At 41.1% G+C, this 72,089-nt stretch overlaps 2 protein-coding genes across 2 annotated transcripts; both read right to left on the bottom strand.

The window, feature by feature from the left end:
* Positions 1 to 23,637: 23,637 nt before the first annotated feature.
* Positions 23,638 to 52,315, bottom strand: dchs2 (dachsous cadherin-related 2; the record flags this gene model as incomplete). The annotated part of the gene is made up of 20 exons (XM_080880127.1): positions 50,582 to 52,315; positions 47,805 to 47,996; positions 47,486 to 47,717; positions 46,605 to 46,841; positions 43,829 to 44,851; positions 43,552 to 43,739; positions 42,536 to 42,635; positions 41,721 to 41,878; positions 40,563 to 41,406; positions 40,130 to 40,369; positions 37,746 to 37,880; positions 34,713 to 34,922; positions 33,302 to 34,162; positions 33,108 to 33,221; positions 32,315 to 32,526; positions 32,077 to 32,228; positions 29,703 to 29,833; positions 29,268 to 29,554; positions 28,784 to 28,925; positions 23,638 to 26,234 (listed from the first exon to the last, which is right to left on the bottom strand). The coding sequence occupies exons 1-20, from the start codon at positions 52,310 to 52,312 to the stop codon at positions 23,638 to 23,640; spliced, it is 9,786 nt and encodes a 3,261-aa protein (XP_080736253.1). The 5' UTR covers positions 52,313 to 52,315.
* A 4,155-nt stretch (positions 52,316 to 56,470) lies between these two features.
* On the bottom strand, positions 56,471 to 62,281 carry plrg1 (pleiotropic regulator 1). The gene is made up of 15 exons (XM_080880150.1): positions 62,142 to 62,281; positions 61,830 to 61,936; positions 60,845 to 60,981; positions 60,573 to 60,626; positions 60,395 to 60,488; positions 60,167 to 60,257; positions 59,983 to 60,081; positions 59,779 to 59,871; positions 59,331 to 59,480; positions 58,935 to 59,036; positions 58,123 to 58,225; positions 57,900 to 58,008; positions 57,366 to 57,505; positions 57,073 to 57,266; positions 56,471 to 56,978 (listed from the first exon to the last, which is right to left on the bottom strand). Exons 1-15 carry the CDS (start codon positions 62,148 to 62,150, stop codon positions 56,919 to 56,921), a joined length of 1,542 nt encoding a protein of 513 aa, XP_080736276.1. The 5' UTR covers positions 62,151 to 62,281; the 3' UTR covers positions 56,471 to 56,918.
* Positions 62,282 to 72,089: the final 9,808 nt, after the last annotated feature.

Below are 72,089 nucleotides of genomic sequence, written 5' to 3'. Positions count from 1 at the left end.
ACATCTTGATTTATGCTTTTGATTAAAAGTAAGTCAAACAATTTCTGCAATTTCAACACTCTTTTTTTAAAACAATGAAACAAAACCTTTGCAGTGGCACATGTTACATATTGCCTCCGTGGCCCAATGACAGCTGCAGCTGCGCAGTGCTGTGGGGGTTGAGGATTACACTTTCACCAGTTTAATAGCACTATGATGGATACATTTAACATTCATCCAGTGCCTGTTTGTTCTCATGCAATTCACCTATTCTTCATAGACAATATCCCACTTAGAGTAAGTGACCTAAATGCTATGTCATTTTTGTAATTTGGTTGAACTAACAAAGCAGGGAGACTTTTGACTTTGAAATTGAACACGATTATTAGCATAAATTCCAGAGACTTGTTTCGTAACCTGTTTCAGATTCTTCTATTTTTAATTTTCTCTTATCACCAGCAAATTCAATTCAATTCCAGTTTATGTATATATCAAATCGCAACAAGAGTCACCTCAAGGCGCTTTATATTGTAAGGTAAAGACTACAATAATGCAGTAATAATACAGCCCCGCCATGCACAGACACCCCCTTCAGCAAGCACTTTGCAAAAGTGGGAAGGAAAAACTCCCTTTTAACAGGAAGTGACCTATGGAAACACATTAACTTAAAGCCCAAGTGTGATAAGTATGGGTTTGCCCTGTGCTGATAGTAAATTTCAGTTGCAGACATTAGTAAATCAGTTTGTGCACTTGATTTAAAATTTCTCCTCCCTTTTTTTGCACCTTGGGAAAGGAACTCCCAGAAACACATATGCATCAGGGTCAGTTGTAGTTCCCAGCTCTTATACACACTCTTGTCACTGCGCTCTCTTTGTAAGTATTGACAGTACTTTTTTTTCACCAAAGTGCAGTTTGCGATGGCGCAACGCGTTACTAAATCTACCCCCAGGGCCACTAAACAAGATCAGATTTAAGCAGGCCTCATATGCAAACCGTTATGGGAGATATGCTGCAGAATCGCATATGTAAAATATGTGGGCGAACAGACAGAGGAGTGCATCGTCAGGGCTTCATCTCAGCTTTGGAAATTACAAGAACCAAAGTCTTAAATCAAAGATTAACCAGATCCAAAGGGTGGGGGATGGCCTGGATCAAGTCTAACAGTGTTTAAGGGTTTATCTCTCCAAACACAAAGCCTCTATTACAAATGCACTTTCACAGACATTTAAGTTTGGGGGCTCAGCGGAGACGTGAGCTGAGCGTTACCCCAGCAGGTTCTCATTACAACTCTGTGTAAAATCGAGAAGCAGCTCGTCATCCCATCTTTAGCTCAGTAACCTCGCCCCCATGCTTTGACTGTTTTTACTTAACAATGCTCCTCTCATTTCTTTCATTCTTTTTCTTTCATAAAGACTCAAACTACTGACAGATATGATCACAGACTGGGGCAAAGCTCAAAACAAAGTTGGACCCTAGGGGCAAATGTTTCGAGACATCAATTTATTGACTGTTTATAAGACTTGTCTTAGTGTGAGGAGCATCAGCAAACTATGATGCAAACGCAGGCCTGCTGTTTTTCATTTGGTATGTTTTGTTTTACCATTTCCACGCAGACAGGCTCATACAGCTTCATACATTAGCTTTCAGTAAATGAAAGGACAGGTCTGCTAATCATTTATATATTTTTGATTGTCAACAAATCTCATTAAAAAGCCATAAACAAAAACAAATTGATCCAAGAATGAAATTTGCAGCCAAAGGCAAATCAAGTTTCCTTCACTGTGTCACTGACATCCATTACTGTCAGTCTGAAACAGGAAACACATGAATGAGGCACAGCGCTGCACCAGGTGACATGTTTTTCATTATAATGAACAGTGGCTCCGTGGTGTAAGTCTCCCCCACATATCCAGCTATAGTCAATGCTCACTGATACACCAACTGTGTGTTGAGTTGAGGAAAAAAGTAGTCCATGTCATGCACGCACGCACGCACGCACGCACGCACACACACACACACACACACACACGCTCCTGCCTTTATAGCAGAGCTACTGTGACCTTATAACAGCAATCTGATCTTCTGATTAGGGGCTCCTAACTGTTCCACTCTCATTTTTTAAAACCAAAGGCAACAACGCTTTTGAGGTTGGAGCACTTAAACTTTCAAACTTCCTCAGCCTATCAGATCAGCTCAATCTGTATGTTTTTATTTAATGACTGCAGAAAACTCATTTTTATAGTTTAGTGTTTCTTTGATCTTTCTCCTGTTAATTTTGACCATAATCTGTATCTAATGTGTGTAAGTTGTGCTGGACTGCATGTGTCTGTATTTAATGTGTGGCTTTTTTTTTTTTTTTTTTTTTTTTTTGTGATGCACTTTGTAACCACGGGATTTAAAAAGTACTATACAAATAAAGTTATTATTAATAATAATGATAATGAATAATTTTGCAAGCTGGAGTCAAAATTCTTTACTCATTTTTACCGAGATGGTTTTACTTGGTGTTAACTGTGAAACTACAAAATATGCTTAGTCCTCTACAAAGCCTTGACTGATAACCTTTACTTATATTCAGAGGCACCAAACTGAGAATCAACTGTACGGCTCTGAACATTGTCTTGAAATGCACTAATGAGCGTGTCAACTTGAATCACTCTTTTTCTACACAAACATTTGGGAAGGTATTCATCCCATCCAAGAGGAATTAATCTCGTTAGAGCCCCTTGAGTTATATAGATCGTGCCTGCTTGGCGTAATTGATGTTCCTATTGTACAGGTCTAATTGACTCAGTATGGGGTTTCAGTGCAGCAGCTGGGACACAAATACCAGGCTTTGGCATAACCAAATCCATATTACAGATGCATGCATTGCACAGAGAAATGGGCAAATACGTGGAGGGTAAGAATATTCATTTGTATTTGTGTGATTTGACCAGTCGTTGTAGGGTGATTAAAGACAGCAATAACTCCACCATTTATGGAAATACATCTGTTTTTATCACAATGTCAAATTAGTGTGTATGTGTATCCTACTCTTATGTCTGTAGAGTATCACCCAGCAACAGGTGTTAGCTGAGTTCAGCTAACCATAAGCTCTGTTCAAAGGTTCAGAGTCTAAAAGCTTGAGGTTGAAGCTGTTGATTAGGAGCAGTACCTTGAAATAGCAAAAAAAAAAAGAAAAAGGAATTACTACCATAGTCGTTGTTATTCCTTTACAGATTAAATAATCTAAATTTAAAAAAAGTTGCTTTCAGCTGTTTCTTTATTCATAAGGCATCAACCACAGCAGGTAGCAACACATGCTATATTTGTCAGATTCTTATGCCAGATGTATGGCCTTCCTGACGCAACCTCACAAATGAGTGAAATGTCAAAATGTTTAACTACTGCTCTACTGAGGACTAGTATAGAGTCATGTAATTAGTACTACTCACATGCTGGGTAAGAAATAATAACAGTAATAACAACAAAATGTTTATTTTTTACAACCAAAAGCACACAAAATATATATTTCTGGATCAGCACGGAGAGCAGGTCTATCTCTTTGACCGCTGACTCATACTGAAACTGGAAGACTCACACCGTGAAGGGCTCTGATGGAATATTTACAACTTTGCGGTGACAGAACTGCAGTCACTAAAGTGCTTTCTAAATTACATGTACAGAATTTCCATCCATATGGTGGAAAGCATCATAAAGTCCTGCCACTCTCCAAATCACTCATTCCACAAAAGTTAAACCCCCTCAAAACTTCACTTTTTTACTCACAAAACTTGAGTGCAAAATAATTTTTTTCTTATCTTATCTTATCAAAAGCCACCATTTACTTGTCAAATCGGTTACAACGACAAAAGAAAGGAATGAGGTAATTTTAAATAGTGGAAATAATAATGCTTATTATTTTGTCCTTCACAGTTTGAGTCAAATAAGAAATACATCAGCAGCTGACTTTTTTGGGTCTAGCTTCCTAAAGCACCTTGCATAAGAATAATACTGTATTGCAGCTTTTTCTGAAATCGAGGCCTTTAAATTGTCATTGTGCTATTGTAGAAAGAAATCGCCTCCAAACAAGTGGTGACCACAGGGCATAGTGTTGCAGAAATGAGTGATAGCCTTCTTTGTTCAGCATCTTTTATGCAATGATGTTTTAAATCTTCAGCACTTTCTCTCTGCACTTCACAAAGTTCATTTTAATTTCCCGTGACCGTGCTTTTTAAAAATCTTAGCACATTTAGCTCGCTCTTCAGTACTGTGCCCCAACCTGACTCTAGGTAGCCGCCTGTTGCTTGATAAAAACATCTCAATGAAGAACTTTTTTGTTCCTTAGCTTTTTATTGTGAGCACTTTTTTAAATATGTAAAGTGTTTCCGAATGCATATATGTTTAATTGAATTCAATATTTTGATAAAATTACATAATTATAGGATGTTAAGTTGCTTCCTACAGTTCTCCAGTACACAAACTAATTAGTATGCTGGTACAAGTCACTGATCATTTGCCATTTGACAGTTTGGGTTGTAAAATATAACCTCACATACATTCATCACAGGACTTTGAGAGGCGGAAAACAGACATTTTAGTGATGGTGGCAGTAGGTTAGCAGCTGACCCACACTGACCTCCGGAATACCAGACATGGGCTCAAGTGTAAATAAAGGTATGGCATTCATTCACAGTTGTGACACCACAACAAGGACACATTTCATAGCTGAGAAAAATGAGATTTTACCCAGAATGAGCCTCAGCAGGACTTAAAAATAGCACCTTCTTAGATCTTAAGGATTAGAGAAAGTAAGAAGCAGGCAGAGGCTGCTAATGAAACACTCTTGATTAGCTGATCATCAGTGACTGTGAACACCTTTATAAAAGTATTCAGCGAGTATTCAAACCCTCCTAGAATGAAAAAGACTGTTAACAACATACAAGACAGCTGCCATGGTCTTCCCAGGAGAACTTCAGTCAACATGTTAAACTTGATAAACATTAAAATTCATGACAGTACGAAAAAAAAAAAGTATGGTTTGTTTGGAAGGGTTGCCAGGAGAAAGCCTCTTGTCTTTAAAAAGAACATGGCAGCAGAGCTTAAATTTGCAATGATTTATCTGAACAAACCACAAGACTTTTGGAACAATGTCTTTTAGACAGATAAAAAAAAATGGAGATGTTTGGCCATAATGCAACAAATACAGCATAGCAGCAAGCACAGAGTCAAGCACAGTGGTAGAGGTGAGTCACTGAATCAACTTTTCTGTATACCAAAGTATTCTGGAGTCAAATGTACGGCCATTTGTCTGAAAGCTAATCTACAACAGAATAGCTGAAAAAGTATCAAGGTTTTTGCAATGGTCCAGTCCAGACCTCAACCTGATTGAAATGCTGTAGTGGGACCTCGAGAGAGCTGTGCATTAATGAATGCCTGCAAACCTCAATGAACTGAAGCAACGCTGTAAAGAAGAGTGGGTCAAAAGTCTTCCACAATGACGTGAGAGACTGATAAATTGATTACTTTAAGTTCTTACATCTAAAGGTAGTTCTACAAGCTACTGAGCTACTCTGTGTACACACCGCTTCTACACTTTAGATTCATTTTTGTTAAATGAATAGTGATACGGTGGAACATGACATGTGCTGTTATTCATCTCAGTATTTAAGTAATTTTCAAACTTGGTAATGACCAGATGTCCTTTTTATTTTGTCCTGATACATAAAACATTACAAGTAAAAAGAGGGTTTACTTTCTTTTTCACGTAACTGTATTTTAATAGTTTTAAAACAAATAAAAGATTAAATATGTTAAATATGTCTATTTTTAAGCTTATGTATCAGCGATCCTCTATGCCTAAAAGTGGCTCAAAACCATGAAACAGGATTGGACTTGCTATTTGCTCTTGCAGTTTGAATACAGGGACAAAACCATTAAATTATAAAGATGTGTTAGAAAAACATACATTGTGCCAACATCCGCCCAACTTTTTTTCCCTGCCAAAAACTACAGGGAGTATAAACAAATGATATACATACGAATGTGCTGTAGAATAACAATTAAAAGCAAAACCACGTGAAGCACTTTGGCTGATATTGGTTTGTTTAGTTGATTTTTTAAATTAGTTTTAATATCGACATAATATTCAAACAAACTGTTACTAGAAGTGTGATGGAAAAGTGACTCGGTAACTCAGGTATGTTGGAAAATAAAGGTAACACCTGTAACGCTTTTATTCTATGAATATGTAAGTGCTGTATAAATGGGAAATGGTTCGCAAGACATTTTACACAACACATAAAATAGTATCAGTGAAAAATGTGACAAAGTAATGGCAGGTTTAACAGTGACGCTATGGCACAAGCATCAGGGAAGCAGTCATGCATTGTGTCTGTTTTCTTAATAAATGAAGATTTAGATAAGGAGCTTTTCCCTCCTTTGGCATCCAGGTTTTTAAATTATACATTGTAGCCCTCAGTTTCAATGATGGTAGAAAAAATGTAAACATAAAGACCATAAATAGAGAATGAAGAATGCAAACAGAACTTAACAACCTAAATATCTTATGTTAACAATTCATTTCGATTTTAACCATGTTTTCCTCAATTCCACCAATAGTAGACAAATTAAAAAAAAAAAAGTAATAATGAGTTAAGCAACTGAAAAATGTAAGAGTAAATACACTTAAAATAAAAAAAAATAAAGAAAATTAATATACATAAAAAGGCCAGTAGAGGCTAACTAACCTTATTAGTGTGACGCACATGTACTGTGTGTGAAATACTGATCAACTGCTCAATAATTATGTGTCTGCGTGTAGTTTAATAATTACATTGAATGGCTTTTTTTTATTTATTTATTTTTACTTTTATTGCCAAAAATAACAAGGCAATTCACATCAACAACATGACCTGAGACCAAATCTGCAGCATATAATGGTGAGGGTTATTCAAAAACTTAATTTAAAAGAAAAAACATATATACACATATACATATACATACATACCAATACCTAAGCACAGACGTTAAGGCTTGAGTGTCCTTTCAAGATATTCTATAATTAGTCTCCATTTTTTCTCAAAGGTTGGCACTTTTAGTTGTAGTTGAGCTGTTATCCGTTCCATCGTATAGACATGTCTAGTTTTCAGAAGCCACTGGGCAACCATGGGTGTTTCTGGTTTGAGCAAGTGAATTGTTATCATTTTTCTTGCAGTCATGAGGAGGAGATGCAGGAGAAAGTGCTGCTCATAGGAGAAACCATCAGGAAAGATATCCAACAAAAAGATCAGAGGATCCTTTGGGAGGTTGACTGACAATATGTTTTGTATAATGTTCTTGACATCCATCCATCCAGTACTTTTGTATGTAAACACACACATATGCGTCTGGTCCCCCACAAACCCACACCCTCTCCAACATTTATCACTGACACTACTTTTGGATAGAAAGGTTTTCAGTGGAGTTCAAAAAAATCTTAATTTAGTAGTCAAATTCCTTCCACATTTGACTACCCACCCCTCTATGGCAGCCACAACAGACACTCTCCCGTGTGACATCATCCAACATTATATTGAGCTCCATTTCCCATTGTTGTTTTATATGATAGGTATTATCAGACATGTCAATCAGTAGTTTCTGGCAGATCAAAGACACTTGGTTTTTCAATGTCCCTGACTTTTCAAGCAGTTTTATAAAATGGTTTTCCAACCCGATTGGTTCTCTTCTAATATTGTCCCAGTCTTTATGCCCTTAACTGTAAGTATCTATAATGGTCCCCTGGGGATAAAGCATATTTAGCCCTTAGCTGGGCAAAACTTTTAAGAGTATTCTTTTCAAACAGCTGATTGACTGCAATCAATCCTTTCTCCGCCCACCTCTCAAAACTCCGATCTGACAACGATGGAAGGAACTCAACACTTCCATTTATGGGAACCGCTCGAGACATCGTCAAATTCCCTTTTAACATTTTTAACACTTGGTTCCAAATCTTTACGGTGACCCATGGGTTAGTTATTTTAATCTTTTTCCGTGATTGTGGGTTGAGAAATGGGAGACTCCGAAGGGAGATACCTGGTAATGAATACTCTTCCATAGATACTGCATTTCTGAATCATGAATAATCCAGGCAGCCATTGATTTTAATTGAACTGCCCAATAGTACATTCTGAAGTTAGGCAACTTGAGGCCCCCTTTTTCCTTTCCACACATTAGCATTTTGAGTCTGACCCTTGGTCGTTTATTCTGCCAGATAAATTTAGATGTAGAATGGCTTTTTTTTAAAACTGAAAATGTTAGCCTATCCTCAGAGGTCAGCTGTTTTATATTTCCATCTCCTGGTAATTGTTCATGGTTAATAGCCTCAAAGTGACCATGTCCATTTCACATTTTGGAGAGACAAATCATGAAATGGACATGGTGGACAGGGGTCTATTACACGTTTTGCCGTGGTACCGGGTTGGGATACCAAATGACTCCAGTAGAGTTTTGATCGTATCTTAATATTAAAACAATAATCTACTAAAAATAGTTTATTTTTGAAAATCGAATATCTTTATAAAACAGTTAAATATATCTCATATGTGTCTGACGGAGGTGCACTGAATACTCACAAGGTCACAACACAGCAGCTACACTACTATATCAGCTGCTAACCAAGCTACGACAGCTGAAACTTGTGATCACATCCATATAATGCCGTCTTCTAATTTACAAACATGTCTAAGCAATTATTAAAGTGTAGATGGATGTAAAATTTTTGGTTTTCTGGGGTTTTTTTTGGTTTTTTATCGTTGTTTTTTTAAATCGTTTTTATCGTTAACTCTGTTTCCCCGGGTCTTTCCTTGTGTGTTATGAGTAAATCTTCTTGTTTTGGTACCGCCACTGGTTTTATTTTGTTCTATTTATCCGCGACACCTTAAAGGCTAGTCCGTGAAAATATTGTTGGACATAAACTGGTCCGTGGCGCTAAAAAGGTTGGGGACCGCTGCACTAGGACACATAGCCAGAGAAAGACTGGATGAACTTCATTATGCATTTAATAATTTAATAGCTCATGTTAAAGGTTTTCTATCAAATAAAGTCTAGTGCTCTTATTTTACAGTTCTGCAAGTTTATTTTGGAGACCCTTTCCAAAAGTAGACGTTTTCTCCTATATGGACGTAATCTGTAAAAGTCCCAGTCTTGAGTAGTCCAACAGACCCACCAGACAGAATCACCAGGCTGTTTATTTTTCCTCAGTGCACTCCCAGAAGAGAGCATGTTAGCCCTGACTTAGAGTAGCACCCCTACCTTGTGTCCATGTATGTGTGTGTGTTTCAGACTAATGGTGTAAGGAGGCAGATGGAACAAGCCTGAGGCGGTGCATAATAAACCTGCAGAGCCCTGCTGAGACGAAGAGGAAAAGACCCAGAGTTAGCCGAAAATGGGGAGACACACCACTGCACACATTTAAAGACTGGCCTCACATTTGCTAAATGATTGCACCCCTTTAAGGCTGAGGGCTTTTCCAACCTCAAACATCCAGTGAAACAGCCTCCTCATAAGTTCTGCTCCAATTGTTCGACATTCTGGTTGTTTTGTGTTTTCTGCAGTATCACCACTGCACCAAAAGATGCTACGTGACCAGAGAGAAACCATAGTCATTCCTGTTTTTCACTGTGATTTATACTTAAATGCTCTCCACATAATTTCTTGACAGTCCTGGCTAAATTATGGCAATGGCTTCCAGCGTTGCTGCCAAAACATTTCCTTGGCTCTGCCTCATTCTGCCAGAAGTTACGTATGCCCTATCAGATGACACATTCAGCCTATACAAGACTGAAAATAACATTTATTCTAATCTATTCCATGCATAATGTCTACAGCTAAAACTGCAAGCCAAAAGTGACAAACTTGCTCAGCGTCAAGATAATAGTAGTGTTTTGATTGCCCCATTTCTGGAAATAAATGTTATTTTCTGTTGCTTCATCCAGGAATCAGAAAACAAGATATCCAACGGCTTAGGCTCTCCAAATATGCACAATTGCATACAAGTTCAAGTCTTTCAGCATTTAGGAAATCGCCATCTTTATGGACTGCACACAGTCGAATCTATCAGCCAGCATTAGTCTAGTATAATGGCTTGAAACAAAGAGAAACTACATTCACATTTTACTGAGATTTTAAACCTTGGCTTGAAATAATTCCTTCCACTATCAATTTAACTATCAAAAACCTCACTCTATGGCTGTGTTTTGTCAGGTCTGCTTTGCTTTTTTGCATCACTCCTGCATTAAAACAGTGCAACGGTGGAATAACAGATAATATCTTCGTTATTTCACTGTATACAGATAGACGAAAAAATGTGGCTGTTAATGAACACCGGCTACTGGAATAATTAACAACACTCACAAACACTCAAAATAAAAAATAGAGTTTTTACGCAGTCCTAATGCTCATCAAAAATATCTTCAGCTTAACTACATTAAATTATCTGCCCTTAAGCTAATTGTCTATGATATCTAAGACTTTTATTTGTAATTATTTGCTCTTTATTTAAAGGCGACTTGAGCAAAATTCCATCGTGGTTACAAATTTTGGCGACCGTTAAGTTATATAGAGGCAATTTACTTTGCACATAGCGTGTGAGACAGACTCAAACAGCGAATGTAACATCGCACTGTGATGAAGAAACAAATCCAATATACATTAAAAACAAGAGAATTGTAATTTAAAATCTTTTTAAACAAACATATATATATGTGAGGCAATGTGCGCACAAAGTTTCCTTGAGCGTGGCCGACCTGTTATGGAGGAGATGTATAAATCCTGTTTGGTTCCTATTCTTGCACTTTTGTACTACATCTTCCTTCTATGTAAAGGCTGCACACACACAGTACGTATGTCTTTGTTCGTGTGCTGTATACTAAAATAAAAACACACAGAGTCGCATTCCTTGTACATGCCAGTCAACTAAACATGTTTAACTGCACAGATGCATTATGCTTCTACACTCTCCGTATTATCCGCAAAGTAAAGGGATAAAATGAACTCCACATGGAACATTGTTCCTTCTCTTGTACAGCGCTGGCTACCCCAAAACTCCCACCCCTTCCCCCACCTCATCCACACACACACACACACACACACACACACACACACACACACACACACACACACACACACACACACACACACACACACACACATTTGTGAGGCTTTCTCTAAACAGTGTCTAACCCTAACATTTTCTACACCTAATTTTGACCCTAAAACTAAACCCTCACCCCTTTGAGGTGGTGTGGAAAAGTAAGGACCAGCCACAATTTGTCATTTTCCAAAATGTCCTCACTTTGATGGTGTAAACCTCAAACTGGTCCTCACACACACCAACTCCCACAAACACACAAACATAACACACACACACACACACACTCTCTAACCTTAATGACCACTTCTCCACTTCTTCTTATTGCTCAGCTAAACTAACCACGAATCATATCTTTACCTTATGTAAATGGTTTGGTCCTCATAGGGATTATAGATTCCCATAATGTGATTGTGTAAACATATTCAGTCCCCCACAATAAGGCCTATCTGGACTACACACGCACACACACACATGTACTGATTAATTTCCTCTGTCTCACATATCTGTGTCTTTGGGTTTTATTATTTAATACCTCTGCCATTCAAACGTCTCTATGCGGCACAGACACTTATAAGCCCAACAACAAAAACTGACGGGGTCTCTGATTCAGTTATCCTGAGCTAACCAATGAGTAGTTCTGTAGTCAGAGAATGAACTCATGGTACTTACCACCTGTGTTTATTTCACATGTTTGTTGTGGCTGGATTGTGCGTGTGAGTGTGTATAGAGGATGGTAAAGTGACCCAGAAAACAACTTGGGTAATGCCCACCACAGGGTAAGAAAAAAATCTTTGGCTGTGTTTGTTCCAGTCTGTCGGCCTGTCCTTAATTTATGAACGCTCTGGAGGAAGGATATAGACAAAAAATCCCTCACATCGGCTATCCTTTTTTGAGCTCTACTGACATAAGAAAACAAAACTGGCACCACAAGAGATTGATGTTTGTGCCTGTGTCATTTGCTACCTGTATTATTTTTAAGTTTATCTTCATGTCACTGGGTGAAGGACACCCAGTGAAAAAAGAATATGGCCCAGTTGGAAAAAACTTGACCCTTAACATTGTTTGATCCCGTTCATCCTCTTGATGTCTGCAAAGACAAAAATGGACCGACTCTTTTTGGACAAGAAGGAAGGAAAGCTGTCATTGCCGCCTCGTCTACACACCGTCAGACACTGCCATTTGAACCTGAGGCTGGGACATAAATCTCCACCCTCGGGCCAACCTTGACATTCTTTTCCCAGATGGTGCCTCCCCTGCTGTGGACTCTGCTCCATAGGGTCCTGGCATCTCAGATAGATCCATCCATCACAGGACAACCAGACTCTTATACTGGGAACAGGGGCGCACCAGGGAGCACCTGCCCTTAGGTTTTCACCTTGTGGCTAAAACCACCCCCAACGGTCCCAGGCGTCCCCCTTCCCCCACTGTTTTCCTGAGAGGTTAGAGGTCATTTGAGGGTGTGAGACAACTTCGCATGTCCAGAGACACTCTTTTAATGTGACATTCACACTTAAGTCTGTGGCACAATTATGGGCACGTTAGAAGCTGAGATTTTATTAATGTTAACAGACGGCCACACAGGCTACAGAAGAAACAGAACCTGAAAGATAATCACTGCTGGAGTCAAACTGACTGCATGCAAGGAGACAAAAAACACACATGAATATAAAAAAAACAACATGGAAAAGCAGATAACATTTAATTAAATATAAAGGAAAGCTGAAAAGTGCAGGTCATTTTTCTTTAGAAAGAAAAAGAATGCTATTTTTTTTCACTCCAAACAGCTTTTGCAACAAAAGAATCATACTCCCACTTTTTGTCCATCTGTTTTATATATCATAGCCAGAAAACATCACTGATTTGATTGGACCCAAATGTGACGCTTGAGGCTCCTTCATACATCCAAAGTCTGACCCTCCCAACAAAGCTCCTTTTCCCTCTCCCCACTGGTCTTGTTCAAGGGGCTCCAATCCTAAATCTGTGTGTGTGTGTGTGTGTGTGTGTGTGTGTGTGTGTGTGTGTGTGTGTGTGTGTGTGTGTGTGTGTGACACAACTTCTGTCACAACTCCTGCAGTGACAGCCTGTGCAATGTTAAAGTCATCCAAAAACTTCTGGTACTAGTTGCAAATACTCCTGAAAAGTTGGCTTTGAAAATCTTAGTCTAAGGTAGATTCACATATAGACATTTTATACACATTGCACCGAAAGAACAAAACTAGCAGTGGAGCCAAATAGCAAAACTCCATACTTACACTCTCTATGTTGAGTGCATTAATGTTTACACTCTATAGACACTCATCAAGCTACAACAAACAAGAGAAATAAACACAGGTGGTTAGTAGAATGACAAAAATCAGAAATCCAAACAGTTTTTTGATCTGTACTGACAAGAAGCTATATGCTTCAAGCTAACCTTTGTTTTCAGGCAGTGATGTTTACGTGCAGGAAACGGTTTTCACTGTTAACAGAATTATTGTGTGGGGATATTTTCAAAAAGCTGCAAATGATCACAACTAGCAGAGCAATAACGGTCGGATTTGTCATATCTCATAAGCTAAGCACTTGCTGTGTGTCGAAATATTGCGAAGTTGATTGCAAAATCAGTGCTGCACCAAAACCCTCCTTATTGTTGCTTTGGTTGCTAGGAGATTGTCGCAGTTTCCTCTAGTTTGCATGGAAGATACTCTGTGCAAACACTTGCTAACTACTAGAGGTCATAAAAGGTTGAAAATTTTTCACAGTAAAAGCTGTGCCTCAGTACTACAGCCAACATGTTTGCCAGGGCGCAGCTTTTACTTTGAAGGTAAATGGACTCTGTTTCTAGTTATCACTTTTTAACAGTTTTAATCTTGTTCAGGCAGTATTTAGTGAGTGCTGGGAAACAAGTCTGTGTGCTCCATGAGATTTTTTCCATCCGATCAATCAGGGTATATACATTTTCCCCTAGCAACCTTTGCTTTCCAGAGAGTCACCGACTGGGGACTGTGCCTGGGGCTTTAGCAATCACTTTCCCAGTGCCTGTCATCAACCACTTGTCAACTGGTCAGCAAATACACATTTTTCTGGTGTTGCAAGATGGGCATGAACTGGTTTCTTGGCTCCTACAGTGTCAAAGTCATTGTCACATCCAAAACAACAGGCAAGTTAATGCCACGTGATTGCTAAACCTCAATAGTGTAGTGTTTTAGCTAATCGAAAACTTCAGCCGCCTAAAATCCTTATAATGGAACTGAAAAATATGTGAACCAATACAGAAGCATAACTGAAGATTATGGGTAAGTCTAAAACCAAACAAATCAATTTAAAACATAGAACAATCCATCTATATCTTTTACTCAAAGCTATAAAATACCAGCCTCAGGCTGTGTCCCAATTCAGGGTATGCACGCTTGAAGTACGCACACTACGCGTACTACGGATGGTGCGTACTGTAAGTACGGGAAGTGCGGAAGTGAGAGGCTTGTGAAATGGGACGGTATACGCTTCGTCGCGCTGTTCAGGTTGCCTAGCAACCATGATACTAACCGCGAGACACGGTACATACAGCATTGTTTGACAGAAATGAAGGAGAAAAATGTTTTGTTGGTCATTCATTTTTGTCATGACATCACTGTGATTAGCTGAGTATCTGAGGCTGAGACCACGGGACTGTAAAACATGATTGTTGGGCTTCATTTCTGTGCTGAACAGTCATTTAAGATTAGTTAGTAAATAACAATTAGTTAATGTTGTTCATGAGACTAAAGTCATCTCACTGTGGTAATGTACATATAAGATGGCCAATATTATAGTATTGTCAGATTATTATGATATATATATATATATATATATATATATATATATATATATATATATATATATATATATATATATATATATATATATATATATATATATTTAAATACACACACACACACACATATACATATATCACTAACTTTCAGCTTGTTGTGTTTGTGGATATATGACTGACTTTAATTATTAAACATTCGCACATAAATAAGTGACGTCATATTCAGTAGTTTTGACAGTTCACTCTTCGGCCGCTCCATCTTATTAGGGAAATTCCATATATATAAATGTAAATTTCAAAACTCAACCCCATCATTTAATTTGTTTTTGATTGAAATTGAATATTACTTAAACTCTCTTAAATTAATTTCCAATAAAAAAGGTTTATCATTGATTGAAGTTCATTCAGAAATGTTTAAGGTATGAGCTGTCACAGCTTTCAAGTACAAAGTTGTTATGAAGTCTGTCACATCCCCCCCCAAAATTATCCACACCCACCGCCGCGCTATGAATTGTGGGATATATGGGACACGAAGCGTGCACCGGACCACGCTTGATATTTGGGGAACTCGACGGCGCATTTGGAGTATGCATTTGAAGTACACTTCGCATTGGGACAGCCGTCGTCGTGTGGCGGTGACGTAACCGCACTTGAAATGCGTACTTCAAGCGTGCAGTCTCTTAATTGGGACACAGCTTCATTGTGGTGCTCAAGAAGTTTTGAAGATGATCGAACCTTTATGACTTTTATGAATCAATGTAAACTAAATTTCTTTACCAAATGTCTTATGGACATTTCTATATATACTATTTTAGGCTGTAACTGGAAACAGACTGTACTAGAGAAGGTGATTGGAGTCCTCATAACAATCAATGCAAAGTGCAACATTTTCCTCTTAAATAGCATAGAGTAAAACTATCACTTATATTTGAATGGAGAATAGTGCTGCTGTTTGTAAGGAACCATTTCGTATATTTAAGAGATATGGATGTTTTCTCTAAATTAAGTTTACTCAGTTCTCCATGCAATCCTGTGGAAACTCCCTTCTTAACATGAATGTGCAGAACAGTTCTAGTCTGTTTCTGCAGTTCTGCAGCGTGAACCCCATTTTCAACCTCTTGTTCCTGGCTCTGCTCAGCTATCTCACATCATGTCTGTATGAATTTTCATCAGGAGCAGGCACAGCAAGGCACTCTGGTGTATATCGTCCCGCACACTTGTCAAACATCTGAAAAGCATCGAAAGGATGTTCCACATGTTTCCGATAAAAACTGAGGTAAATATGGGTACAGAGTGCAGCTTACTTGTTCTGTGATTAATCCTGTAGGTAAATAGCATTGCTATCATTTGTTAAGATTATAAATGTCTGTGGGTAAAGTCTCTGTATTATAAATAAATACTAAACGGCCCTCATTAATAATTAATCACGATGATTAACTTTTCTTTTGTCACCTATCAAATGCGTTGAAGCCTGTAAATTAATCACAGAACGTGCACTCAGTGTGACAATGTTTATATAATCTTTCAGCAGCACAGCATGGATGAGCTTATAGATTTGTGGAGAAATATATATTGTAGCTCTCTTCACGACAACACAGACACAGGTCGGTTCTTTGAAACGGGCGTTTATTACTTGGGCCTTCTCTCCTCAGCTTCACCATCACCAGTACACCGATACGCCATTACGCCGTGAGAACTGGTCACGAGCGAACAGTACAAACCAATTGGCAACTTTACAGTACACATATTAAGTCCAAACACAAATAAAAAAAACATTTCTCAAATGACAAATACCTCGTTGGCTGCTTGTCCTGAAAAGAGGTCCTTAAGTCCTTGTATTGCCTTTTCTTTTAGCAAACTTTTAGCTTAAAATCGCTTCATGAGAGACATCTGCTCACTCGCAGTCCATGAAAAGTCTTGTGTACTCTCGTTAAGGGTATTCTCACGAGACACTAGCTCTTACACTTTACACATGTACATTTCAAATAAAGACATTTCAACACAAACTATATATATTCATGAAATTATGTAACTTATTATAAATCAGTCATCTACATCATGAAATCTACACAGAACATTTTAACAGCATTTACATATACAGTGGGGCAAAAAAGTATTTAGTCAGCCACCGATTGTGCAAGTTCCCCCACCTAAAATGATGACAGAGGTCAGTAATTTGCACCAGAGGTACACTTCAACTGTGAGAGACAGAATGTGAAAAAAAAATCCATGAATCCACATGGTAGGATTTGTAAAGAATTTATTCGTAAATCAGGGTGGAAAATAAGTATTTGGTCACCTCAAACAAGGAAAATCTCTGGCTCTCACAGACCTGTAACGTCTTCTGTACGAAGCTTTTCTGTCCCCCACTCGTTACCTGTATGAATGGCACCTGTTTGAACTCATCATCTGTATAAAAGACACCTGTCCACAGCCTCAAACAGTCAGACTCCAAACTCCGCCATGGCCAAGACCAAAGAGCTTTCGAAGGACACCAGGAAAAGTATTGTAGACCTGCACCAGACTGGGAAGAGTGAATCTACAATAGGCAAGCAGCTTGGTGTGAAAAAATCAACTGTGGGAGCAATCATCAGAAAATGGAAGACATACAAGACCACTGATAATCTCCCTCGATCTGGGGCTCCACGCAAGATCTCATCCCGTGGGGTCAAAATGATCATGAGAACGGTGAGCAAAGATCCCAGAACCACACGGGGGGACCTGGTGAATGACCTGCAGAGAGCTGGGACCAAAGTAACAAAGGTCACCATCAGTAACACACTACAACGGCAGGGAATCAAATCCCGCAGTGCCAGACGTGTTCCGCTGCTGAAGCCAGTGCATGTCCAGGCCCGTCTGAAGTTTGCCAGAGAGCACATGGATGATACAGCAGAGGATTGGGAGAATGTCATGTGGTCAGATGAAACCAAAGTAGAACTTTTTGGTATAAACTCAACTCGTCGGTAGGAACAGTAACAAGCTTCACACGCAGTGCATTAAGACAGTTTCAGAAAACGGAGGTAACACCGTCACATCACAAATAGCACAGCAAAGCCACTCCAACAGCAAGAGCATCCTAGCTTGGTTAAAAGTGGACTAGTGGTCACGGGTCCAAAGCTTTCAGATGAAGATAAGTTTTGCATGCTAAAGCTGCCACCAAAGAAATCTGGGCATCAAGAACATCTTAGCCGTTCCCAATGAGCTGGCCACACATGGTCTCCATGCCACCCCACACTGTTCACCACGAGTGAACTTACTTTTATAAAGATTGATGTTTCTGCATTGTAGATAATTTTTGGATTAGTCTGTGAAAATACTCGAATAACTTTGTTAGTAGCTTTAAATTAGGAGGAAATTAAGAGATTTGGGGATAGCCAGAACAACAATATTTATTCATTCAAAATCTCCGTTTCATATGATATGACTGTGGCAAACAGGCACAAACTGGACGGGACTGTCGCAAATGCTGGAAAAAACACTGATAGACAACAAACCTTGTTCAGATAAACTGTATCATCGTGCCATGTATTGTGCTAATGGAGAACACTCTCTTTATTGTGATTTTGAGCTAATGCTCTCAGATTGATGTTACAGATGCTTCTCAGTAGTAAACACATGTATTAGGGATCATTTGTGCCAAGTGCAAGTAATGGATATAGTCTATATTTGTGTATTATAAAATTACTGTTTCACAATATGTACTAGTATCAGCAGGTGAACTAGCATTACAAACTTTGTATTTTTTTTTCTTTAAATCCAATGTGTATGGCTAATAATATAAAGTATCAGAACCCTATGATTGCATTAAACTGGTCCTTGCTCAAACTTCCTGATTAGCTAAACACAAACACAAACACATGTGTGAGGTAAAACACACAAATATGCCTCGCAGCATCCTGTATAGTGTCCTATATACTTGTCCATTAAATCGTGATTGTTTTGCCAAAAGGAGAAAAAAAACCCCTAACAGTCATCAACACCTTTAATGATGAGTATGTAAACAGTTTAATTATAACCTCAGCTGTATTCCTGATTGCTCCTCGACGTGAAACAGTTTCTCAGCCAAGTTGAAGTAACCTAAATTCTTTCAGTGCATCATAGGGCCTCAAGCCCCCTGTGATATGAGCCAGAAACCACAATGCAAAACTTGTTTAGAGGCCAGCATATATCTCAACAGAATGCAAAGAGAGATAAATATGAAATCCAATCCAGGAGGAGAACACAGCTGGGTTTTATTTGTCAGTGCCTCTTCTTCCAGTTGATCAGGCCGAACGAGCGTTTTTCTTCTTTTCTTCCTTTTTGGTAGGAAAACCTGGTTCAGGAGGAATAGTATTAGCTCGACCTGATCCGACAATAGAGGATCCAGTATAAGCTCATAGTCTTATATAAGTTGCCTTGCGTTGGTAGTTGTGGTGATGCATTTGTCAAAATATATAAACGACAAAAAAACCCTCTATATAATAAAAAACAAAGAGCTTTGTCTCAGGTCCTGAGCTCAAATAAAATTAACCGCACAAAAAGTTTCCTACCCAAAACACAGCTCAAGTTTCTCATAATCACGTATCCAGAGGAGCGCATCAGAATTAGGAACATTTTATGCCACCCTTAAATCATCTTGTAATGAGCAATAAAATGTACTGTGCTTTGCCTTCAGTCTCACCCAAAATACACAATAAACAGACTTTTCTCTTTGTGCACACCAGGAAACATGTCTGTTTCTGTAGCTGTTGGCAATATATATATATGTTGTTTTTACATGAGGCGATAGGCTTTTAATTTACACTTCAACCATCTGCACGTTACAGTAAAAATGAAAGAGTCACTCATTGAGCTGAATGCATACGTCTGACTTGTAAGAAGGTAAAGTTTGCAGAATTACCACCTTTGTTCAGGGAGCAATGCTCCTGGATCCCAAGACCCAAACATCCACCGTTCAAAACGTGTCAAACGGTGTGACGATCGGCTCTTTGAAGGCGAAACTGTTTAGTGCTGCTCTCAGTGACTATGCTTCAAGATGTGCTAAATGTTTGTTGCGAAGGAGTGAGCTCAGATGTGTACATAAGAGAAGTGTCTGAAGTGGTTGTGGAGTAGAAGAGAGGAGGAGGTTTTAGAGGCAGCTGTGGCTTTTCTTTGTTTAAAACAGACTGCCTTCGTTTCCAGACCTCTCGATGGCCGAATCTTTGGAATTTTCAAATAGATCGAGTACTGCGCTTAATGACGCACAGCAGGAAGAAGTCAAGAAGAATCTAATGGTTGTAAAACATATGGCTCTTAAATCAGCCTATAGCAAGTCTTCAATTAACATGTCAAAAGCTGACTTACTTGCCTGACAAACTGCTACTACAGCTTCTATGGGTTATGGTATAACAAAGTCTCCTCTCAAACATAAAACAATAGGTTATTGCACAGAGTCAGTCTGGCCTTTGAAGTTAAACAGAATGAGACTATCATTGCGTCAGAATCTGACTTTCAGGCTTCCAGTTCAGTAAGACGATGTCCCGTTTTCTATACTTTCTAAATTCTCGCTGTCATAACTAATGGCTGTGAAGATAGCAGCACTATTTATCACTGTCTTTTGCTGCTTACCATGACTATGGTAAATATGACATGAAGTGACACAGGGTGGCTGTAGCTCAGGGGATAGAGCGGGACATGCCAAAAATCCTTGGGAAAGATACTAACCCCAAGTTGCTCTCTCCTAACAAATCCATCGTTAGATAGAAAGCACTTACATAGAAAAAAAATGCTTGTATGAATGTGTGAATGAGGCGAGTTGTGTAAAGTGCCTTAAATGCGCAGATAAAATAGAAACGTGCTGCATAAGGACCAGTTTACCCAAGTATCACAAAAAATGTGATGCTCAAAAAGAGTCGTAGTGACGTAAGCCCGCTGAAACTCAAAGAGTGTTACCAGACCGCACAGACGCTAGATAACAATAATAGCAGATAACATGATAAAAATAGACTTTGGCGTATGCTTATTGGAATGCTTTAGCGAGCGAGTTAAACCAAGTAGATTTGTCTTTCACATGCTGGACGCCAAACTTCTAGCCTGCAGTTTGTGAGATATTTCTGATTTTTTAGACCACCTTTTCAGCAGGACACCCCGCATTGTAGCACACAGTCATAGTCTATGTGCCTCACATTTACTTTGTTGGGATGTGGTCCCCCTGTGTCCACATAAACATTTATGTAATATTTTAGCACACGGTGGATAAACAATCTGAACAATCTGGTCATGCTGATGATTTAAGCCAGCCTAATATGACGTTAACATTTCTCAAGCATGTGTTCAACATTATTCACAAACCTCTCTTTCTTTCGTGTAAGTACTGAAACATTTTAGTGTGGTTGAGACTTCTTGACCCTTCTTTGTAAACGTACTCATACCTGACTGCCTGAGTGATGGGCAGCGTTTTATAAAGATCCACCGAATAACTCTTAACATTGGTGCAGGGACTGCTGAGCTATGTGCTGAGACACACAAGCTTGCTTTGCCAGATCACCTGATATAGTTAGAGATATCTTTCATCACTGTGGTCCTGAGGCCAGAGACCCACTGAAATCACAAATACAGAAGAGTGGAAAGCTTGTCAAAGCCCTGCGATGTGCAGTAGAGAAGCTGGCTAAGTCAATAAATACTTAAACATCTCTCAGTGGCTACATGCAGGGCACACTTGGCCAGTATAGTTCAAGGCTCGACTGTTTATTATCTTCTGTGAAACTATCTGATAAAGACTTTAGCTCTTCTGCTTCCTCGGCTCATATGTTGCCCAAAGGCAGCACACTTGGATTAACAGCAGACCACGTGGAGCCATGTTGAACCACTTTCAGATCATTTAAACAAGACAGGAGAGATGTGAGGTCTCGAAAACTTGAAATAAAAGGGGGAAACATAACAACAATAACTCATTATTAGGATTATAATCCATCAGTAAGTACTAGGTTGAAATATACTAGTGATGATATTGGCTTTCCTCTATTTTAATCAGTTTGTTTCATAACCTGAATTAATGTTCACATTAGAAAAGCCAGACTCTGATGTTTTGATGTTTAATTACCAGGCAAAGATTTGCTGCTGCTGTATATTTGTAAACCCTGGAAATGGTTGTGTGGACAATTGAAATACTAAAGGACTGGCAAAATAACTTCAATCATCATTCTGATGCTCAGTTTGAACTTTAGCAGGTCATCTTGACCATGTCTATGTGCCTAAATGGACTGATTTGCTGCCCTTTGATTGGCTGATAGACACATATTTGCATTAAAAAACACTTTAACAGGTGTACCTAACAAAGTGGTTCGAGAGTGTACACATATTATAGTGTTGGTCTATAAAAAGCATTTACACAGGATGTAAATGTTTACATCAGGATCCTAAAAGTGAAGAATAAGAACAGAATCTGTGATAGCGCTGCACACCACCACAAGTGTTCACATAGTTTGAAAACCTTTATTCCATTTTTCTTATGTAAAGTATTATCAAAGAATTTAACCTCTTGTTGCTGTTCAGATGCAAAATATTGAAGCTGACCATGTGAAAGACCAGATTCATGAAAAGAAAACCGTCTGAAGCGTAAAATGCAATATCCTGGGAAAACACATCATAAAAGTTTAATGTATTTGTTGCAAAAATGCCTTTAAAGAGCTGTTTTATTATTGCCCCACCACAAGAATCCTGTCTTTATTACTGGTTCATGTCACTAATTCTCAGTTACAGTGACAAAAAAACATTTTTATCACTGGAAATGAGGAAATACGTACACATGCAAATCAAATTATCCTAAAGAAACTCGGTAGCACAAAAAAGCCCAAGAGAAACTTTTTTATTACAAATTATTTACTTACAAATGTTTTAGATTAGATTATACATTTCTCTGAAAATTATACCTAAAGTTCTGTTTATTAACAGGGTGGCCAAAGTTTACAGACAGCACACAGAAACAATCATGAATATATATCATGAGAAAATGACAAAAATCTGGAGCTGGTTCAGGAATAGAGACAGCAGAAACAGTACAATCTGTATAAACTTCGTACCAGTGAGGAATTCCTGAACTGCATTTTGGTTTTGAGAGATAGCTGCACTAACCCAGTCTTTCTTTTAGCTTCAAAAGTATTAAAGTATTAAATTGAAGGAATAAAATGTATTCTGTTTCTCACTGGGATTTATTGAGAGATTATATGAAAAGGGGAGGCAAAAAGGCCTGGATTCAAAATACCATTTTTTATTATTCCAGGAAGCAGCTAACATAGCTAACCGCAGAAAAATATTGCCTTTCTTTGGTTATTAAAGTTAAATCAACCATGAAAAAGTTTCCATTTAGAAGCTGCAACCAACTGCAATAACAAAGTGTTTCATTTTCTGCTCATATACATGTTTACAATAAAACATTCGGTAATTAATTGCTGACTAGAACATCTGCTCTTTTTCAGACATGTACATAACAAGGATATAATGCAAGACAGGTTTCAGTCCGGGTTTTCCAGATATTAATTTAGTATTTTTACTGAAGTGAGTTACGATTTCGCCCGGAATGCAAACCACTACAATAACTTCAATAGGATATTATTGTGTTGTATTACTGTATCACCCCTTAAAACCCTACAAGTGGACAATGAGACTATTATGGAAATGATACCAGGAATATATCTGAATATCAGCAAAATCACAACCAAACTGTGCAGTGTCTCCCAAAAAAATCTTCAAAAGGTGAATCGTAAATGAAAGTGATGTCACTTAAAATCTTTGGCTATACCTGTATTTCTGCCTCTAAAAGGCTAGCAGTGAGGGGTCCTGATTCAAGTCTGATCCCCCCAACTCCAGTGTCTGAGACAACTGGTGAGGCACTGGGGGTCCTTATAGTGAGCGAAGACAGTGATGGGGAGAAATTAGGTGTCATAGCTGAAGGGGTAAGTCCAGTGTTCCTGGCTAAGGGGGAATAAGCATATTTCCGGTAAGAGGGTCGTCTGACGATGCTTGGCACACGCCCTGGCTTTCGTGGAGGAACGGTCCTTATGCCCTGCTGTGCTACCCCTGTTATAAGAGGTGGTGGGTACATGAGACAACTCGATTCTGCTGCTAAGTCCTCACGGCCACCTTCAAGTTCCTCATCAGGGAGCATCCCAATATCAGTAAATACGGAGGCTAGAGTCTGGAAACGGGGTTCCCAGTCCAAAAGGTAGTCCCAGCAGTAGCTACCTTGCAACTCCTCGTCTAGAAACACCAGTGAGGAGAGAGAATCTGCAGAAGCCTGGGCTTCAGAAAGGGGGGCGAACCCTTTTATCCCCATGTTCTCCTTTAAATCTCTCATCCTGAGTATTCCAGGAAGTAGTCCCTCGCCGCCTCCTTCCTCTTTGAAGTGGTAGAGACTTTCTGTGCTGGCTATCCCTGAGACTAAACATTTATTGACTGATAAGATGTGCTCTGGTCCTACATCGATGGAACTGCAAGAGATATTATCTCCTAGTAAGGCAGAGTCTGGGATCTCTGTGGACTTCTGGGCAGATTCGTTTCTTTTACGGCAGGGGTATTCGTTGATCCACTTGATCTCCTGGTCCTCGGCTGTCTCGCCTTCCGCTGAACCTCGCCCGCTCGAGTCTGATGGATTATATGGGTTTGAGATGTCCATTTTAGTCACCATGATGCTTGGGCGTGTAATGTCATGCAAAGACATGGAACTTTGTGTTTGGTTATTATGTCTCGTGAGCGAGCTTGTGCCATGGCTCAAGTGCGTAGCAATGGCAGCAGCCTTTCTGATGGCTGCATCTTTGAGCTTACATCTGAGAACCAAGCTCACAAAAAGGATAAGCAGAAAGAGAAACATGATTAATGAAACAGTCAAACTGAGCATATGAGTATCCAGGGGGACTCCAGTTAGTGCTTCAGCTGAACTAGAGATATTGACAAAAACCAGGCAGGTTGTAGTCCTGGAGCCTAATCTAGGACTAGCTGCAGAAACAACCAGTTCTACCATGTCCTGGCTGCCTGCCCTATGATACACAGGACCAGAAACAAAGATAGCCCCAATTGTTCTGTTAATGGAGAAAAAAGGTGATGAATTCACAAGTGAGTACTCCACCACCCCGTCCACACCTCCATCATGGTCCATTGCCATCACGTAACCGACCGTATCACCAGGCTTGACGTTTTCTGGCAACAGAAAGTGATACTGCTTCTGGGTAAAGACCGGACTAAATTCATCCACTCCCTTGATATTTACTTGGACTCTCACTGTAGCAGCTTTGTCACCTTTATCTCTGGCTTCCACTATAAAACAGTACTCGCTTTCTCGTTCGTAGTCAAAGGTTTGTCTGGTGTGAATGTCGCCTGTCAGGGGATCGATGGCAAAGGCCTCCTTCCTCTCTGGGTTACCGCTGCCATAGTTCATGAAGCAGGAGGACATAACAGAGTAGGTGAGCTGCCCATAAGGGCCTAAGTCATTGTCAACAGCGTGAACAGAACATACATGGGTAAATGCAGGGAGGTTCTCCAGCACAGAACAGTTAACTGTAGGAAACATGAAATATGGGGTATTGTCATTCTCATCCAACACCGCGATGAAGACAATCGTAAATGCCACTTTATGGTTTTCAGATGATTTGCCACCATCCGATGCTCTGATGGTGAGGATGTATTTCGAGTCTTTTTCATAGTCGAGAGAGTTGTTGACTACTAAGAGGCCAGACTGAGGATCAAGCTTAAGGTGACCTTTACTGTTCCCAGAAATTATATCATACCGCACCAGGCCATTGGTTCCGAGGTCGGGATCGTGGGCACTGACCTGGACCAGTTTGGTACCTAACTGGCTGTTTTCACTTACTTGTGCATGGTACTCTGTGCTGGAAAACACAGGGACATTGTCATTGCAGTCTGTTACAGTCACCATGACGACGGTAGAGCTGTTCAGTGGAGGCATTCCTCGATCAGAAACGCTCACTGTTAATGCATAGCTCTCAGTAGTTTCACGGTCTAAAGCGTTGCAAAGAACAAGCTTTCCAACATTTTTAATCTGATTCTCAATCTGAACCATTTTTACTTCCAGACAGAATCTTTTCTCCTCATTTCCTCCAGTGATGGTATAGTCCAAATAGGTATTTTCAGGGCTCCAGTCTTGGTCCTCTGCAGAAAGAGTCAGCAGGGTAGTGTCTATAGGCGTGTCCTCCGGGACGGTGAGTGTGTATATGTCCTGGTAAAACGAAGGTTCGTGGTCGTTGGTGTCCAAAATCAGCACGTCTATGGAGGTAACGGTGGAGTGCATAGGATCTCCTCCATCTCTTGCTTCAACCAGAAGATGGATCAGGTTGCTGTTTGTGATGGCCTTTAAGGGCTTGTTAGTAAAAATAGACCCTGCAAAATAGAATATATTCCCATCAGTTAATGAGTTGCTTTAAAGGACCAGTTGATATTGCTGTATTGATAATGGTTCTAACATTCATGACTGTTACTAAAGGCAGTAACAGTCACAAACAGGACTATTAGCATATAATCATAGGCTTAAAATAAAGGCTAAATTAATATAAATGCTTTATTCACATCTTTGTTTTTCAACAAGGGGAAATAATTTTTTTTCTTTTTTTTTTACAATACATGCCAAATATTGCAAAACTCTTTAACTCTTTGGAAGTTTAGCCCATAGTTTAGTACTTTGGTTTTGGTTTGGCCTGCAGTCTTCCCAGCTATGACCATCTATGACAGAAATACATTGCTGCATCTAATAATAAGTTTTAATATATATACTGGCAAGCACGGGAACAAAGATAAAACTTCAGGTAGTCAGTAACATGATTCAAAATGTTGTGGATCCGAATGTCTGAAACCACATGTAAAAACATGACCAACAAATCTGGTAATAATCAGATATTTTGACAACCCTTAAAACAGAACATAGTAAAACAAGAACACTGAGAGCACAACTCCACCGAAGGCCAGGGGCTAAACTAAAACTTAGATGTTTTTATTACAACATGCTGACGTCAGCCTGCTTTCATTACAATATGACGACATCAGCCTGTTACGGTGTCTTTGTGACATCATAAGGCGTTACATTGAAAACCTAAAGAGTAAGTTGTACAGCTCCCTCCATGCCCTTTCATACGATATATTACTCAAAATGGTTACTTGAAATTATTTTTCCAAGGTCAACTTTGATCTTTGGCGCTAACAACAAAGGTCAAATGTTTAGCCAACCAAGGCAGTCATGCCACCCGAGGTCTAATATGAGGTTGTGGAATTTGAAGACGATCTATAAAAAAATGTGGGTAAAATAAAGTTTTACTGACTTTAGTGTGACCATGAGTTGGAGCTGTTTTTGGTATCTACCCCTCCTCCTCTCGGTAGGGAGAACAATAGAATATTTTTGTAAAGCAAGATTTGTTAGACGAAAAGTAATCAGAAGATCACTACATCAAGCCCGACGGACAGAAAACTTCATCACAGATATAGAAATGACTAAATCAAGTGTAATCTGTAAAGCACCCATAGTGATTTCTAAACAAACTGTTCTTCTCTCAGCTTATGGTAGCAACCGAAATGTGTATACAAGAAAACAAAGACTAGAGATAATGACTCTGCCATGGAAGAAAAATCCACAGTGCAACATGCTGGTGGGAACTTTCAAGGGTTTTTTTTGGTTATTTTGGAGTTGGTCACTTTCCCTGAATGGACTTCATCTGACCCAGGAGGAGCAGCACAACACCAGATGCTTCATTTTTCTTTGTGAAGATGGATTAACAGACTCAGTGCAGCAGAATAATGATCCCAATGCACACTGGATATTTCAAGAAGCACTCGGAGACTAAGAAAGGTGGACAATCCTGATATGAAAAGAAGCTCATATCAGGAAGCAAATAAATACATGGTTATATGGTCATTTAGACCAAAATATTCTTCACTGAATTCAAAGACCTGGCCTTCAGTTTAAGAAATATACAGTTGAAGGATTTGCTCCTCTTAAGATCAGTGTATTGTAACAATCTATCAATTTATTAGGGGTTAAATCAAAACTACCGTGGTCATTAGACACAGCATTGCAACATTATTTCCATGTGCTGACTGGAAGGGCAATTTTCTTGGTGAAATGCAACAAAGTGTCTGTTCATCTAATTTATTATTCCACTTCAGTGCCACTTAAGGTTTTCTACAGGACAATTGCATTCACTCTGAGGCTCTACTCTAACAGAGACACACCGTACCACAGAAAACACCATACTCGGCAACATTGCTGCAAATTTCCATTAGTGCATCTCACCACAAAACAGGGCAAATGCATTTCTCTGATATTAAATTTGGGGTTCAAACCTGGTAAAAGCCCATAAATTACTCTTAAGTGAAAGAGAACTGGCCAGAACTGAGGGGAGCTGGTTTGGTTTCAGCTATGTAGGATTTATCTTCTTTCTTGGGTTTAGGGATTCTTAAAAGGGAGATAATAACACAGGCACGGCTCATCCAAAGCACTCTATCTTGCTGACTTCTAATCGGCTTTTTTTCGCTCTTGTCCAAGAACCTCACTAGCACAAGACTTCAAAAATATATTTCCACATTGCTAAAATGCTACTGGCAGAAGAAAAAGTCCAAGTATCATTTCCTGCTGTATCCTGAGCTGCTCCCAGTCAGGTTTTCAGTGTGCCGTTGGTTAAGGCATGCATGACTTTAACTGTGCAAGTAAAGATACCTTCAATGTAGAGAGCAACTCCTAAATATAGAAATCATACCACTAGACAGTCATAACATTTGATATCAGTAGAGTATGAGTATAGAGTATAGTAACTCTGGTATACTTAGATACTGCATGTGCCATATACATGTGCGCAAAGAGTATAGAGTAATCGTTTGCTGTCAGTGTTCATACATCATGTATGGGAGCACTTTCCCTTTTCATGAGTTGCACCGTTCCTTACCATCCTCTGGCTGGATGTAAAAGCCTTGCAGGGGAGATGAAAGCAGTCTGTAGTTGATCTTGCCATTGAGTTCAGAATCTCTGTCGGTAGCTGACACGGACACGACAAACGTGTCTGCTGAGACCAGCTCTGATAACTCCACCTCCAAGAGAAAAACAAAGAGCAAATCACATCTGCAGAAAGTTTCCTGAATCTACTGAAAGTTTTTACTCTTTACATATTCCACCTCCTTTTCTAACTTTCATTCAATTAGGCCACGGGCTTTTAGGAAAATGATCCAATCCAAACTTTGATGAGTTATTATATATGTGGTGCTGGTATATGGTATATAAGGTGCTGTCCAGAAGAGCGCAGGCCTCTGCTAGAGGGGGGAATATTTATTTTATATCTATATATCTATATATATGGGGGAATATTTTGAGTACCACATAATTAAGATTATGAATGCTTTCAACCATCTGACTGAAAAATCTTGTATCTGCACCTGGTAGGAGTCCTGGGTGAACGCTGGAGCGTTGTCATTGACATCGAGCACTTGAACTTTAACCTCTCCATTGGTCTGGTGAATTGAGTCAGATGCCCAGACCGTCAGAGTGTACTCTGTCTGCTCCTCATAGTCCAGGGCTCGAGTCAGGGTAATGACGCCAGTATACCGGTCGATAGCAAAGGGAATATTGGTGCTGCTGTTGTCTGAGAAGCTGTAGGTGATAGTCGAGCTCAGGTCAACGTCATTTGCAGTCACTTGGGTCACCATGTATCCTGCTGGCAGATCTAGGCAGAGAATAGCAGATTGTAGTTTAAACTACAATGAACTTGGATTTAAATCTTGTCCTACAAAAACTGTAAGTATTGATGTACTGAAGAGATTCTGCCATTCAAAGAAATGGAAGAGCAGTGCATTGACAGGAGTTAGGCTTACTCTCAGTTATAAGTACAGGATCCATGGGGGGAATGGCAGGGCTGTTGTCGTTGACATCTACCACTTGGACCCTAACGGTGGCGGTGCTGCTCAGTGGAGGATTCCCCCTGTCTGCTGCCTGTAGAACCAGCCTGTAATATAGAAAGGTAGGAAATTAGCAAATAATACAACTGAGCTTTAGTCAAATTCTCAAATCCATTTTTCAGCTGAGCGGGCCTGTTGACTCAGAGTAAAACAGAGTTTCTTGGTTACACCCACAATCACAAAGATATAATCCTGTTTTATTGTAATGTGGAGGAGGAAAAGTTAGTCAAGTCTTATTCCATCCAAGGTATGGACATTGAGGCTGTGGACAGCTACAGGTACCTTGGTGTTCATCTGAACAACAGACTGGACTGGACTCATAACTCAGACGCCCTCTACAGGAAAGGGCAGAGCAGGCTGTACCTGCTGCGGAGACTCAGGTCGTTTGGAGTGGAGGGCCCACTCCTGAAGAAATTCTATGACTCTGTTGTGGCTTCTGCTATCTTTTATGGCGTGGTCTGCTGGGGCGGCAGCATCTCTGCTGGGGACAGGAAGAGACTGAACAGGGTGATCCGAAGGGCCAGCTCTGTTCTAGGATGCCCTCTGGACCCAGTGGAGGTGGTGAGTGACAGGAGAACGGCGGCTAAGCTGTCATCCCTGATGGACAACATCTCCCACCCCATGCAGCAGACTGTGACAGCACTGAGCAGCTCCTTCAGTGGGAGACTGCGGCACCCACGGTGTGGGACGGAGAGATTTCGCAGGTCTTTCCTCCCCACTGCTGTCAGACTCCATAATAAAGACTTTAACTGATCAAGCACACACATCCATACATATGCAATAATACTAAGTGCAATAATCCTTTCTGTCATCGTTGTATTTTTACTCAGTTGTATATAGTATTTGTATTTGTATTCTATTTTTATCTTATTGTATATTTATTTTATTCTACTGTATATAGTATTTTATTTTATTCTATTCTGTACAGTTGTGTACTGTATTTATTCTTATTGTATTCTAATTTTTGCCTCATAACTTTTGCACTGTCCACTTCCTGCTGTGACAAAACAAATTTCCCACGTGTGGGACTAATAAAGGTTATCTTATCTTATTCCTTTCTGCCTTTCAAAGAAATGGAAGACCAGTGCAGTGAAGAGGGTTAGGCTTACTGTCAGTTGTAACTACAGGCTCCATGGGTGGCTTAATTCAGATTTATTACGTTGTCTTGGCCCCTTCTTGTAAAAGAGACAAATCAGTACTTTGTAAAAAAAAACCAAAAAAAAAACCAAACTGCTGCTACCTTGAATCCTGAAAATCTTCACCTGTAGTCATGGTAGAAAAAAGTACGCCCTCTTTCAGTTCTAACATTTTACAAATAAAAATAAAATAAAAATAATCTGGTCCTTAGCAGGTCTTAAGATCAGATAAATACAACCTCAGATGAGCAACAACACATTACACCATATCATTAGTTATTTATCAAAACTAAGCCAAACAGTGTGTGAAAAAACTCAGCACACTCCATCATTCAGTAGCTTGTAGCACCAACTTTGGCAGCAACAACCTGAACTAATCGTTTTTGTATGACTTTATCAGCCTCTCACATGGTAGTGGAGATTTGGCTCATTCTGCAATGTTTTTTCAGCTTATTGAGGTTTGAGGTACTTTGTTTGTGCACAGCTCTCTTAAGGTCCTGTCACAGCATTTCTATCAGTATGAGGTCTGGACTTTCACTGAGTCACTGCAACGCCTTCATTCTTTTCCCTTTTGTTTTGTAGATTTGCTGCTGTGCTTGGGATCTATTTCCTGTTACATGACCCAATTTCAGACTTCACCTGTCAGGCACATGGCCTCATATTTGAGTCTAGATGACTTGGTATACGAGGTGCCCAGGTCCCAAATCACCACACACTTGACTATTGCTAATATGCTGTGTGTGGTTTTCACCTAACAAGACATTTGATCTTATCTGTCCAGCAGACATTGTTCCAGAAGTTTTGCAGCTCAGGAGGCAGAGTGGGTGCAATATGCCCCGTTTTGTGATTTATCTGATATTGTATTTATCCGAGCTTAAGACCTGCTAAGAACCAGATCATTTTTATTATATCCTGATACGTAAAAGCTTAGAAATGAAAGAAGGTGTATCTTCTTTTCACCAGGACTGTAGGAAGATTGTAAAATGCCACCAAAATAATTGCTGTACTACGCCAGTTAAAATGCTTTAACATTTACGAAGAAGTGAAGTAGAAGAAACATGCAACTGTAGCTGATTCCATTTTGGAAGTAGAATCAATTTTATGTGTGCAATAAAGTTTTACTTAATATTTTTTATTGAGCAGTTTGAGCATACTTGTATGATGGAGTGATCTCGCGGTCCAGTAAAACATTGGTCGCAAGGATTCCTCGTACAGAGTCCAAAATGAAAGCTCCATTAAGGTTACCAGAGAGAATGGAGTATTCAATCTGGCCGTTCATGCCGCTGTCAGCATCGGAGGCAAACACCTGTTCAAAATATGAGAAGCGGTCAGTATTAGAGGGATCACTGCATGCATCTCACATCAATGAGGGCGTTATTACCGAAAGTTTACCTGCATAATGTAGGTATTGTGCACTTGGCCCTCCCAGACAGCTGTCCTGTAGCTGCTGTGTTCAAACTGTGGTGCGTTGTCATTGATGTCCACCAGAGTGATGGAGACCCTGCAGTGAGCTGTCTGCAGCCCACTGTCAGCCAGCACCACCAGCTGGATGTGGGGGTTCACCTCAAAGTCCAGAGAGTAATCCTTCTGCACTCGGATTTCACCTACATAAGACGGTAACATGAAGGTAAAAGCTGCACTCAAAAGGAAGTACAGCTCAGTTAATATCAAGCCAATAAGGTTTATTTTTAAAAACACAAATCATAGAAATCATAATCTTAATTGACATCTTACTTCACGCCCTTCTGTGAACAGGGCCTTTTCCTCTTTGGCCTTTTTTCACCAAATAATAGAAAAGTCATGGTAAAGTAGTGGAAAGAAAAACACAGCTTTCAATCTGACAACAAAGGCGTCGACAGAAGTACTTTTAGGTTCAAGTTTTTGTGGTGAACGTTCAGTCCAACATCAGTATGAGATTGTGTATTTGACTTGGTGTGTCTGCACGGTTACTTTATGTAGACGTGAGTCAAAAAAAGGAATTTGGGGGAAAATATGATAAAATCATACATGGTTTTGAAATACTTATGTATTAAAAAATGCAGAAGGACCAGAAAAGCTGATTTTTTTTTTTTTTGAAAAGGGGTAATTTAGGGATAATACAAAAAACTAACAGAAAACCTAAATTGCGGGATTAGACGGTTTTATTGGTTAAAAAGTTGTATTTAGAAATTAACATTTTAATTACCAGTGTGACGGTTAATGGAGAAAACCTGGTTCTCGTTGCCGCTAAATATGGTGTATGTTATTCTTTGTCTGCTGCTGCTTTGGTCGTTGGCCTCCACCTTTGCAATCCAAGTGCCTTTAGAAAGAAAAAGACAAAAACAATGACTGAGCTGTTCAGTGGTATCGGTGAAAACAAGACAAACAGATACAACGTACCAGCTCTGCTGTTCTCCTTGACACTGGCGTTGTAGACTTTGCTTGTGAACTGCAGTCCTTCGTGTTCTCCCTTCAGATGGATAAAAACCAGGCAGGTAGAGGTCAGAGCAGGATGTCCTCTGTCTGAAACGACAACTTGCAGCTTCCTCCCAGAGAAACCCGCTCTCACTCGTCTTCTCAGCGAAATCTCTCCAGTCTCTGTGTTGATGTCAAACAGATTGTCCTCGTCTGATAACGCATAATGTATCGTCCCATTCTCACCCTGATCCCCATCTGCTGCTGTCACTGTGGTAACTATCTGGTTCGCCAGCGTCCTCATGGAAACCCACGCGTTGAAGGGAGTCTGCTCACAGACCGGCATGTTGTCGTTCACGTCCTCCACCTGTATGGTGACCGACGCCAAAGAGCTCAGCGGTCCCTGAGTGCATCCATCGGTAGCGACAGCTCTGAGGCTGTACTGAGCTCTGCTCTCTCGGTCCAGAGACCTGGTGGTGCGGATCGCTCCCGTGAAGGCGTCGATTAAAAAGGCCCCTTGGCTGTTATCATCTGTCAGGGAGTAGGTCACTTCCCCGTTAGACCCTTCGTCAGGATCCGACGCACTTACACGCAGGACTTCAGCTCCTGCGGGGAGGCCCTCGCTGATAGAGGCATGATAGTTCTTGCGGGTAAAGGAAGGGATGTTATCGTTCTGGTCCAGCAGCACCAGATGGAGCTGGGTGAAGGAGCTGAGTGGGGTGGGGCCATAGTCACGGGCCTGGATGGTGAGTGTGTAATTCTGCATTTCCTCCCGGTCAAGGACCTGTGTGGTGCTAATGGCTCCGGTGTGACTGTTGATGGTGAACCGACCTCTGTAGTCCTCACCTGCAGACAATCAGAGATGACATCAGTGGAAAGGAAATAAAGGATAATTCCACTTTAACTTTGGCCACTCGACTCAACAATGCACTTTTGATGTCTTGAAAGCAAGCAGTCAGACATTCATCCATTTAGAATTTTGCTTGCTTCATTTATCTGAAGGTCAGACTAAATGTATGCTGCTAATGGTCTCTCCAAGCAGAAACATTATATGCACACAGCTCAATATTGAACCAAGAAGTTAGTAGATAAGCTGTGCTTGTCCCTTCACTACAGACAGTTTGTGCAAGTCTTTAACTGTTAAATAAATGATATGCTCTAAAATACTGGACTACCCACAAGTTACGCACCTACAAGAGCTGCTCAGACTGCATCAGCACTCAACTAACCTGCTCTGCAACTTTGCCTGAGCTGCCACTTTATGCGAGCCAATAATGGACTTGTTGCAAAGGTGGCATCATTACAGTAGTAGCCTTGAATTCACTGAATGACGGCATGAAGTACAGGTAAAACTTTCAAGTTGCTTGAAATACAAAACAAGGTCTGATCTTCTCACCAACTATGGAGTAGTGAATGGTGCCATTTTCTCCATGATCTGTGTCAGAGGCCTGGGCGGTGTGGATGACCCCAGGAGGAAGGTTTTCCGGGATGCTGATGCGGAAGGATGACTGCATGAACTCTGGGGGGTTGTCGTTGTCATCCAGCACAGAGCACATCACCGTCGTCGTGCTCGAAAGTGGCCGAGCGCTGCTGTCACGAGCCTGGACTGGAGATAGGAACAGAAAGGAAGGACACAGAGGCTTCCTCACCAGTTCTTTTTTAATTATTTACTAAAATATTCAAATGCTTGACACCCACAGGCTTTATAATAAGTACTGATGTTTTAAACAACAAGTGCCTAATACTATTAGCATGTTCTTTAGACCCTTTTTTCTATTTTTCTTTGGCATGTTTTAAATAGCATCCAAATAGCACCAAAAGCAAAGTGTAGCTATTGTAAACCTGATGTCTTAATGTCTGAATGTCTCAGATATGTCACACACTGTTATTTTAATAACTCATTCAACACTAGAGTATAATTTTAAAAAGCCATGCTGTACACATTATATGTAACAATTTTACTCAAGATTCTTTCTTACAACACAGCAATGAGGCAATTATTGGCTGTGTGTCTGGACACTGTGTGGCCAGATTGGATGTTTAATAGTCTTTTTCAGGCAAGTTTTGTTTTTTGTTTTGTGTATTTTATGTTCAATATAGGTATTTGTTGTGCCTGAAAATGAATAAAAAATAGCAGTAAAAACTCCAAAATCAGTCAACGGAAAATAATGAGACACAGCTTTTAACACATGCTGACAAGAATTTTTTTATTTCTTTCCAATTCATTTCAGTGTTTCCCAATAAGCCCTGTGAGATTTTGGCGTGGCTTCTAAATATTCAGGCCTTCCTGTTATTATATTTAATTACTGGGACTTTATTTTTAATTATACTGGCAACTGTACAAATATTATGGTAAAACATGTGAAAACATTTCACCAAACGCTGGTGAATCTGTTGAATGTAATTACTGCACGCATCCATGTGAGAGCGAAAGCAAACTCTCGAAAAGACAGAAGGGTGTAGCGGTGCAGTCAGAAGAGGTTAGCTATACTGTAGCTCAGCCCTTTAACAGTCTTCTGTTTCCTTAACATAAATCAATCTGCTGAATAACGTTGCTTTAACGGAGAAAGTCGACCTTAAATTCTTTACGGCTTTGCCGGTGAAGCGTGACAAAGGAGAAGGTACAGAATGAAAGTATTTGTATAACCCTTCAGATGCAGGCTCTCACCCAATTATCGTTGTGAGTGTGTGGCTAAGCAAGCAAGGTCGTGATATGAAAGGAATCAAATTCCTCTGTTTACACAGCTGTTGTCACATTAGCTGGGATGTCTTTGAAACCAGTTTTCCTCAGGACATCTTGATCATAGCCATTAGTGATGCAATAACAGGGCAGCTCAACACAAACATCACCTCCATACAGACTGCCTCATCAGCAGATTGTATCTTCTGCCTGACAGGCTGTAATTGAACAATTACAGAAATTTGCACTGACTTTAAGTACTGTGCAAAAGCCTTGAGCCACCCCTTATTTCTTTATATTTTGTGTCTTGAGCAATAGTTCTCCAGGTCTTTCTGGAGGTTTTTCAAAGTCTTTTTGCTAAACATTGGCTGCTTTTTCACTCATTCTCAGTTTCATTTTCCCTTTGTTTCTAGCGCCCTGCCACAAAAACACATCTCATCGTTGGTTATATCCACAAAAAATACCAAACATAACACATTTGACAGGAATAGTAATGTATTTTTGCACCAACAAGATGATTCTTAAAGACCTGTTGGCTGAAAACTTAGTGTGCACCACGTTCTTATAAAATCTGAGGAAACTGGAGGAAAAAAGAAGAAATGGCAAGAGTAAGAAACTATCTGCAGGAGATGAACAGAATCTAAAAGTCATGTCCTTAACAAATCGGAAAACAATCCAGCAAAGACCTGACAAAGCACCTGAGAGATGTATCTGTCCCTTCAGTTGATCCATCTGCTGTTCACTAAAGCTTCATCAGAAATGGTCTTATTGGCTTTCAAGAAGCTATTCTTAAAGAATAGAAACAGGAGAAAAGGTTGAAGTTACAGAAAAACTAGAATGAAAATCAGGTCTTATGGAGTGATATGAAAATGAATTTGAAATCTTTGGCTCAAATCATCTTAATATGTGGGGAAGAAGTCAGAACAGAGATCCAACAGTGAGTGTCTACAGCCATCTGTAAAACACGGTGGAGCCTCAGTCATGGTCTGCGGCTGCATTCCAACCAGTTATGGACGTAGAAATGTACCGTCAGGTATTGTTCAACTATGCAATATTATCTGAAAAGTATCTGATTGACAATGATACCAAACAGACTGCCAATGCAGTCAAAGCATACCTGCATAGAAAAACACACCATTAAACACCATCAGTCTTGGATTGGCCTCCCCAGAGCCCGGACCTCAACATTACTGAAGCAGTGTGGTATCATCTTGACAGAGAACCGAAAAAAAGGCAGCCAACATCCAAGGAAGAGCTCTAGATGTCCTTCAACAAGCCTGGAGAATTATTCCTGAAGACTACTTAAAGCATTAGAAGAAAACTTTTTTACACGTTTCAACAAACTCCTCCACCTATTTCCCAAGACTTTTGCCCAATGCTGTACGACTGACTGGCGCGTTTGTCACGACACTTGACAAACACAAGATTTCCTTTTACCACTGTTGTTGTATTAGATTGCTCTGATTTATTACAGAAAAAAAATCCATTTTGGTGATGAGTTACTTAGTTTCTGAGCATAATTCTGATGTCTTCAGTGTTATCATTCTGGAAGTCATTAAACATGTGACTTTTACTGCATTGTTTTGCACAACTGCCGATTTTCCCTTGAGTTTGTTAACCCTGAACTTATAATTAAACTTTCTCATTTTTGTTAATAGATACGTGCTTTACTTCTGGCTTTTATTGTTGAAAACTGTTATTTAAAATGTTATTGCTCAGGACTAACAGATGTTTGCTTATGTGTCCTACCTCTGAGAGTAAAATGCTGCTGCTGCTCTCTGTCCAGGTAGGAGGTGGTGGTAATCAGGCCGGTGTACGGGTTGATGCTGAAGAGCTCATAGCCGGGACCCGGCAGCAGACTGTACCACACCACAGCGTTCTCCTCTGAGGACATGAACACAGGAGGCGAATGTAAATGCTGTCACAGACCTCAAAACAAATGCTCAAGCAAAAAAAAAAAAAAAGGAAAATCAAGGTTAATAGAAAAAAAAAATCAACTTGATCATATATCAGATGATGCTGCATAATTACAGAAATCCAGTGATTTACATTACAGATATGCTCCCCGACAAACGATACACGCTAGTTTCTCTATTGAAAAAAACATTTCCAGTTTCAAGTAGATATAAATGGCCTTAACACTGGTGAGACAAAAAATGTGGCTTCTCTAATGAGACTATGGATGTCAAAAACAACACAGTGCATTTTTATGCTCACGATCTCCAGAAAAACCGATACCTCTAGTCGTTGAATCGTTATCTACCTCACACATTCAACTTTAGTTCAAGTCCATTCATGTTTATTGCTGCTTCTGTTTCAGGCAGCGCTTATCTCAAGGAAAAGAGAACAATGTGGCCACTGAACTTCACAAGGCAGTTAAAACCTCAGCGAAAGCCTGCTGCTTGCAGCTTTTATGGTTCTTGTGATACGAAGCAAACGCAGAGTTCACTTCAACTTTACGTGCAAGCTGTGGTCTTGATGACCATCACAATGATGCACGTTTCACATCACGTTAGTTTCAGAAGATAGAACAAGGCGAGGAATGCGTATAGCATTTAAGGCTATGATTACTAAGATATCTTTTATGCTGATAGCAGTAAAACATTTGAATCACGGGGCATTTGCACGTTTTTGAAATTACGGTCTATTCACACACTTGTATGATGTTTTATAAGAGCATAACTCGATTACTAGACTTCTTCTGCTTAGCTTTGTTTGGTTCACTGATTTAATTTACATTGCTGTTAACTTGGTTTGCTTGGTAGGTGTCAAAACTACAAAACTCTGTCAATGTCTTCTTCATAACTCTTTTGGTGTAAACCGTGTCACTTTTGTCTCTTGTGCATAAACAACCATAAACAATTCCCACTCCGGGTACTAACAAACAAAAGTGTTCCATCAAAACATTTAAGTTTCAGCCAAAGTGCAACCCTGGCACAATGACCAAATCTTACCATCAAACCTCTTTGTAAATAATCAAACTCTTCTTTTGAACACAAAGACAGCACAGTTACTCTTTAAAAAAAAAAAATCCCTCCCAAAATCTCAACTCTTGCTTAACAAAGGGAAATCCAGAAGGCTCAGAAGTTTAGCTGTCACACTCATTCACATTGCAGCTCTTCTGTGATTGACTCCAGCACATGGAAACTTACATACATAGATCATCAGAGACACAAAACAATGGTCATCTCTGGTGAGAGTTTGCAGGGAAAAAAGCAGCACAAATGATAATCAAATAAGACTGGTGGGAGAGCAGGCCGGCCTGCCAGACGAGGCGATTTGAGGAGATGGATGAGAACACACAGCGCCTATTGGCACAGATGGCTTGGATTATGGAAATCATGATGAGAGAGGACCTTTCAGATTTCCCAGAGGAGCTGTCTGCTTGCTGTTCTTGGACAATTCTCACCCCCAAGAATGTTAGTTCACATTGAAACCCCTCCTGTACAGGTCCCCCTGCCGCACGCCCTCCATCTCCAGTATTTAAAAAGAATCCTACTGTCAACAATGAGGAGACGAAAAGGGATGTAGAAGGCCCCGTGCGCGATGTGTTAAAATAAACAGTGTCGATGTGTAGATTTGGGAATATGATTAAAGAGTCGGGTGAATGAGATTCGGTGGGATGTGCAATGAGCAGAGCAGACAAACCGAAAAGCATATGAGGAAAACAGCAGGGTGTGGTTTCAATTAAACTGTTAATGGAGTGAAAAAACAGCAGAGCTGAAGTTCGACAAGGAAGCTGAGCTGCATTACGGCACATGGTACGAGAAAAAAGTAATAAACATGGACTGTTGTACTTTGTCTTGCCAGGAAAAGCTGTAGTTTTGCAATTTGGCTCCTACTTTATTTTGATGCCTTCATCTTTTCATGGTTAGCGGATTTATGGTTTTAGGCTTCATGGACATGTGCTAGTGCTGCCATCTAGGTAGCTCACAGGGAAACTGCCGTCTCCACTTTAATATCAGGGCAATTTCAAACTAAATTTAAATGCTGTGAAATATAATCAAAAATTAGGAATTTTTAAATAGTTGGAGCTCAAAATTAAATGTACACTACCTCAGTATAAATGTCCCATTTCAGCCATTATTTGTTGGTATTACCTCTGACGTATCGCCAGTCAAATGAATTATTACCTGAATCCTCATCAGTGGCAGAGACCCTGATCACTGGTTCTCCAGGGTCTCTGTTCTCTGCCACAGTGGCGGTGTAAATGGTTTGACTAAACACAGGCGCCTGGTCATTCACATCCCCGACCTCCACTGTCAGAGTCTGGGTGGAGGAGAGTGAGGGCAGGCCTTGGTCCAGCGCACGGACGGTCAGACGGTGGAAACGTTCTGTCTCATAATCCAACGGGGCAGTGAGAAGCAAGAGGCCTGAAAAAGAAGGAAGGAAATAAAAGAAGAATTAATTTTCACATTTAAAAGTGAAATGTTTGATGTTTGAATTCACTGTGAATCAGCAGACGTTCATATGTCTGATATTCATGTGGTGAGTCTGATGAGTTTTTTTTTTAGGTAAAATTTTATTTAGAATAAATTTTTTCCGCTGTGCAAAAATCACAAATACCTGTCTTCTCCTCCAGTGTGAACAAGCCTTTCTTGTTTCCAGAAATAATAGAGAAGGAAACGATCCCATTTTCACCTTGATCTCCATCTATGGCCACAAAATGATGCAGCAGACTCCCCACCTCTGCGTCCTCCATCACCTGAGCTGTGTCTGCCGATATGAACACCGGCCGGTTATCGTTCACGTCCAGCAGGAAAAGCTGAGCCGTCACCGAAGCCTGTTTACGCTCATTCTTCTCCTTCGCCTGATCTGTGGCTGTTACAGTGAATGCGAAGCTGGGGGTGCTCTCGCGATCTAAAGGTGCTGCTACAGTCAGGCTCCCCGTGTAAGGGTCGATCCGAAAGGGGAAGGGTGATGATGACCCGCTGACTTCAGCGTCAAAGGCGAGCTCATAGCGGAGGGCACTGTTTGGAAAGGTCCCGTCAGCGTCTCTGGCATGAAAAGCGTACGCCAACGATCCGACTGCAGCGTCCTCCCTCAGACCAAACATCACCAGTTTATCAGGGAACCAGGGCGTGTGGTCGTTCACATCCTCCACTATCACGCAAATCAGAACAGACACATTCACGATGGGAATGAGGCTGGCGTCCTCAGCACGAACCACGAGGAAGTACTGCATGGCAGCCTCGTAATCCAGCGGCTGGTTGATGTATATGTCACCGAAGGAGCTGTCGATCCCAAAGTGAACACTCCCGTCCCCCTCAGTGATGGAATAGTGAAATCTCCCTTTATCTGAAACATGTGCAGAGCCAATAACAGTCGCAGGCTCCGTGTCCTCCCGCACCAAAATGCGTCTCACAATTTGGCGATCGGAGCGGCCGTACGGATCTTCTAATCCATGAATCTGAAAAGCACAAAAAAAAGACAAAGTTTTAGTTTGCTATAATTACCTTTTTTCCCTCCGTTTGGATTATGGGAGGAAAGCACTTGTCCAAACCCAGCTTTACTCTTTACGGTTATTAATTTAAAGTTAGCATGAAAAGATACAAACAATAAAGCAATAAAATACTGTACTGTATAAAAATGAGTGTAAACTTCCAAAACAGTTAATGCAGTATTTTTGTAAAATCTCTTGACTTAAAGCTGATCGTTCATACTGCAATTAAATAATATGTCACTGTTTTTAAAGGTGTGGCCTAACTGGAGCACAGCCCGTACCTGTACATGAATGACTGCAGTGTCCTCCTGAGAGATGACTCCGCTGTCCCTGGCGGTCACTTTCAGAGTGTAGTACGCTTTTGCATCTTGGTTGAAGAGCTCTGTTGTTGTGATATCTCCAGTTTCGCTGTCAATCTCAAAGTGCTCCAGATCATCATCTTCGAAAGCAGACAAAAAGAGATGCGAACAGAGCGAACTGTTAATAACACAGGTCTGCAACAAAAAAACGGCACGGGATTTTCTGACTGTTTCTTATAGATTTTTACTCACTGAAACTATGAAAAATATCTTTTAAATTCCATCCTCGTCAGGTTTGCTTCCACAACTCTTGTTTTTAGTCTAATTAAGCGTACGATGCCCCTTTTTAAACTGAAGTCTGGTATCCTATACTTGAGTCAAAAAAACATATCCAATAATAATTTCTTACATTAATTTAATATTTCTAAGAGTGAAACTCAAGAGAAATATAAATAGAAAATGTGAGGAATTGAGGACAGGGGGTCGGGGTGCGGTGGGCTTGGTGGCATGAGGAGCTCAGATGATCGTGTCCCAACAGGTTTATTTTGTTCATAGTGAAAGGTAAGGAATCTCAGAAACACTATGCATAGTTAATTGTAATAATAATATTTATTTTTTTCCATCGCTGTTTTTTATGTGAACTCACGTGATTACGTGATTGAGGGAAATGGAGATCATTTTTAGATTCAGCACCCTAAAAACCATAAAATTTACCAAAAACATCCCATGCAGCTAAAAAAAAACTTTTTTTCAGACCAAGTCTGTATAGTCAGTCAGGACACACGTTTACAGCTCACCTGTGACCAGTGAATGAATAACTGTTCCATTCTCTCCTGCGTCCAAGTCTTTGGCAAACATGTTCGTGACCAAGGATCCTGACTGTAGACCAGCCCATATCTGAAGTGAACACGTAGAGCGCATAACTACATCTGACAACATAACAACACATACACTAAAGATATAGTGTAGAATTTGCACAACTGTATCTAATCTTAGACACTAAGTCATATTTATCTCGAGTTCATTTTTTCATGGCACATATATACGTTTATGTTCACAGTAAATTAGTGCTTGAAGTAATTTATGATATTTTGATATTTGCTCTCCTTAAACTTGCTTTTTAATGTGTGCTGATAATATGTTGTGTAGTGATCATACATGGTCCTTATTAGCATATACACATGCTACAGTATTACTTAGATAAATTATCCCACTTAGATCATTTTTGCCTGGTACTAGGTCTTTGAGAGACAACACGATGACACCAAAATCTATAATATATCAATTTGTCTAGCATGTATTGATACATGTGGGGGATGTTGTGACGGTGTAATAATTTCTAATATTAAATAATGCTGGTATATGGGGAATATTGTCATGTTTTTTTGTATTAACTCGTCGAACTGTACTTAGTTTTCACGTAGTTTTTCTTTTCCATGTCTTTAACTGCCTGCTTCATGAGCTGCTCTGTGTCTGTCTTCACTATTTCTGTGTCTTCTTCTTATTTCTGTTTTTTCTTAGTGTAAAGGACTTTTTCCTGCCCTTGTGCTTGTCATTTTGGTTAGGTATTAATCAAAACAACATTAAAGTACCTTTACAGACTAACAATTTGTTTTTTGCCTAGATGTGAACTTCCTGAGTTTTACCGCTAAAGTGACAAATGCATTTCCTGATGCATCAAAAGGCAACAACAGCTAAATGTTATTGAGAAGCATGTGCAGTTTGGAGCGCAGATGTAACTGTAATTTATCAAGACTGCTTTTGATTGCATCAGTAGTTGCATCACGTTGTGATGAAGACGCATCGTTCTTACCAGCACATTCAGCTCTTTACTGGCTGGCAGGTAAGTGAACTGCGGTGCGTTGTCATTGATGTCGGCGATCAGGATGTGAACGATGGCGGTGGCATTGAGACGAGGGTGACCCTGATCTGTCACCATCACCTTCAGACTGTGCTGGCTGTACTGTTCCCGGTCCAGTGCCACCCAGTTGATGATTTCACCTGGCAGAAAATGGAGAAAGGTTAATGTCACATAGGTGACCATGGAGCACAAGGTAACTTTAAGGTGGTGTTACTTGATGTGTTTGTACCTGTTTTAGCATTGATTCGGAAGAATTTCCCATCTGAGAGCAGGAGATAGGACAACTGGCTGTTTTTCCCAGAATCCTTATCCACGGCCTTGACGGTTCCCACCAGACCTTGTGGCGACGACCCCTCCAACACAGTGAAGTAGTAAACGTCCCTGCTGAACACCGGGGCGTTGTCATTGATATCCAGCACCAGCACCGTCACTGTGGCCATAGCCGTGGTATTTGACAGTGAAGCCTCCGTAGCCAACACTCGAAAATGATACTTGGACTCTGTCTCATAGTCCAGGTTGGCTGAGAGATACAACCATCCCGTCTTTGGGTGAATCCGAAACGGAACCAGAGGGAAGCCAGGTTCTCCTTCCAAAGAGTAGATGATGCCGGAGTTTGAAATGTGGGCTCCACGGGTTCGGTGAGCCCTCGCTTGGATGACCCGAGCATCTTTCCTGTAGCCCTCCCCAATCTCCACGTGATAGATCAAGGTCTCAAATGCCAGGCTGTCTTCGGCAGTCGTTTGGTCTACGTTTACTGAGAGGGTCAGGGTGGAGCTCAGGGAAGGTTCTCCTTCATCTTTGGCCACAATCTCCAGCTTGTATCCCTGCTGATGATCCATCTCTAAACTCTCATTTAGCGTAACCGTCCCGAGATTGTGATCAATAACAAACACGCCATTTTCCCTGCTCTTCAGGTAATACTGCACCCGACCATTGGCACCGCTGTCATAGTCATGCGCGTGAGCGATGAACAACACGGTTCCCGGTCGAGTGTTTTGTGACACCGTGATGGTGTCACTATGTTTGGGGAAAATGGGGGCGTTGTCATTAACGTCAGCTACAGTGATGTTGACTTGGGTGGTGCTGTAAACGGGAGAGGCGTCGGTGTAGGACTGAAGAACCAGAAGAGCGTACGACTGAGACTCGTGATCCAGGGGCTTGAGGTTAGTGATCAGACCCAACTTTGGATGAACGGAGAACAAACTCTGAGGGTCTCCAGAAGAGATTCGATAAGATACAGATTCCATGGAGTCTGTAGAAAAAACAAAAAAACACTTTCTTCCCTTTGAAATAGTCATAAAAATTTAAAGGGCTTACATAAATTAGACATTTAAAGACATTGTTCTAGATGTCTTGGGATTTAATCAGATGTAACTTTGAATGCATACACACACGCTAATACACTTTAAGTAATTAAAGCACAGGCCAGAAGATCCCATTAATCCCCTGCAAGTGTTTGTTGTGCTTCGACTGTAAACTAAAAACTCCTGAAACAAGCAGAGAGCTTAATGGTGCTTGACTCCTGTCAAACAGCCCCAATTCTGCTGTTTCTGCTTTAAGTCGAAGTGTTAATCTCTTAGGTGATTAGACAGCCTTGAATGACTGTCTAGTGCTGTTGGGGCGTTTAGCTGTTGAAGGCATTCGGTGGAAAAACAAGACTATGAGGAGATAATTATGAATCCCTTTACTCTTTGAAAACCATCTACGCAGAGGTTTTTTTAAGATACTGAGAATAAAATTATAAATGATATCCACTCTTCTATTACTTAAACTGTTGCCACCACAACCTGCTGTTATATTTAACAGAAAGTGCCCAATAAATAAGTTTAGAACAACAAGGAAGAAAACGAGCAGGTTGATCTGTAACAGGATTGTTTCTGATGTAGATGCAGTACACTGCACAGCTACTCTTTATTATCTGTCATGTGTTCGTGAGACTCAAAGGGATTAAAGATTAAACTTTAGCTTCTTCATGTCTGAAAGGAGATTTGAGCAACTTTTCTGTCGCAATCATCTGTTGGGATATTAATGCCTTTGTGTAACAGCCACCTATTCTGAATGTGTCTAAATCCAGTTATTATGTTTCAAGAGACCTATGAAGCACGATAATGTCAGTACCTACACTAATCCACCTCATATTAAACAGCTGTATAGGTTTAAAAAATATATATTTCAAGATACAGATGTTAGCTTTGCTTGTTTAGCTTATCTTACCATAAAGCTGATAAAGTTTACGAACCATCCGAACTGAATTTCTTTGAACTGGAGGCCAAAAACAAACTCAGTGATTTTCAGAGTTCTGCTCACACAAACGTAACTCTCAGCAGCACATGATTACAGCAGGACGCTGGAGCAGGACTAGCTTGAAGCTTTTACTATAGCTTTATTATGCAAGAACACTTTTACGCTTTGTTCCTTTTGTTTGCACTCGTGACAAAAGCATAAAGAAGAGAGAAACTTATAAAATGTTCAAAATGTTTTTCAGCTTTAAAACTGATGTTTTATTTTGAGGGACTGATTCAGATCCTTTACTGAGAGTTTGAAGCTCTCAGAGTATAATTGGACTGACAAATTACACTATATGAACAAAAGTATTGGGACACACCTCTCTGTTATTGAACTCAGCTGCTTCAGTCCCATTGGAGTATAAAATTTTAGCATCATGGTGCCAAAATGGCTCAATGAATTTGAGAATGTTACTTCAACAATGCAACAAGTAAGTTTGTGGGATTTCGTCCCTCCAAGTGATTCCCTGATCACCTATTAGTGGGGTTACAGCCAAGAAGTGGCAGAGCAGGTGAAGTTACAGGTGACCCCAGTGCTTTTTTCCCCCATATGGTGTATGTTGTGTCCTCTACAGTAACTCAACAAAATCTTAGTTGTTAAACTTCTCCCGTTGCTGTAGTGATGTTCAGCAGAGGTAGAGTCTGGGACCTTGTGATGACTCTCTCCCAGCTGCTCTAACATCAGTTTGGATAATAAAGAGCAGATAATACACGTCTAACCTGTTGGGTTGATGGCCTGCACCGTCCCCACAGGTGTCCCTGGTGGTGCGTCCTCAGGCACTGTGAAAGCGTAACGTGACCTCTGGAACACAGCTGGAGCCTGAGCACTGCGTAAAACATTGATCGTGACCTCTGCAGGTCTGACTGAGATCGAGCCTCCTCCGTCCTGTGCTGTTATCAAGAGCTTTACATTAGCTGTGCCCAGGTGGGTCAGAGTGGAGGTCAGGAGAAGCATTCCTACAGAAGAAAAATACGACATAAAGAAATTAATTTAAAATGTTTTTATTTTTCCCCAGTTCCTTTCTGCTTTTCAAATGTGTGAAATGAGATTCACAACACTTCACATTTATTATATTGACAGATGGGAAGGACAGGGCTTGTTTTTGTAACCAAAATGCATCTTATAAGTGCAAGAGAATCAATATATGTCTATATAAACAAATGCAGGCAGAAAAGTGTCAGATTAAAGTTTTCTTTTCCTATAATTTATCCATTTCATGGTGTTAAATTTTGGCTGAGCACGAATCTTATCTTACCCCTTAGCCACCTGGGGATCTAAGCCTTTTGGGGCTTTCTGCATCACCCCTGCTGAGCTGTGACATTGACAATCATTTCATGGGGACTTACACAAAGTAAGCAGTCGTTTATCCCTGAATAATGGAGCCTGCCAGTCACACGGTTTACTTAAAGACTACTGATTGGATCAATGTGACAAATCAAGCTTAAGAAGTCAAAATGCTATCCTTTACCAAGACTGAAACCTACACAAAGCTTTATTTATTTCAGTATTGGAAAAGCAACAGTTGGTTCACTGGAAATTGTGTCCACACACTTATGTTCAGACTACAACAGAAAGTGTTCTCACATCTTTACGACCCTACCTGTTTGTTTATCCAGCGAAAACAAAGTGGACATGTCGCCAGGAAGGAGGTCGTAGGTAACCTGGCCAAACCTGCCAGAATCTCTGTCAGTGGCAATAACGCTGACGATCTCTGTGCCAGGCTGCGCGTGGCTGCTGATGCTCACGGTGTACTCCTCAGGGCTGAACACTGGAGCGTTGTCGTTCAAGTCCTCGATCTCAATGTGCACATAGGTTTGAGCACTCAAGCCTCCCTGAGGGAGAGAATTTTATTAGGACCCAGAAATTAGGGACGAATTGTTTAAATGAAATCCACTGTTATATATCTGCGTGTCACTCACTGGATCCTCAGCCTTGATCAGGATGTCGTGGACTGTCTGTCCCGTATCTCGATCAATATCCTGGGAGACGCACAGCTCTCCGGTGTGGGGGTTTATTTGGAAGAGCGGATGTGTGGCCTGTTTGTCGAAGCCATCAGACAGAGAGTAGAGCAGCGTCCCAAACTCAGGGCTGTCTGCATCTGTAGCGACGACCTAAAGAGAAGAGAAATGCAGGCATGAAAACAGGAGGTGCAAAAATGAAAACATCTTAAATCATTTCGTTAACACAAAAGACAAATTCAATTAAAACCAGTGCTGCAGAATAACTGGGAACAATTTAGTGTAAAACTTATATATTCATATCTAAGGTCATATGTGGGAAAAAAAAACATTAAATAATTAATTTAAAACCTATCATCAGCCTATAATGTGCTATATGTGCTGCATATGGTGTAATTATGATCATCTAAGATGATTTTCTTCACAACTTTAACAGGTAACTGTTACCTTTCTGGTAAAAATGGTGCCCTGATCCTTTATTTTAATAAGCACATGTTTAAAGGGGAAACCCTAAACAATTACACTGTAATGCTAAAAATAAAACAAAGGTAAAACATGTAATATGTTTAATAAAAATATAAAGAATTAAGAGAAACACTTTTGAAAAATGTCCACAAGTAGATTATTTGGTTTAGGTGAGCTTAGATTTTGTACCTGATACTGCTCGTTGAAAATGAAAATAATAACAAGGCCTTTATCAATAACTCAACAATATAACTGAACTTATATGATGAAGCGAGGAAGAACACCTCCTTAAATGGTAAATGGCCTGTATTTATATAGCGCTTTACTAGTCCCTAAGGACCCCAAAGCGCTTTACATATCCAGTCATCCACCCACACGTGATGGCAAGCTACATTGTAGCCACAGCCGCCCTGGGGCGCACTGACAGAGGCGAGGCTGCCGGACACTGGCGCCACCGGGCCCTCTGACCACCACCAGTAGGCAACGGGTGAAGTGTCTTGCCCAAGGACACAACGACCGAGACTGTCCGAGCCGGGGCTCGAACCGGCAACCTTCCGATTACAAGGCGAACTCCCAACGCTTGAGCCACGATCGCCCCTTAATTAGTGATGATTGAATGATTACGACATTTGTGTTCATCACTGCCCAGTTTTTAAGTGATCTGAGAACGAAAGAGTTCAGTATGAAATGACATGGACGTGATTAATAACTGACTAATTATTATTAATCAATAACTGCATTAACGAATATATTGTTCTTGAATCAAAGCACACACTAGACAGTCTTTGTGGTTCATGCAGTTTCACATGAATTCATTCATGCTTTGTGTTTCAATTCATGTCCCTCATCTTATGAAGCTTGTGTGCACATAACTGCAATATATATATATATATATATATATATATATATATATATATATATATATATATATATATATATATATATAGTAAATTATGAAGTGCTCCTACTCAAATACTTTATGTAAAAATTAGCAGTTTTTGGTATGTTTAAGTGTTTATATATTAGAAGAAATATTCCTTGTAAAACAGCACTCCCATACTACAGTAACTGCCAGCTTTTAGATTAAGCTTTGTACTATGAATCATAATACGCGTCTTCCTTTGACAGTGAGAGTCAACATAATAAAAGCATAAAAAATCCCCACAATCAAAGGGCGAGGACCATCCCTGCAGTATAAAGATTATAGTAAAAGCGCGCCTTATATCCTGTGCAGCTCCTTTCATGTCTGCCTGTGGCTGTGACTGCAGACATGTCTCACAGATAGAGCGCTCATTTTACAGTCATAAAGATGATATCACCTCCCAGTTTGTGAACTCTGATCAAAGGAAGTTTAAAGACACGGGTCAAGGTCTGGACAGTCACGCAAACCCAGTCAGTTTTTTGAAGCTTGCTTCTTAGAATAAAGCATATGTGCTGCGTTTGCAAAATCATGCGACAGAGGGGGGTTCCTTATAGACGACTTCCCAGATATTCTGGTTACCTCTGCTCCTGCTAGTTCTCGCATTTATTTTGGATGACATCTTCAGTATTCTGAAGCGGCGTAGCTAAAGTTCGAATCGGGAACTAAACAACTAAAAGTCAGCCAGATGTTTAGAAATTTTCAGTCCTTATATATTCATCAAATCTCTTGTTTGCAGAAAATGTGCCCTTAAACAAATGTTCCTTTGTGTTGGGATGCACTTTGTGCCAGCCTGCTGGAGTGTGGTACCAGGCAGCACATCTGTCATACTAAAGCCACAGAGCTAAGCTGGAAAGGGTGCATGTTGAGCATCTTTAGGAGGAACACTGACGGCTTTGTGCAAACAGACTGAAGGCTACTTTTGTCTTATAAGACATAAGACAGACACAGCAAAAGAGCACAAGATGCTGGATATTTACTGTGAATCTTTCAGAACCTACAAAGATATCTTTATTTTTGTTTCTGTGAATCCATGTTAGCTGATATTTTACTGAGATGAGTGCCAAGTCAAGTGAAACGCTCCCCTGGTCTGTGTGTGGATGTGTTCTTGTAAAAAAATAAATAAATATGCATGTGATTTCATATGAGTGTCAGCTCCCCAAATTGTAAAAATATATATATATTTGTTGCCTTGTTAATAAGCTTTTCTGATTCAGTGCCAATTATTATTATCATTATTATCATCTTGTGGATCCTTCTTGGACAGAAAATGTAATTAGAACCATTCAGAAACAATAATGTGTTGTTCTTTTAGATAAGTCACCAAAATGATGCTGAATATCCTCCAACATACTTGTAAAAAGCAGCTTCCAACATCGCTCTGCTCTAGTATGGACACATTGTACAGCTGCTGCTCGAACACTGGCTCGTTGTCGTTGACGTCTTCCACGAGCACCGTGACTGTCGCTGTGGATGACAGAGCCGGTTCTCCTCCATCCGCTGCCACCACCAGGAACCATATCTCCATCTGCGTCTCTCTGTCCAGAGCTGCAGCTGTGGCGACCAGGCCTGACTCCGGGTCGATGTCGATCAGGCTGTCCTGGTTGGACTTCAGAATGGAGTATCGGACCTCTGAGTTTGCACCCTCATCTGCGTCTCGAGCCTGAAACTGGATGAGAGAACTCCCCTGAGGAGCATCTTCAGAAATACTTATGAGATACGCATCCTTCTCAAAGACTGGGTAACAGTCATTCATGTCCGACACCTTCAGGAGGAAAACCGTCTCACTGCTCAGGGGAGGGTTGCCAAAATCTGATGCCTGCACCTTCAGCTCATACAAATCCTTCTCCTCCCTGTCCAGCTCAGAGTTAACACACAGTGCATACAGAAAGTCATCTGTCTGCTTCAGGGTGAACTTCCCATCACCTCCCTCGAGTGTGACAGTGATTCTCTCCCCCTCGAGGTCGGGGTCCGACACTGAAATCCGGGCTACGTAGTCCCCGACTGCTGCTGATTCCGACACCACAGCATCTCCTGTGTCACTGAGAAACAGTACACTGATGGTGGGGCTGTTATCGTTGATGTTAAGCACTCTGACACCCACGAAAGTGCTGCTGTACTCAGGCTGAACCCCGTTGTCTCTCGCGCTGATGATCAACTCATGAAAAGCCTGAGTCTCAAAATCAAGCGGCTTGTTGAGATAGACCACCCCGGTGGTTTCATTGATGGAGAAAACCTCATTTGGGTCGCTCTGCCTCCTGTTGATCTCATATGTGAGTCTGCCATTGTCACCCAGGTCATAGTCAGTGGCCTGCACCTGACACACAGCAGACATGACTGGAGCATCCTCACGCACTGAGGTGTGATATTCAGTCTGGTTGAACACAGGCGGGTTGTCATTCTCATCCAGGACGTGGATGTTCACCTGAAGAGTCCCAGTCCTGGCTGGGATCCCCCCATCAAAGGCCTCGATTGTCAGCGTGTACAAGTCCTGCGCTTCTCTGTCTAACTTATTGTTAAGAACTAGATCCAGGTTGAGGTGGTTCTCAGGTCCACTGCGATAATCCAGGTGGAATAAGTCACTCATCTCACTCTCTGTGATCCTGTATCCCTGAGTACCAAACTCGCCCTCATCCTGGTCTTTAGCACCTTCAATCTGAAACCGACTCCCCGGTGGGCTCAGTTCTGATATTTCCAGCTCAACCTGCTCGGAGGGGAACACGGGAGAATGGTCGTTCACATCTTTCACCTCTATTGTCACTTTTATCATCTCACCTGTGAGAGTGGCTGCCACAAATTCATACTTATCCCTGCTCTCTCTGTCCAGGACTACAGCTGTGGAGATGATGCCCGTGTCCGCGTCTATTTCCAAGTCTCTGAAAACATACGAGTCTCTGCTTTCTGAGATGAAAAACCCAGTGCTCGGCCTGCTTAGTCCCGCTCCCAGATCTCCAACGATAGTTCTGGCCGGAAGACCCTCTTTAACAGACAGCGTGAGGTTGAAGACCTGTCCCAGCGACTGTGCGCACAGCAGGGACAGGACGAGCGTCTGAAGGAGCGAAGCTGAGGCATCCTTGCACCCCATTCCTCCTTTACGCGTGGCTTTGAGCTCTCGGTTTGTTGAGGTCGATGCCCGCCAGCATATTCTCGAGTCGAAGTCCTCAGTTTTGTCCTCACGTTTGAGCGCACTTTTCCGAACCGAAACGGACGAACGCGTTTTTGCGCGCAGGGCGACTGCGAGCGGTCATTCTCCTTCACCGTACTTCAGTAGCTTGTTGCGTGAACCGTTGCCTAATCAGCCATGGCACAGTGCAAATCCCCCTTTGGCTCCTTCACATAACTCGACACCTCTGACTGGCACCAACTGTGCGCCGTGAACACTCCTCCTGGCAGGCGGCGCGTCCCACGCTGGTCGGCTCCATCTGTGGCCCTGATTGCTTAAGATTTAATTAGGCTGAGAGATTACCTTCAGTGCCTCTTGCTGACACGTGGCCTAGTATAGCTGACCTGTGGAAGAAGTCAGGTGGAAAGTGGAATAAATACGGATATCACACCAGTTGAGCCAAAACGGTGTCCTAAAAGGCCCCTTTGTGGTAATGTGGTTAGTATGAGCTTGAAGTGATTTAATAAAGTGCTCCCGTCTAAGCAAAGGAACATATAAGTGTTAGGGTGGCTCACTCTGCTGGTAAAAAGCAGAAACTGTACCACTCTTTAAAAGGAAAAGAAAGGAAAAATCAAGGCTATCCGGTCACTTAGTCCTAGGGGGGTTGGGGTGACGATGTCTCCTCAGGTCTAAGGATTCTCAATGTAACATCCACACGAGCTTCTCAGCAAAATACTGAAGTTTATCAGGGCCGTTTCTAGCTTTTTGAGATTCTCTTTGGGGATCGCTGTTTATAACACGATAACTGGGAGGGTGGGGGTGGAGAGGTTAAATTCTTTAAGCTGATCCAATGATCCATGGTGATAATTATGTATCTCAAATTCAGATGAAAGACCTAAAAATTGGTGCAAGCAATTAAAATCTACATAAAAGTAAATAATGAAGCTTCTTCGCACAGTTTTCCTCCAAAATTTTCCAGGTGAACATAAAATTAATGAAACCGCTATTTCAAATCAAAACCTAACTGGCATCCACACCGGTGTGAAAATTACACCATAAGGTGAAAATAAAGTGAAATACCATATTAAAATACAAAGAAAATATAGCATCTATTTTAAAGTTCAAATAAGAAAAGCCCAACAACAATAAGAAGAGTAATACATCCTCTTCAACTTCAGCTTTCTGTTTTTGTTTTTATTTTTTTATTCAAATTCTGGCTCCTCCTCCACAGAAGCAAATATTTCCTTTATCATGGGCATATTTCTGTAGATTTCTTCTTCTTTTCTTAATTTTATGCTTAAAAAATAAACACATTTTGATGCAATCCGGGTTTCACTGCAGCCTGGGCCACCCTTATTCTCCTCGTGAAGATGTGAGGCTGTCAGTCATACATCATATGCAGACTTCATTCACAACAAGATATCCTAATGGTGATTTTTTTTTTTTTAAATGATCCACCACAGCTTCCCTGTCGTTGCAGCCAAGCTTTGGCAATATCCCACATTTCAGTTTTAACCACACAAGTGTTTCAGTAAACACACAGAAGAGAGCAGCTGGCTCCAAATGAAAACAGGTCATTTAAATATTTTCCCAAATATATGAGGCTGAGCTTGCAGCTTGGGGTCCCCCTAGTGGCTGTGTGGGGGTTGTGCATTTGCAAAGTCCATGAATAGCTGAGAACCAGCCTATTCATTTATGTCCTCTGTGATGGACATTTATTCTTGGTCTATATCTTTTGACTTATTTTAGCTATCCCAATAAGTCCTGCTGTACCAAATAGAGGACATCCTGGGCTTTACATTGATATCTCATGTTCAATGGGAAGATTCTTGCCACAGCTCTCAGGAGCATAAAGCAAGCAAGAGCTCTGAAATGTATAAAAGATGATTACTGCATGGGAGCTTGCTTCCTTCACTGGGGAAAAAAAACCAAAAACCTATTTTATATACAATTTTACAGTTTTACAATGATGATAGTTAATTTTTCCTGAATATTTCAATGTTTCTGCATAAAATATTTAAAACTTCACAAACAAGATACTTTTTTTTATGATTTTCTCTTTGAAACGGAAGCATAAAACTAACACAAGATGAAAGAAACCACCCTGATAATAACGACATGATTGCAGTTTGTTAGCAGCTGATACTAATGTACAAGGATTTCTGAATAAATGTAAATTTGTTTGTGCAGTTTGTGCTTCTTTAAAAACACTGTTGCATAAAAACCTAAACTAATTATATTTAAACCAGAAAAACATTACAATAATATCCGTCATAGCTAAAGTAAATGGTATCATAAACACAAATAGGGCGTTTCTTATTTCTTCATAACAGACTTCAGTCTGTCTGTTTAAGTCTAAACTGTGCTCAGTATAAATAATAAATGGTAGGAATGGCTGGAAAATGCTGGTCTTACAGTTTACTGTCATTGCTGACCTCTCGTTTGTCCTGCAGCTTGTAGTTGCGATCATGGCCTGCTGCAACCGCACAACAGGTGTAATCTGACCACAGTAAACAAGCAGCATAGCTAAGGGGCTCATTGTCTGGGTTAGTTTGCTCAGCAACTCAGAAACCACCCACTCCAAAGCATCACAGGACTTTTTCTTTCTCATAAATCTAAGTAAAATTTAAAAAAAACCAAAAAAATGCCGTCTCACATTTTGCTCTCCTACCAGTGGGATGATCAGCCTCTTGTCAAGAAGATATACGATCACCTGAAAGATGAGGGGCTCCCTGTGTGGATGGACACAGGGACATCGAAGGAGGGGTGACGGGCAACATCAACGACGCGTGAGTGCAAAGTGACGTGGATAACAGGTTTCATCTGTTCTAATCTCTGATGGGCTTCATCACTACTGTGTTGTGCATATTAAATCTGTGTGCGTTTTCAGCATGGCTGCAGGAGTGGAAGAGGCTGCTGTGATCTGTCCGTTTATGACTCCGGCTTACCAGGCATCACAGTGCTGTAAGAAGGAACTCAACTATGCCGAAAAACGGCAGGTCATCATTATGCCGGTGATGTTGACAAACAACTGGGAGGCCAGTGAGTGGCTGGGACTGATCACTGCAGGCCTGCTGTGGGTGGACTTCAGGTGAGGAGCACACGTTTTAAAACCTGAAATTTTAGCAGGACGGAAACTGCATTTGTTAGAAAGTGTCGTCCTTCAGTCACACGTGTCCTTGAATTTCCTGGAACAATGTCACCATTTCATGTTGTCTTGGAAAAAAATATCTTAGCTAAATAAAATATATTTTAGAGATCACAAGTGCACCTAACTGTAACATCTGAACTCTCAACCATCAATGCTGTCGTCTCCCAGAAATGCAGAGGAGGATGAAGAGCACTTTGACATGTGTCTCAGGTCTCTAGAAGAGGAGATCATGTATAATGCGGGCCACCTACTGACGGTTGAAGAACCTCCGAAGGAGGTGGAGGAGCAGCCAGAGCCAAGAAAAGCCCGTCTGAAGAAGAAACCTGGCTGAGCCTTCTGTCGTTCTCTCTCCAAGCTCTACATGCAGGACTTAGGTAGCCATGGAAACATTAACAAACAACACCATGTGCCAAAGGATGTCTCAAAAAGAGAAAATAACCAATGAGCAGTTCTCTAAGTGAAGATATTTTCAGAGGTCAGAAATTTGCCAGACTGTTTCGTAGCTGAGCCACATTTTCATAAAAAACTTAGTTGAACATCGTTACACAACAGGAATAATAAATCCCCCTCAATAGAAAGGTTGTCTGGTAAAAACTCGCTTTAATGAAAGCAGTTCAATTACTGTTAACTGGGAGAAAAATATGGAAAATTATTCATAGAATAATCCCGTTGTACACAGCATGAATACATATTAAGCATTACTAGGCCTTTCATTTCCCAAGTCTACTGATAGTCAACCACTTAATTACAAAGTGGCAGCCACTTTAGATTCATCTAACATTTCTGCTGTTCCAACTTGACCTCACAGGTGAGCAGATAATGCAGAAACCTGCTGAAAGCAGAACCACAGTGGAGCTCAGCGAGTCCTGTGGAGATCAGTGCTACTGAGAGGAGATCAAGGGTGACGGCTGTAAGTACTACAGGAACGCCTTCACCCACGGATACCTCGGTGAGTACACAAAACCCACCTCAACTGAACAAACGCAGGCATGTGAAAAATGTGGTCTTTATTCAAATGGAGCATAATAAACTTTCCATGTCTGTACAAACACCAATTCTGCTGAAACAATACAAGTTTTTTCTTTCCTGGCTAAAACTTCCAAACACATTTCCTTTGAAGGGTTTGACTTGAGCAGGTCCACTCTGAAGTCTGTCCTTCTGAAGGTGAAGAGTGGCTTCTGTTGGTGGACGAGTCGGATCAGAGCTATCAGAGAGCCGTTATCATCAAGAACAAACGCTCGGGGAGGTTCCTGGCAGTCCGTAACGGCTGCTTTATCGGACTAACATCATACAATGAGGACTGCAAATGGTTTTTAGAATAAAGAGCATGCTTCTGAGAAAGCTGAGAGTTTGCCTGACAGAAAAAGCACAAGCAAACAAAAGTTGGTGGAAATATAATTCACTGCTGTTACTGTGGCAAGAAAAACAAATAAATCTTTAGAATCTTTTTCTCTTGAGGATTTCTGGTTTCCAGTTGACTGGGTGGCTTTCTTCTGTCTGCAGGAAAGAAAACATGGTTATTATTTATTTTATTTCCTGCTGCATAAGAATCGGCACAGAAATACAAGTAGAGTGTAACAGTGTAGCGTACAGCGGTGTCATCCTCCTTGTAAACTTTAATGGTCTTGTCAGCCTCTGCCGTGATCAGTCGGCTTTCAGAGTGGTCGAACATGCAAGCGAAGATTCCCGACTCGCTGTCCAGAGATCCGGGCTGCACGGCTGCGTGGATACGCTGGAAATTGTATCCGGTCCTCCAGTCCCACATGTGGATAGTTCCATTGTCGGCTGTGTGTAATGAGGTCAACATTAGCCTCAATAAAATGATTTAAAACAAGCAAACAAAAAAGGCAGACAGTTAAAGACAGCACCGCAGCTCTTTATTACCTCCAGACACCAACACGCCATCAGAGTTAACAGCCAGAGTGTTGATGATGGCGTTGTGGCCCGACAGGTTCTGGATGAAGTTTCCATCTGGGAACATCCACTGCTTGATGTTATCGGCGGATCCAGAGGCAAAAGTATATCTGCAAAACAACAAATATGACATCGATATCTGAAGAACAACAACTCTTAATGAGTTCTTGCAATTAAAGTTATGAACAAATGTGCTCCTGTAATCCTAAATCATGACTCAAGCTTTAATTTATCTTCATTATCAATCAAAACTTTATTTCTTTTAAATTACAGGATTCACTTTGGCATCAAACAGGTAAACAAAGGTGTTACTAATCACATTAATTAGGCTTAAAACTAACTGATGCGATTAGTAACACCTGCATTTACCTGCCTCATGTCGAAGGAGCTTCTGTAAAAACATATTTATAACAACAAACCAATTTTGAATATGCATTGTTTGAGGAGTCTGCATGCTGCGTTTCCTCCACTCCAACCAACGCCACCATATAAAACACCACTTACTGTCTGGGGTGCAGGACCAGAGTTCGCACAGACTTCTTGTGGTTTGTAAGAGTTGCTCTGGTTTTCCCAGCAATCAGATCCCACAGCCTGATGGTTGAATCGTGGCTCCCTGCACAAACCAAGCACACATTAGGGGCAAGAGTGAAGAGAAACCACTTTAAAACCTGTCTTACTGAGGGGTTTATACTGCTGTTGTGAGCGATTTGAAAAAACATAATTGTACCTGTGATAATTTGTGGTTCTGCTGCTTGACATCTCACCGTGGCCACAGTGTTTGTGTGACCGGTCAGTGTGTGCACATTTGCCTTCGTCCTGATGTCCCACACCTGCATGGACCGGGAGGACAAGCAGTTAGTGTCATCTCATAACCCACATCACATCTGAACACAGCCCTTTAGTGGAAGAGTCTGCCCCAGGGCAGCTGTGGCTACAACTGTAGCTTGCCTCCACCAGTGTGTGAATGTGAGAGTGAATAGTGGAACTGTAAAGAGCTTTGAGGGTCTCGAAAAGCGCTATATAAATGCAATCCATTATTATTATAATATAGTACTGTGCAAAAGGGTTGAGCCACCCCTCGTTTCTTCGTATTTTCTCTTCTCTCTTTGAGACAAGCTTTCTTGTAATTTTAAGTCTGGGCTTTGTGGTGGACAAACAAAGCTCTTCTTTGGATGTTGGCTGTCTTTGGTTCTCTCCTCTGTGAAGATGATCCCACACTTTGAGGTCTGAGCGCTGGAGGGGGCCGATCCATGACTGGTAAGTTTCTTTTCACTAGTACCTATGTGCCTTGACTCTACTCTGTTTCGGTCATTTTCCATTATGATTAACAACCACCTCAATATGTGAGGGGTCGTTATACCAACGCAGTTGAAAGTCCCACGATGAAACATCAACGGAGAACATTTAGATGACGGTATGCCTGCTGCTCAGTCTGTGGCTGTTTGTCACACAGTTTTCTGCACTGTACTGCTTAAACCTGATCCATTTAGGTCATTCCATCAATGTCATTCGCTGATTCAACACAAAGTAAGAGCTTACCCTCGCTGTGGCATCTCTGCTGCACGTCACGAGCACGTCGATGGTTGGATGCAGATCCAGATCATACACTGCGCTGAGGTGTCCGTGATAGTGCCTAATTACCTAAAATATAAACCAATATAGTCAAGAAACATCCACAACATTACAAGGAGAGAAAAAGAAGAAAATGAGCCACAACAGAAGCAAGTTAGCTAGTTTCAGTTGCACCTTTATTCACCAGGGCTGTGCCTGTTTTATTGGGAAAAGCTTTTATGCCAGATGCAGCCCCCAAAAAACATTTGTGTCACCTCCCAAAGGAACCTTCACAGGTGAATGTGTAAATCATTACAGCATAAAGCCGCTAAATAAACTGTTTTGAATGACACAAACCAATAACTCCCTTGTTTGAAAGTATACCTTGTTGTACTCCAGATCCCAACATTTGACCTGCTTGTCCTCCCCGCAAGAGAAAAGGTAAGGACTGCGGCTGCTGACCGCCACCCCACGCACTGTGCTGATGTGTCCAGTCAGAGAGAGTTTCAGTTTTCCACTGGCCAGGTCCCAGATCTGTCAAGACAGGCAGCCTTCAAGTCAAATTAAGATAATCTGAGATTAATTTAGAAACATAGTCAGTTTAATAGGTAAAAATTGGGCTTTTAGTATAACTTAATCATCTGTGAAGAGCAGGGTATTAAAGTTGCAAGCAGGCACTGTGGCATGTTGGAGCCTACAGAAAACAATCTATGAAACAAACACAGGTAACGATCCCGAGGAGAGATGACTCGGAGGAGAGCTAATTTAGTCAGTCCATGTCAGATGAGCCATTTTTAGTTTGTCGCTTACTGTTATTTCCTGCTTGACTCACCTTTATAGTCCTATCAGCAGAGCCTGTGACAAACCACTGATTCCCAGGCTCTACAGCAATGGACCTCACCCAGCCAAGGTGGCCGCTGATGACCTACCAGACAAAACAAACTACAGTTAAGCAAAACACAGAACCCAGACCTTACCCACTGTATCGTGTCGAGCAAAGCTTAAACTTAGAAAAGTTGAAATGATTTATAGTTACCCGAAACAGTTTCCATGGCGGATGCCACTGAGGTTTGGGCATTGTGGGCGCTCTCCTCATGAGGGCAGAATTTCTGGTCCCACCTCCCTCCAGGAGTGACTGAAAACACACGGATGATCAGTTTTGCACTTCTTTCTTTCAAACCGATAAGGCTGAGTAAAAGTAGGAATACACTGTGACCTACCACTGCAGATGACGGAGGGTGAGATCGCTCTGCTCCTCCTGCATGCCGGTGGATGTCAGCAATACTGGCTGCTGTGCGACTCGCGTCCTGCCTACAAATGACCCACAGAGTAAATGATGGTTTATGTGTGAGTAAGCATCATTTTGTTATTAGTGCTTTTATGCTAAATTACTACTGGTGACTGACTCCCTTTGTACTGTGTTTGTGTGTGTGAGGGCCAAAGTTTACCTAGCTTGCGATGGGGGTAAAACTAACGCCATGGAGTGTACTCCGGTGTCACTGGGATTCCTGTGCATCTTTGTGTCAGTGGTCAATGCCACCCCTGGCGAATAAAAAAATACTGGTTATAAACGCTCCAATTGGATGATGAAATTAAATTAAAAAGTCACAAATTGAGAGTATTTACCTGGTCCAGACGGGTAGGCATGTGTCCCAGTGATCAGGTATTCTGGGTCCTCACCTAAAACATAAATAATATTCCCAAAATGTCTTTAAATCATGTAGTTTTGAAATAAAAGGTTTCAGAATAACAAAGAAAAGCTAAATTTAAAGACAAACGGAGCTTTTTGACAGCAAAACATAATAAAAAAAATATCTACATTTCCACATATTTGTTAATAATAAATTGTTGGCACACTTAAGAGTGACTCTGACATGCAGTGACACTTTCATCCTCACCTGGCTGAGCGTAGTTCTGGTGGCCTTCCATGCTGCCCGAAAGGTGTGAGGCTCTGTCTTTCCCTTCCCTCAGGATGGGCAGGTGTAACACTGCACCGTAGTCTGCTTTCAGTTTAACCCCCATCTTCAACTTGTGGCTGCAAGCAGATGACATAATGATGCATTTCCCCTTAAAACATCTAATATGTTTGATTAAATTAGCATAATGATATTGAAACACATGAACAACACACAGTAACACACAGAGATTTCTGTTTCTTGGAGCAGGAAATTGATAGCGCTTTAACTTCCTACTTATTACCATAATGTCAGTATAAATTTACAGACAAAAAGAGTTGTTGGTAAACTGAAAATAAACTCCTGACAAATTGATGCTCTTTAGTGTTGCATCTACAAATCCTTCTTTTTTGACTGTTCCCCAACAACAGCAGAACATATGTCTCCTTCTCACCCTATCCTGAACATCGTCCTGTGTCAAACACTCTGCATGTCCTCCTTTGTCTTTCTCTCCTGCTTGGGAGGTCAATCTTAAACACCCTTTGTCCAAACCCTCCTCTGCACATGTCCAAAACATCTCCGCCTTGTTTCTCTACATCCAGCTCTCTGTCTTCAAAGTACTCGACCTGAGATCTCCCTGCAATATACTCATTTTTATCCACCCCAGTCACGCCCAATGAAAAGATTCTTCAGCTCTGCCACCACCAGCATCAGCTCCTGTTTTTTGTCATTGCCAATCTCTCCAAACCATAAATGATAGTAGGTCTCACTACTGGCAAAGATTTTTTTATTTACATGAGATGCCCTTCCTGAGGCAACCCTCCTCATTTATCTGGACTAGCGAGCAATATTAATACAAAGCGCTAGTACAAAATTGTTCAATCGAACCTCTACAACAATTTCACATGACATTAGAGCTTGCTATGTGAATTTAATTTACCCCAAAACACAACTTCAAATCATTAGAAGGTAACACTGTGACGTTTACCTTTCATCATCCAGCGCGATGGACTTGGCGTGATCAGACACAAACATATCATGAGTCCTTTTAAGAGATCTGAAGACCAGAGTGTGGACTGAGTGCTTCTGAACATCCTGTAGATGATAATAAATAGTAAAACGTGGGTTTTAAACGAGTGCAACCACGGCAAACTTTGGGAGTAATTACTTTTTACTATGTGTAATGCAAACAAAACCATAAGCGTGTGGTTGCAGTTATTAGCCGAGCGTGGCTATGTGTCTGCCGGGCGGGCGGAAGCACAAAAAAGACAAAAAAAACGGACTTCAAATATCTTCTTACCTCAGTCATTGTGGCGGTAAAAATAAAGCAGTATTATAAAGAAGCGGAAAATATCCCTTTTTTCAGTAAACAAAGCACGCTCCCCGAAAAGTATCACGGACGCAAAAACATGACTACCGCGACGCTCCAACGACCGAATACCCCGGAAGTAAAGAGGTAAAAGGACAGCTAGCAGCTTATTAGCGCCACCTATAGGCCAGGAGGTAAGTTGAAATGGAAAAAAGCCAAATCTTTAACCTCTACTCTTCCGAATCTCGTTATATTTCCTGCGTGAAGCGAGAACACAGCATGTCCTTCTTTTCTTGACACTAATAATAATAATAATAATAATTTGTGCTCTCCAAGTTGCTTTAACCAGTTCAGTCTGCGCTCTACTGCTCCTTTCTTTCTTACCACTCCTGCTAATTGTAGAAATAATGCCCTATTTCCATTGCTGTGGCCACGATTTTTTTGTTTTTGCACTTAAAAGGTTTATCATTAATAGCTGCTTGTTCTGGATTAGCATTGTTTCTTTACATCCACAGGGATCAAATCTAGTGGTGTCCAGCCATTTCCTGACATAGTCCAAAAGAAAAAAAATGCATGGGTTTATCAGTGCTTCTAAATTGCGAGAATGATTGTCTGTCTGTTCAGTGTAGGCCTACTGCCTCTCGCCCCACAGCACAGGCTACAGCTACCTGTGTGACTCTGAACTGGACAGTTAGCTTCCATTGGTATTAGTCATACCCCACTTACCTGGTTTACCTCCTATCTCTCAGACCGCACTCAGTTTATCCAACTTAAATCCCATTCTTCAGCTCTCTATCCTGTTTCTGCTGGTGTGCCCCAGGGTTCAGTATTGGGGCCTCTTTTATTCATTATTTATATGCTTCCTCTTGGTTATATATTCCGAAAATATAATCTAAATTTTCACTGTTATGCCGATGACACCCAGCTCTACCTTTCTTCTAAACCCAATTCATCCCTCCCACCTACCTCCCTCTCAGACTGTCTTATTGAGATTAGATCCTGGTTCTCCTCCAATTTCCTCAAACTTAACAGTAATAAAACTGAAGTTTTACTTGTTGGTACACCATCTATCTTAACCAAATCCCACAGCTTTTCCATTAACGTTGAAAATTCTCCCACCCTTCCCTCCCCTCAGGTTAAGAGTTTGGGTGTCATACTTGATAATACTCTTTCATTCGGTCTGCTTACTTCCATTTACGTAATATTCACCGACTCCGTCCCTTCCTTACTCCCCATGCTGCTGCCATCCTTGTCCATAGTCTTATTACATCCCGTATTGATGACTGTAATTCCCTCGTATTTGGTCTCCCTAAAAGGTCCCTTCATAAACTCCAACTTCTTCAAAATTCTGCAGCTCGGGTCATAACTTGCACTCCGTTAAGTGCTCATATTACCCCAGTTCTTCAGCAGCTTCACTGGTTGCCCATAGAAGCCAGGATAAATTTTAAAATCTTACTTCTTGCATACAAGTGTATCCATAAATCTGCTCCTTCATATTTGTGTGACCTGCTCCATATCACCACTGTTTCCCGCACTCTCAGATCATCATCTGCTATTCATCTTACTGTTCCGTCCTCACACCTTATCACTATGGGGAACAGAGCTTTCAGTCGCTCTGCTCCTCAGCTCTGGAACTCTCTTCCTCCTGCACTAAGAAATATTGACTCCCTCTCCGTATTTAAGACACAGCTCAAAACACATCTGTTTAAACTGGCTTATTCGCTTTAATGCTGATTTTATCTGTTGTCACGCTCTGTTTTGTAATTTTAACTTATTTTATGTATTTTATCACTATTGTTCCTTTTATTAATTGTGTTTTTTGTAAGGTGACCTTGGGTTTCTGAAAGGCGCCCTCAAATAAAATGTATTATTATTATTATTATTATTATAAATGGTTCTGTCTGTTTACTTCTGATCACCTTGACTGCTTATTTCTGGACTGACTAACCTCTAACTGATGAATAGTAGCTCATAATATACAAGGTCTTGGTGATTCCCAGAGGGTCCTATTTTAATGGATGGCGACAGTCAAATTATTGTCATGTTTAATGTTCAGTAGATGAACAAAGAACTGTTGGGACATAACCATATTACACAAACTTTCATTTGCTCTAGTCCTCGCCTAGTTAGCAGTGAACTGTTTCTTATGGAGTCAAAGTGGCATTTCTTCAGCTTCCACTCAGAATGTGTGAGCTGGAACTGTTTTCATTGTCCCTAATGAAATCCTCAATATAAGAGCCTGAACAAATCCACATTGGCAACATTGGGTTGGCTGGAAGACTGTTTACTTAGCCTAGCAGGGCGAAGGACACTGTCTCAGCTGAACTCTGGACACGCACACACATACTCTGTCAGTGCGCCCCAGGGTGGCTGTGGCTACAATGTAGCTTGCCATCACCAGTGTGTGAATGTGTGTGTGAATGGGTGGATGACTGGATATGTAAAGCGCTTTGGGGTCCTTAGGGACTAGTAAAGCGCTATATAAATACAGGCCATTTACCATTTATACATATACACTGATATGCACACACTCATCTCTCCTCCCTTTCCAAACGCCTTCGATGCTTGTTCCCTCCTGGGAACACAGCGGGTCTGAGCCCGCACTGGAATGGTAAGATAAGATAAGATAGAACTTTATTAATCCCTCGGGTGGGTTCCTCTGGGAAATTCGATTTCCAAAAAAGCACAGCACCGACAGAAGTTACAGAGTTATACACACACACATATATATAAATACAGAGACAATATAAATAAAATATACGAAGGGGATAAATAGAATAAATAGGAATAAAAATAAAAATACAAGTGAATTGCACATTTCAAGTATTGAGTCTATTGCACCGTTGACTATTTACAAAAGTATTGCACAAAGGTATTGCACAGTGAGGTGAAGAGGCACTACAGCTTAGTTGTTCCCTCCTTTGTCCTCCTGTTTCCCCTCCCTCTCCCCTCCAGAGAGGAGTTAAACAGTTTGATGGCGTGTGGGACAAAGGAGTTTTTAAGTCTGTTAGTTCTTGTCTTTGGGAGAAGCAACCTGTCACTGAACAGACTCTTCTGGTTGTTAATGGCCGTGTGCAGAGGATGCCTGGCATTGTCCATAATGTCCATCAGTTTCTTTAATGTCCTTTTCTCTGCCACTGTCACCAGAGTGTCCAGCTTCATGCCGACCACAGAGCTAGCCCTCCTGATCAGTTTCTCCAGCCTGGATGAGTCCTTCTTTGCTGTGCTGCTCCCCCAGCACACCACAGCATAGAAAAGTACTCCAGCAACCACCGACTGGTAAAACATCCTCAGGAGCTTCCTGCAGATGTTAAAAGACCTCAGCCTCCTGAGGAAGTACAGTCGGCTTTGGGCTTTTTTATACAGGTACTCTGTGTTGCATGACCAGTCCAGTTTATTGTCCACCCACAGCCCGAGGTACTTGTACTTGTTGACCACCTCCACCTCCTCCCCCTCTATCTGAACCGGCAGTGGACCTGCTCTAGACCTCCCGAAGTCCACAACCAGTTCCTTAGTCTTTGAGGTGTTGAGTTGCAGGTGGTTTGTGTGACTCCATGCGACAAAGTTCCTCACCAGACTTCTGTACTCCTCTTCCTGATCATCCCAGATACACCCCATGATGGCTGTGTCGTCTGCAAACTTCTGAATGTGGCATAATTCAGAGTTGTAGCAGAAGTCAGAGGTGTACAGGGTGAAGAGAAGAGGGGACAGCACAGTTCCCTGTGGTGCTCCTGTGCTGCTGACCACTGTGTCAGACGTGATGTCCTTCAGCCTGACGTACTGTGGTCTGTCGGTGAGGTAGTCGGAGATCCAAGCCACCAGGCAGGGGTCCACCTCCATCCTGTTCAGTTTTTCTTGAAGCATACAGGGCCGGATGGTATTAAAGGCACCGGCCCTGTATGCTGTATGCTGTATGGTAGCGCTGGGCAGGATGGCTGCTGTGTTTGCTTCGGATTACTCCTCACCCCCCACCCGACCCTGTGGCTTGTCACGTGTTCCATAATGTTGTGCTGTGGAAATTTTATTGCTTTTTTGTGCAGAGGAGTTTTTTTGTTTCCTGTTCTCATGCTTTCCTCCCAGGAGCCCAGCATGAGTAGAGGTCTCTTTTTTTCCTCTTGTACTTTTCCATTGTAGTGTATATTTCAGTGGTTTTTTTTCTGTAATGCTACAGATCTCCGACCTGTATCCCCATGTAATGTCTGTGTTGTGTCTGTAAGGTGGGGGTGGGGTGGGGGGGGGGTCCTATTTCACTGCAGGGCAACCTGCACGTGGCGAATAAAGCCTTGATTGATTGATTGTTTCTATGCCACACAGTCATAAAGCTTACTGAGTTCAGGGCTGTATGTATATTTCAACGACACTTTTCTTCATCATTTTCTTGATTTCCTGATTTGGTGTGCTTGAGATTTGGTGAGAGGACAGGGCCAAATTTGGTTTTGCTTCCTTCTGTGCCAGATCATGTTTGCCCAGCAGAGTACATCTATTAATGGTTATCCATTTCGAATTTGAACCTAAATGGTGCAGTGTGTGTGTGTTGCGTTATTGTGGCAGAGTAAATTTAAACAGTCATGTTTATATCAGTGTTTTTCAAAAATTTCTGAGGCCAATTTAATAAAAAAACAAACAAACTGGCTTTTGAAAGAGTCACTGGCTGTACTAACATAATGTTGTCCTGTTAAGAAGCTTTAGAAATCTGCGCATTGTTCGGCAAAATCACATGCCAATAGCTGGGCAGAATTTGGATTATCGATGTGAGTCCGGTGATGCACGGGGACATGTACTACAAGTTCAATGCAAAGTAAATAAACTGTGGCTCAAAATAAACAATTCAACTGAGATGCTCTGAAAGCTCTGCAACAATGTGACAAAATGGTTTTCTGTCCTCAAAGATTTCATTTCACAGTTTGTTCAGTTAGGCATTTTTTTTAAAGATAGTTTATCTGGGCGACCACAGGAAAAGAAGATAATATTTATTAAAAGTCAAAATTTCTGCAAACTAAAATCTAAAAGTCACAAGTAATATAAGTAAAAAGTAATAAAATGATTAAAAGACTGATTATCCAAAGCAAATTATTATAATCATTTAATAAAACAAAGTCAGGGGCCATGGATGGCATCAAGAATATCCTTACTAAGCTGCTACATCCAGAATCCGGTACAACAACGCTGAGTTACTGTAACTGGAGAGTGATCTAGTTACATATCTTGTATCCATACAGGACTGTTTCTAGTGTGTCATTTATATCACAGTGCTTTCAGGGTCACTGGCGATGCTAATTAATTACAATTAATTTTATGAAAAAGAAAGTATTGATGAAGTATGTTTCTAAGGAAGGCATGCTGAACGTTGGCATGACAGTTGACAACTGCTCTCTCTAAAGAGAGTGTTTTAATGATTTCTGGAAATGTTCCTGAGCCCATGCAGTGATTCCATGGCTGAATCATGCCTGTTTTTAATGCAGTGCTACCCGAGGGCCTGAAGATCACCAGCATACAACGCTGATTTTCGGCTTTGTCTCTTACAAACAGAGATTTCTCTAGATTCCCTGTGCACTGCAGATGATGATGAAATATTAAAAGTCTTCCATATTTTACACTGAGGAACATTATTCTGAAATTGTTCCACAATTTGTAGCCTCAGTTTTTTGCAGATTGATGAACCGCTGCCCATCTTTACTTCTGATAACTCTGCCTCTCTGAGATGCTGATTTTTTATACTGACCTGCTGTCAGCTAACCTAATTAGTTGAAAATGCTCCTTCGGTTGCATTTTCTTGTCAGTTTACTTGTCAGTACCACTTACTTCAGTACCAGCACCACTTATGTTCAACCTTTTGTTATCCTGGTCCCAGTGTTTAAATTCAAATTCATACAGAGTTAACATCTTTCAAGAGGAGCCGGGTTGCAAGGGCAGCAGCTTAAGCAGAGGCGCCCAGAGCTCCATGTCCGTGGCCACCTCCTCCAGCTTGTCCAGGGAAACACAAAGGTAATCCCAGGCCAGCCGAAAGATATAATCCCTCCAGCGTATCCTGGTTCTGTCCTGGAGCTGGAGCCTCCTCTCAGTGGTAAGTGCCTGAAACACCTCACCGAGGAGGCATCAGCAGGTAGCCTTGTCAGATGCCCGAACCAGCTCAACTGGATCCTATAGATATGGAGGAGTTGTGGCTTTACTGTGAGCCACTTCCGGATGGCCGAACTCCTTACACTGCCTTGTCCCTTACGAACAGAGGGAGGGGCCAACTACCCTTCGGAGCTCATTTCAGCCGCTTGTATCCGAGATCTCATTCTTTCGGTCTCTACCCAAAGCTTGTGACCATAGCTGAGGGTGGGGATGTAGATCAACCGGTAAATCAAGAGCTTCGCTTTTACACTCAGCTCTCTCTTCACCATGATGGATTGGTACAGTGTCCGCATCGCTGCAGCACAAATCCATCTGTTGATCTCCCACTCCACTTTCTCCTCACTTGCAAACAAGACCCCAAGATACTTAAACTACTCCACTTAAACTTGTCCCGGACCAGTAGTGAGCTCTCCATCCTTTTCCGGTCAAGGATCATGGCCTCTGATTTGGAGGTTCTGATTCTTATTCCCGCCACTTCACACATGACTGCGAACTGCTTCATTGTGAACAGTGAGATTGATCATTGAGAGGAAAAAGGTCTGGTCCAGTGTTGCATGACTGAAATGAAAACCACATTGTTCCATCTGTATCAGAGGTTCAACTAACGGTCAGATTCTCCTTTCTGTTTGGAGCTCTGGGCGCCTCCATTCAGATTCTCCATCGGTTCCAGTTCCATCAGTTGACAGCTCAGCACCTCCGAGTGCCCAGAACATATGGCCACAGATCTAATTATACAATTACAAAATTGATCATCGACCTGAGGCCTAGGGTCTCCTGTTGCCACATGCAGTTATGGACACCCGCAGGTGCTTGTTATGGACAAACTGTGGTTTGCTTCAGTAACAAGTCCAGTAACAAAACACCACTTAGATTCAGATCTGGCCCAATCAAACCCCTCCAGGGCTCACTGTTAATGCCCACATGAGCGTTACAGTTTCCCAGTAAGATGACAGAGTCCCTAGGTGGAGCACCCTCAAGCACCCCACCCAGGGAATCAAAGAAACCTGGTACTCTGAACTGTTGTTCGGCGCAAAGATGCAAATGACAGTAAGGACCTGTTTCCTGACCCGAATCCTGCCATCTATGTTGGAAAACTCCACCCCCTCTCCAGGAAACTAGTTCTAGAGCCCAAGATGTGCATTGAGGTGAGCCCAATTATATCTAGCCAGTACCTCTCGACCTTATGCACTAGCTCAGGCTACTTCCCCACCAGAGAGGTCATGTTCCATGTTCCAGTTGCTAGTCTTGGTTGTCGGGGATCGGTCTGCCAGGGTCTCTGCCCCTGAGCGCAGCCAGCACACATTGCACCTGACCCCCAACGGCAAATCCTGAGGGTGGTGGGCCTACAGGAGGGTGGGCCCACGTCCCTTATATGGGCTGTGCTCGGCCAGGCCCCATGCACTAAAGCCCGGCCACCAGGTGTTTGCCCTCGGTCACCCTCCCTGGGCCTGACTTTAGGGCAGGGCCCAAGTAACTCTATATCAGGCAGGGTGAACTGCTCCCTGGATCATCTTTTCATAAGGGTTTTTGAACAGCTCTTTGTCAGGTCCTTCACCCAGGACAGCTTTGACATGGGAGACCATAGCAGGGGACAAAAGCCCACCAATAACATAGCCCCTGTCACGGTTCTGGGTCAGTTTGACCCAGTATTTTGAGTTGTTGTGTTTTGGTGTGTTTTTGCATTATGGGTTATTTTCTTATTCTCTTGTAGTGCTTGTGTTGGTGATGATGATGATGATTATTATTAATCTATGTTTCAGTTATTCTTGTTTAGGGATTAGTTCTTAGGTTTTGTGTTCTCATGTTTATTGCAGGTTTAGTTCAGTGTCTAGTCTATCTCTCTCTATCCAGTCCGTGTCTTAGGTTAGTGTGTATTGTTTCCTGTTTTATTTTGAAGGATTGTGTCTTATGTCAGTGTGTCCAGCTTTGCTCCTCCTGTCTCGTTAGCCCCAATGTCTCCCAGCTGTGTCTCCCGTCTGTTTTCCATTCCCTGATTACTTCCTTGTGTATATTAGCCCAGTGTTTGCCCTTGCTCAGTGTCGTGTCGTACCTTCAGAGTCTACCTGTGTGTTCCCGGTTCTGGTTCATTGTTCTGTTCATTGCCAGCAATAAAACTGTGGTTTTCTGTTGAAACTTGGCTTCACGAGTCCTATCTAAGGAGTTTTCAGAGCTGTTAGTGAGAGCATTAAAAATGTCTCTCTTTTAAGCATCTCAAGTCCACCAAACTGTTTAACTCCAGCCTGCTGTCCTCCTGCTGTGATGCGGCTGAGGGGAATGAGCTTCATGGTGGTCTCTTTCAGGGAGTACCAGCGGTTGTGCCACGTGACCCAAAGGATGCTGTTGTTGAAGCCATATTCACCAGCATCCTTTTCAGTGTACCTGCCACCTGCATAAAGATAATGCAAACAGTTTAGACCTCACATTAATTAGTACTTTTGTCTCTGTCACAGAATTGTGGATCTAAAGTTAGTTTTTGGTGACAACTGTTGAGTCATTTTTCTTCTTCTTATAAGTTAACCTCGCTACTAGAGCAGTCGTGTTTGTCTTGTCCACAATTCCTGTCTTACATAATCTGTTATCGTGTGTGTGTGCCTTTTGTTGCCCTCTCAGTCAACAAGCTGTATCCTGAGCACAACTTGGAAGTTAGAGCTAGTAGTGAGCAGGTAAACCCTCTCATTGCTTAACCAGAACTCTGTGGTGAGAGATAACCGAAGCCCTCCTTGTACTGGGCCCAGTTCTTGTGGAAGTACAGACTGCCATCACGTCAGGCATTAAGAAATGAGCAGAGACAAGAACCATTTGTTAAATTCTGATAGATTTTTCATCAAAAACTGACGACAGAGGGAATTTATGAAAAATTATTATCGAAGATCAGAAAACAAATGTTTTTACACCTGGGACAGGCTCCAGTCTCACAATAGGTCAGGAATTGCTCTGTTTCTTTTAATGGTTTTACATAGTAAAGACCACTTTTGGTGGCTCTCTTATTTGCTCTGTCTTGGCAGTGTAAGGAAAACCAAAATAAAAAAAATCAAGTAAAAACCATGCAGAAATTAAGGCATTAGATGTAAGTCACGTAATAATTTGCCTTGTGTGCTCCAGTAGGTTCATTATGATCAATTGACCTATGCTACTGCAACTCAGGGGGACAATTAGCTTCCCTTTTCTGTAGAGAAACAGTGGTGTTGTATTATTACAATATGGGTAAATTACTCTCCAAGTGCATATTTTTAGAGGCAGATCCATTAAAATCATCAGGATATAACTTCAACCACTTTTCATGTGGTTTTTGTTTAGTTTTGATTCTGACAGCAATGTGTGGTATTTTGCATGATTTTGCATAATTGAAGGTAGTGGAATGGCACACTTTAACCCTAGACTTTAGTGCTTCCTAACATTTACTCACGTCCGCCCCCTGCTGGTTGACACATATCAGGCAGACAAGAAAGATTTTAGTTTATAGTGCTACAGCTAACTTTCAAATCTGCAAAGATGTGGGAAGAAAATAAACTTTACATGGACGGGCATGTGGTTCCTGGGACACTTACAAGGAGGGCAGAATTTTTTTTATAATAGCCAAAAAGAAGGAAAAAATTCAGGAGAGGGAAATGTAAGATGTAAGAAGAGAAATAGATCCTACAAGAGTAAACCGTGTAAAGACTTTCAGATAAGCAGAAATATTCTAAAAGTATGTTGTAAAACATGTTTTATGTTTTAGATTCTTCAACATAGACAACCTTTGCTTTGATTACTGCTTTGCACACTCTTGGTGTTCTCTCGATGAGCTTCATGAGGTCGTCACCTCCATCTCATCCCAAA

This window comes from Rhamphochromis sp. 'chilingali', assembly GCF_963969265.1.
Source record: "Rhamphochromis sp. 'chilingali' genome assembly, chromosome: 4".
In the NCBI taxonomy this organism is placed as follows: Eukaryota; Metazoa; Chordata; class Actinopteri; order Cichliformes; family Cichlidae; genus Rhamphochromis; species Rhamphochromis sp. 'chilingali'.
The sequence above is the reverse complement of the archived record's forward strand: the minus strand, read 5'-3'. Positions and strand labels throughout refer to the sequence as shown.

Bases quoted from the DNA above. Each gene is read 5' to 3' on its own strand.
- plrg1 (XM_080880150.1), bottom strand. The intron at 59,872-59,982 runs GTAACTATAAAT...TTTGTCTGGTAG, and splicing joins CGCCATGGAAACTGTTTCGG to GTCATCAGCGGCCACCTTGG. The intron at 57,506-57,899 runs GTAAGTGGTGTT...GTTGTTTTGCAG, and splicing joins CTGGTCCTGCACCCCAGACA to ATATACTTTTGCCTCTGGAT.